The sequence below is a fragment of the Cheilinus undulatus genome, linkage group 16, assembly GCF_018320785.1.
Source record: "Cheilinus undulatus linkage group 16, ASM1832078v1, whole genome shotgun sequence".
NCBI classification, from domain to species: domain Eukaryota; kingdom Metazoa; phylum Chordata; class Actinopteri; order Labriformes; family Labridae; genus Cheilinus; species Cheilinus undulatus.
The window spans coordinates 38,468,632-38,522,995 of NC_054880.1; the positions used below are offsets into that span (position 1 = coordinate 38,468,632).

The following is a 54,364-nucleotide window of genomic DNA, read 5'->3' on the forward strand; positions in this document are numbered from 1 at the left end:
TATTGGAGATGATTGGTAGATGTTGTTCTAATAACACGGATATTATTAGAGCTGATGTTGATCTAAATTAATGACTCCCTTCCACTGAACTCCAGTTGCCTTGACACGCAGCCAGTTGTCTCCCCTTGAGCTGCAGCATGGCACCCAGTTAATCTTTAACGGCGCAAAAATATTCCTCTAAAATCTGACCTATTTATCCTAGTGATTTTAATTATAAACTAGAAAAGGACTCAGAGAGCACAGACCTCTGCCATTAGCCCTATCTCCCAATAGTGAAGAATCCTTTAAAAACATTCCTGGATCCAGACAGTGATCTGGATCACTCCCAAAATCTGATCGCCGATTACTCCCTTCCCGGTGGGGTGGAGACACAATGAGGCAAAGCATTGGCTTCCCTACGTGTGGCCTGTCATGGCAGAAGCACCCATGGTCTCACCGGACGACTGAATGTCATGGCAGAGGCTGAATATTCCTCTATTCCTCCCAGCATTGTGTGTATTCTCTCTACAATTCGCTGGTTCTCTCTGTTATGCTCTGACTCATCTCCTCAACTGGACATGTGTCTTTCAAACTCTATAAACTCCAAAACTTTGAATAGAAACAAACCAAAAACATGCTGCTGGGATTGAAGTTACTCATGTCCGCCATCTCCTGGTGTAAAGTGGTAACAGCGCGGACCTCCGCCATTAGCCTTATCTCCTAATTGTAAAGAATCCTTTAAAAAATTCCTGGATCCAGACAGTGATCCGGATCACTCCCAAAATCTAATTAGTTCTTCCTCATGCCATTTCTGACGTTTCCTGAAAATTTTATGAAAATCCGTCCATGACTTTTTGAGTTATGCTGCTAATGAACAAACAAACAAACAAATGAACAAACCCATCCGATCACATAACCTCCTTGGTGGCGGTAAATATGTTTTATATACTTGAAGAGCAACTAAACCCCAAGACTAATTTGATTCAGCTGAAAACCTGCAGAAGCTCTGTACCATGCTGTGAAAAAGTATTAGCCCCCTTCTTGATTTCTGATCTTTTGCATTTATTTCTCACATAAATGTTTCAGATCATCGACCAAATTGTAACATTAGACAAAGATAACCTGAATAAATACAAAATGCAGTTTTTAAATGACTATTTCATTTATTAAGTGAGAAATTCCATCCAAACTTACCTGGCCCTTTGTGAAAAAGTTATTGCCCCCTTTGTTAAATCATGGATTAGCTGAGATTCGCCACTTTAATTTTTTTTAAAACTAAGTCCAGTTCCACTATGCACATGTTTAACTACCTGCTGTTTCAGAAATCCCTGAAATATAACCTGTCTGACAAAGTTAAGTCAGCCAAAAGATCTCAAAAAGCAACACATCATGGCGCCATCTAAAAGGAATAACAGAACAGATTAGAAACAAAGTCACTGACATCTAACAGTCTGAAAAAGGCTCAGGGACTCCAATGATCCACAGTGAGAGCTATTATCCACAAATGGAGAAAACTTGAAACAGTGGTGAACCTTCCCAGGAGTGGCAGGCCTACCAAAATGACTCCAAGAGTGCATTGACGACTCATCCAGGAGGTCACAAAATAACCCAGAACAACATCTAAGACCTGCAGGCCTCACTGGCCTCAGTTAAGGTCAGTGTTCATGATTTAACAATAAGAAAGACACTGGGCAAAAATGGCACCATGGGGGAGTTATAAGGCCAAAACCACTGCTGACTAAAAACAACACAAAGCTTTGTCTTACATTTGACAAAAAACAACATCTCAATGATCCCCAGGACTTTGGGAAAAATTTTATGTGGACTGATCAGACAAAAGCTGAACTTTGTGGAAGTTGTGCGCCCAGTCACATCAGAAGTAAAACTAAAACAGCATTTTATCAAAGGAACATCAAACCAACAGTCAAACATGGTAGTGGTAGTGTGATTTTCTTGGACTGCTTTGCTGCTTCAGGACCTGGACCTCTGTTGAATTAGAAGGGGTGAATATTTATGTGATCACTTTGAGATTTTTTTTTTTGTGTGTGTGTGTAAAAAATGCCAGATTATACTGACCATGACTGATTTATAAAATCAATGAAAGAGGTCAAACATCCAAGGGGATAAATACTTTTTGTTATATATTCATATTTCCAGATATGTTGAACACTAAGACACAAAATAAGGGTTATTTATGAGTATTATTACACTGAGTTCGTATTGAAGATGATAGCTTTGATGATGAAGATTATACTTTTCTGTGGGTGCTATTCCATGCAACAGGATGCATTCTGTTTTGCATTTCTTTTTTAATGAATCTAATCAGCTGAATACATTTTAATATATTAACTTCTAGTAAACAATAAATTAATCTGAAATATGTATGGTTGTAAATGGATCTATTTATCTTATTTAAAAAGCAGACTTTAATTCACTCTATGTAATACCAGGGCAACAAATTAACCTTAAGCACCTTTTGAGAAATAATCCCTGAAATGGCACCCAGGTTTAAGGGGAAATGAATGGATTTAAAAACAAGACACACAGCATCAATGAAGGACTCTTACATGTGCACATCATGCCACTGTTGGGGTTCAACATCTTAATGTCTGCTGAACACTCTTTGGAAAGTGCTTTTTCTGCCACTTAGCAGAGGTCTTATGGTAAATATGAACACCACTGGTACAGCCAGGTTAATGCTAGCATGTAGGAGCATGCCTCATTGAAGAGGAGCCTCATAATGGACAGTAAATGTGTGAATTAGGCAGTTCTGCTAATGCATTAGAAAGTGGCTGACAGCATTAATTGAAAATTTGTTTTTTGCACATGGCTGTCACTCAGCCATTAAATGTGCCTGTATAGTTATCTGCAAATTAAAGGCATTTGCTCGGCTGGTTGAAGGGCATGAAATGTTGAATTTGTGTGGGAACAAGCAGTTAGACTCGAGGATGTACTGCAAGGAGCATGCCACACTCGCACTCTAAGCAGCAACTATGTGCATTTTATTTACAAGTGGAACATTTACAGTATGAATAACTCTAATGGGGTTTTAGTTGTGGCTGATGCATCTTACAATGTAATTTTGATGCACCTCCAGGGTCCTCTCGCAGTGGACAACACTTCACAAGTACAATAAAGAATGGCTCCCAGACATGAAAATGTGCCTCCAAATTGTCCTTCCAGTGCACAAAGCTAGATGGTGTGCCCTCTAAGAAGCTCTTACAATTAAACATAAAGTGATGAAGTGCACTTACAGTGAATAAAAATTGATTAAAGTTCCCACTAAGGTACCTTTCCAGTAGATAAAATATAGGAAAGGGCCATCTATGGTGCCCAAGCAGTTAAGCAATTATGATAGAGCACCCTACCACTGGAAAAAAGTGATAAAGTGCCATCAAGGGTGTCTTTCTAATGGACAAAACTTGATACAGGGCTCTGTATAGTACCCTTCCAGTTGACAATACATAAAGTGCCCTCTACAGTGCCCTACCAGTGGACTGAAGTGCCCTCTAGGCTGCCAAGGCAATGTAAAGTGCTCTCCAAGGTGCTCTTAGACAAAGCTTTATAAAGTTCTCCTTAGGGTGCCCTGAAAAAGTGCCCTAAAGGGTAGTCTCCCAGTGGACCAAATTTCATTGGTAAGATTAAGAGTACTCTAACAGTATAGAAAAAACATGGGAATGTGTCCATTAGGATACCCTTTTAGTAGACAAAACTTGACAGGGTGCCCTCTGAGGTGCCATTCCAGTAGTCAAAAACTGGAAAAGTGCTGTCTCAGATGTCCAACCAGTTGACAAAATGTGATATAGCACCATTCTAGTGGAAAAAAAATGATAAAGTGCCCTCCGTAATACCATTCCAGTGGACAAGACATGAGAATGCTCCCTCCATTCAAGTGGACAAAACTTGATAAAATGCCCTCTGGGGTGCTCTTCCAGTTGATACATAATAAAGTCCCTCTTCAGTGCCCAGTCAGTTAACAAGTGACCTCTAGGGTTTACGACCAGTGGAAAAATGAAAAAGTGAACTCCAGGGTGCCTTTTCAATGGAAAAAGCATGAGAGTATGCCCTAATAGTGTGCTCTCCTAGAGGACAAACTTCATCAGTACAATTTAGAGTGCCCTCTTAGGGGACAAAACATGGAAATGTGCCAACTAGGGTGCTATTCCAGTGGACAAGACTTGATGGACTGCCCCTTATGATGCCCTTCCATTACACAAAAAGTGAAAAGTACCCTCAAGGGTGCCCCTCTAATGGAGTGAACTTAATAAAGTGTCCTCTACAGTGCCCTTCTTCTTAGTTGACAAATAAAACAGTGCTATCTAAATGAGCTTATATTTTTGATGAAATGGTAAAATGTCTCAGTTTCAATATCTGATATGCTGTTTATATTCTATTGTACACAATAGAATGCGATTTGTAAATCACTGCATTGTGTTTTGTTTACATTTTACACGGTGCCCCAACTTTTTTGGAACTGGGGCTGTAATAAAATAATAATAAAATAATAACTCTGGCCTATGTTAAAGTAGTCTATGTTAATCCTGGTCTATAATCAAGCCCTGCTCTCTCTGATTTCATAATGATATATTTTTTAAAGGAAATGTGACTATGTGAATATTTTAAAAATAAAATTCAGTTTGTACAGGTATATGTATATGGGCATACATTTATATAAATATATATTTGATAAAGTAAAATCTGTAATGAATTTCTAATTTTGATAATAGAAAATTAGTGAATCATGGAGATGGGGTAGGATTAAATAAGTGAGTACTTCCTTCCACTCCTTTTTGGATATGTAAATCAAATTGTTACATGTGACATTTGCATTGTACTGTATTTTTTATTTATTTATTAATTTTCTGTCAAAGAGCATTATTTTTTCTTTTCATATGACCACTTTGCAGAATGTTTTACACATTCAAAATAAATTTCTATCTCTCTAGCTATAGGTGATCTCTAAGTTTAATAATTACTCTTTATTTCCAGCTAAGTCTTATGATAGAAAAATGACACTGAAACACTTAAACCCAAGAAAACAGCACTCTCACACAGTACTGAGTATTTATGGTCATAGTGACTCTGTTTAAGTGTGAGGATGTGTGCCTCAGTTTGTTAAACACAAATTTAAATAACTATTTTTTTAAACCAAGCTCAACAATTTCCACCCTGTGTGCTTTGTGAACGAGTACAATGTATTTTCTCACGACTTGCTCTCCCTCCTCCTGAGTCTGTCGACTCCTGAGGGGATCAGAGGCAGAGCCTCTATGAAGTCACTGCGTTGACAAGTTCCTACCATAACAAAAGAATCACAACTCACACGAGCACTCGGGGACCAGTGTGTCCAGGTCATATGTAGGATTTGTGATGTGTTTGTTTTTTCTTGGAAGCAGAACAAGCTGTATTTTTGTTCAAATAAAATTTGTCCTAAATAGGAAACAGGCCCTTAGAATTAAAGGATAGGCGACTTAAAGGGAAGAGAATAGCATGAAATTGTAAAATTTGGGTTGATATTTAAAAAATAGGTCAGTTTTATTTAATGAAAAGCTGAGCTGTTGGGAAAATCTGTCAAACTGTAAACCTTCAGTTGTTTGACAGATACTTAGAATGCTAAATACAACCTACAAGACACATACATTACAGTACACCATACAGTGCCTGTGACAACTATTCAGACCTTCAGAAAAAGGTTACTGAAATGTATAAGTCAGAGGATGGATACAAAAAATTCAAAGGCACTGAACTGAGATGCAATAGTATTTTCAGGACACATGGAGAGCAGTAATTAACCGGCAGAGTGAATATGACTAACATAGAGAAACGAGTTAAACACAGGCTGTTTTGTCTACCTGAGTATAGACAATCTAAAATTGTTCACTATCAGCCTCTTGGTTAAATATCAGACTTTCAGAGGTTAAATGCCCTGTTACGCTCACTGGTTCATTGTAAAATAGTTTGTTCCCATCATTAATTTGGCAGGTTTACAACGGGTTCATTAAAGGGCACTTGGTTGACACTTGACACTTCTTGTTGGGTCATTGAAACAGTACTCACAGGAGGTGATGAGAGTAAACGGTCCCAAAATAACCGAAGCAATGAGCTTAAACAGGCCATCTGCTGTACTGAATGAAACTACCAAATCAGTCAACTTATAAATGATACATTATTTTTGAATGAAAAGTGAATAAACCTAACCTTCATGGAGAATTCAGCCTCTGTGAGTAAACAAAACAACCAAAAAGATTAGTGAATAGATATTCAAATGTATAGGCAACAAAATAGCCAGTACTATAAATCTACTCACAGGGACAGGGGCTTATGTAGTAAAATATGACTTTCCTTAATGTACAATAACAACAAGAGAAAATGGATCTCTTACTAGGTTGGTTATTATAAGGTATGACTTAGCCTAAAGCAAAATGCACCAGCTGTTTTGGGCTGACATGTGGAATAAGTCTATCTCTAGGTGCTATTGACAGTCATGTGTTGACCAAGCCAAACAACAGGCCAGTTTCATGCTGTTGCAAGGACGTCTTCATTTTGGAGCTCCTCATTTACTCAGATGATTTTTAAAACGTCGTGAAGTTCAACATTTCTAACCTTGTGAAGCAGATGGATTTGTCAGACTCATGTCTGTCATCAGGCAAACTTCCCTTGCAAAGCTCTAGTCTACCATGTTTGTACTGGGCCAGAAAATGGTTTGGACCAATTGGGCATCATTTGAGGAGAATGAGGCAGTAGCTACAGGTGGAGTTTGTTGAACTGGAAGCCAACAGCAATGGCTGCTAGTAGTATGGGAGCACAAATTACTTTAGGAAATAAAGACCAAAGGACAGCATGGAAAGCTTCGTCATGATGGAAAAGTTGTTTCCACTCTACTGCTGGCCAGCTTTGAAGGAGTTTGTGATCGTTACAGGTGGGCTGAAGTTGTGCTATAAACCTCTGTGGCTGCTACTGCTGTAGCGATTAGCTAAGATGTAGCTGTAGAAAAGCAGCGGCATAATCAGACACACCTTTGACTTGGTTTTTTTTTTTCTGTCTCCTTATATTTGCTTTGATTTTGGTGATGAGAGGAGTCCATCACGTCAGAGTGCCACTGAGTATTTGAACTTGATGCTAGCATTAGAGAACTGCAGCAAGGATTGTGTCTGAGTCAGACATTGTGAATTATGGCAGATATGAAAATACTGTACCCTGCTATTAGACACTGAGAGGGGGTCGCGAGATGCCCTAAAAAAAACGATTACTATTTTTTAAATTACACTGCTGCCACTTTACACCAATTTTGCTACATTTAATCCAGAATTTATCACTTTTCCCCACCAATTTTGCCAATTAAACACATTTTTGTTACTTAAAACCCTTTTTTTTCTCATTTCAAACCCTTTCCAACACTTTTTTTCTGTCAGTTTTTGCCACTTCTAAAACAAGTCTCCCCATTTTACTCCTGTTGTTGCCTCTTTGACCTATTGCCTATTATTTACCAACTTATAAGCCCATTTCAATCACATTTCACTATTTGATATCCCCCTTTTTGCCTGTTTAACCCATTTCTGCCAATATCTGCCCATTTTTCTGTCTGAGTTAACCATTTTTTCCAGTTAATAACAATTCTTCATCCAATTCACCAAATTTTCTCCCTATTTTTGCCAATTAAGTCATTTCAGCCACTTCTTAATTCCCCTTACACTAACCATGCTCATTTTTGCCAATTTTATCAAATTTTTGCCACTTCTAACCAGTTTCTGCTACTTTTAAAATACAATTTCACCACCTTTTCCACCATTTTTTGCCATTATTAATCCTTCTTGTCACATTTTAACCCATTTTATTTCTGTTTTTAACAAAGGGGATTTGAAGCCATTTTAAGAAGGCTATCTACCACACAAATGAATAAAAATATACTTGCTTCTTTGGTAAGAGTGGTTATTCTTCAGTTACTGTCCCCTGAGTGGCCTTGTCTGCACATGATTCTAGATTGTGCATGGCTGTGTTCAACCACCTTCAGGTACAGTGGGGGTCCCCAGTCTCTTGTACCTTTATTTTTGGGGTCCTGGACTAAAAGGTTGAGAACTACTGACATAAGCAGCACTTGACTGTGCAATAAACTGGACAAGATAATTTAAAAACTTTATATGTTCATTATATTATGAACCAAACCAACATTTTGATTCAAATGTGATTATGAGAAGTCACTTGCATCTTTTGTTTCTCAGCCAGCTCCTTCCAATGTGAGAAGTGAGTGGAGGATGGATGTGGTTAAAGTTCTCCTCCAGAAGAACTTCAACTGTGTTTTTGCTCCAATTCTGGTGGCAGCTTGCAACAAATACACTTGAAAAATGATAAATTCGACTATTTTTGAGGAAAATGACTCCAGTGTTACACTGTAAACAAACCACAGATAGCAAAAAAAAAGAAAAAATGCACTCACACACAAAGAGTTTTAGACACATCCAGAGGTTTATGTGGACTGTATCGCTCTGTCAGGGATGCAGCTAAAAGATGTTTTCACCCTGAATTTGTACTTTAAGCTGTATTTTCCCTTTGAGTACCATCTGGTTGGCAGTTTTGGCAGTTGATTTGTCAGTACCTGTTAGCCTGCTGAGCCTCTCTGCAGCTCAGAGTTTTTCTTACTTCTCCCTCTGTCTGCGGGGAAATCAGTAGTGTGTTCACTGGGGTAATTAAGTGCGCAGTAATTGCCAATTTAATCTTCTGTGTTCGAACCCTTATTTGTAGCGTTGTATCTGTCAGTCAAGCAGGCGTGGTTTCCATGGGGATAAAGGAAGTGTAGTAGTTATTCCCTTTAACCAGTGACCAAAGTCAATTACCTTTCGTGTCCTAAATTAGGTTGCTATGGAGTGGCAATTACACAAAATTGTAAATGTGTCGCAATAATGTGTTAGCCCTTCACACCTTAGATCACCTCTTAGCACTGAGCAGACATGCTGTATTATAGTAAGTTATATTTCACCTTCAACTCCAATGCTTTTCTACTAATAAATAAATAATAACATTTGTATCTAATTGGGTTTATGCACCTACCTGGTTCATAAACAAAACTGTCCCTATGGAATTTGCTGATTTTAATTTGATCTGTTGTGCTTGTCTTCTGTAAAGCACTTTGTAAGTCTGTTTTGAAAAGTGCTTTATAAATAAAGGTTATTATTATCATTCATAACAGATATTAATAATAATAATAATAATAATATATGTTGCGCTAATATTCTATACTTTATACTGCACCTATAGAATCTTGGTCTTTTGCATTATCCTATGTTCATGTTATATCACTGCTGTGTAAATAACTGGCTGCTAGTAAGTTTACCAACACATCATCTTAATTTTTTTCATTGCACAGAATTCCAATTTTATATCCCCCTTCTTCTGTTTTTGTTAAGGATTCCTCTTTAGATCTTTTTGTGTTTTTACCCCCTCCTTTTCTTGTGTTGCTGCAATGCTAGAATCACCTCTGGGGATAAATAAAGTATTACCTTATCTTATCACATTGTATCTTAACTTATAGTATTGTATCATAGCTTAACTTGTTGTATTTAACTCAACTTATTATATTGTATGTTATATTTTTGTGTCGTATCTAATTGTACTGTATTCTGTCTTATCTTTTTGTACTGTATTTTAACTTATATGTATCCTTTCTTATCTTATTGTATAGTCTTGTCTTGTCATATCTAATTGTACCATATCTTATCTTTTCTTATCATATTGTAACGCATTGTATCGTTCAGTATCGTATCTTATTGTACTGTATCTAATCTTATTGTATAGTATTCTACCTTATTGTACCATATCTTATCTATTTGTATCATATCTTATCTTTTCATATCATATCTAACTGTGCTGTATCTTCTGTTATCTAACTGAATCCTATTTTATCTTTTCATTTCATATCTTACTGTATCTGATCTTATCTTATTGTACTGTATCTTTAATTGTACCGTAGATTATCTTATTGTATCAAATCTTTTTGTATCGTATCATACCGTACCGTATCTTATCTTATTGTTTGTATCTTATATTATTGGACTGGATCCTATCTTATCTAATTGTATCATATCGTATCTTATTATATCTTTTCTCATCCTATCTTATTGTATCGTATCGTATCAGTATCTTATGTTATGATAAGGTGGTGGACAGCAACGGAGTATATTTACTTGAGTACTGTACTTAAGTAAATTTTTTCAGTATTTGTACTTTACTTGAGTATTTGTTTTTGTTTTTTTTGTTTTTTTTAGAAACTTGTGACTTTCACTCCACTGCATTTCAAAGACAAATATTGTACTTTCGACTCCACTACATTTCTAGGAAGCTTGTCATTACTCGTTCCTTTTAGGTTCAACATAGCTTTGCAGTCTGATGTTGGTGTTTTTCTTTTCTAAAATGCAACTGGCCACACGCTGTGCTCCTCACAGAAGGGAACCAATCACAGTCACCGCTAACACCTGGGATGGATTTGGAAATAGGCTACATCATCCTCGCTCTGTGTAGCGAGCTCTCCCGCCTTCATTCAAACAAAACTCAAGCTAAAAAACCAGTGCACCCATGGCCATATCTCGGCTTGATGTTTGAGATTTCAGAAATGAGTAATGATTCATAGCCATGTATTAAGTTCCCCCATAGTGAATGTGTGGGAAGAACAAAAAGGCCCTCCTGTTTTTTTGAGTGGGGATGTTTAAATAAAAAAAATTAAATGACAATAGTTGTCCTTATTGTTTTTGATTGCATTTGATTTTATGGTGAAGTTTTTTACAGGTGTTTTTATAGACTTTTTGTTGCAGAGTGGTTCTACATGTAAGTCGGTAGCCTACATCATTAGGAGGTTTCAGAGAGTTACAAGGTTCTGTAAAAGCACTGAGAAAACAATACAGCAATTCACTGATATTAGAAAATGTACTTTGTACTTTTGAATACTTAAGTATTTTTAAAAATAAGTACTTTAACTTGAGTAAAATTTAACTGAGCAAAATTTACTTGCACTTGAGTAAGATTTGACCACGAGTATCAATACTTTAACTCAAGTACTGGAGTTGAATACTTTGTCCACCACTGGGTATCGTACAGAGCCTTAACTCACTTTAAAAGTATAGTGTGTACTCACTACATCTTATCATATCTTATCCAAGCTACCTGTTTTAGGGCACATCTAGAGATGTTGATGCAACTTTTTGAGCCCTGATCGATCTCATCCACATTCACTAATACTACAACTGTTTAGAGTAACGTGCGATTTCGTTACTGGATTCACATTTCTTTATGACATGACAAAAACTGACAAAATAAAGAATAGAAGACAGGAGTTAAAGCTGAATATTCCTGTCTGAACTGATTGTCTGTACATCTTCTTTAAACAAAAATCAAACGTTTTCTAAGTTCTGCCACTCTGCCCATTGACTCTCTGTCTCTCTTTCTTTCTGTGATCAATGAATAATTCAAGTTTATCGTCAAAGAGAGAGGATTTTCCAACATAGAAGTTAAGGAACAGTCTTATGATAATTGATTTATGGGTGTTTAGGATAACAGTGAAATAGACACAATCATATTTTTGGATTAGGCAAGAAGAATCCCATGCTTTACTAGCACCACTTTATGAACTCTCCTTAGTTGTTGCATTGGAAAGACCGTCTCTATCATTGTCTAAATGTTCCAATCATCTCCAACATTTTATTTAGAAAAAAGAACTCTATAAGAAGGGGAAACACTTAAACTTTTGATATTAATAGGCCCAGACTGTGCACGACTCTCAGACCGCAGTATGAGCACATTTATCTCCAGTTTTGGTCATGTGTCATAAATGTTTCAGTCGCACAGTGAATGCTGAAATAGACCACCACTGTTATAGAGAACAGGGAATCTGGGAGGACAGAAGCAGAAGGGGGCACCCTGCAAACTACTTCGATATCACCGTGGCCTACTTATCTTCTTGTCTCGCCTGTGTCGTCTCTTATCTTGTCTCATTGTATCGTATTTTATTGTGTAATATGGTATTGTGTCATATCTTATCTAAATTGTTTTATTCCCAGTTAGGCCTCATGTTCTGGTTGGTCCTAGCAGTCAACTAAGCTGCAAAGGGAAAATCTGAAAGGTTTAAAGTGTGTGTGCAGCTGTGAAGGTGTGTGTGTGATATCATGGTCATCGAAGATTCACACTGAATCTGAAGTGTTGGCTTTCAGATGGAATCCTTTCCACTTGCTTCCTCCTCAGGACTTGACTGAGGGGACCCAGGTGCACCCAAGCCATCCTAGTGACGCAGCCTTATGTCCTTTGCCTCATGACCACCTGTTCAGCTCACTAACGCACACACATATACACACATACACACAGAGACACCGAGTTCCCTCGGGTGATGCTTACATTTCAGAACAGGTGACTTGAGATGCACTAGCCAACCCCAGTGTAGACACTGATCCAGTCTGACTTACCACTCTCTCACAGTGGAAACATTTGAGTGGGTGTGAATCCTCATTTAGATTTCCGTTAATTTTAGTCCTTGTTTGAAAGTGGGCCGCCGATGGAGAGGAAAAAAAACCCCCGACTTCAATCTTCATTCACCACGTGGATTAAATCAGCTCTCATCACTAGCTGATCTGCCGTGAGGAATGGGATTAATCAATCGTAGACAGTACATCAATCTGCAAATTAAAAGCGGCGCTCATCACTGAACGCATAGCTCTGCAGTTCTGCATTTATTTTGGTGACAAATTGAGTGGGTGGATTGTTCTAAATAAGAAAAAATCAATCATATGAACCTCAAATACATAAACTGACCAGTTTATGGAACAAATATCAAGGGAGAAAAATGAGTCATTGCTAGAGAGACTGCAACTGATCAAAGTGGGAATTTGTTAGAGGATCACTTATGACTCAGACAATTTTCTAGTACAAATGTGTTTGTCTGGGCTTTTAAAATTGTTCGAAAAAATAAAAGTAGTGAGCTGTTTGGTGGTGTAGTGGCAAATGCTTTTGCCTCACAGCAAGTGTTTGAAGTTTGCATGTTCTGTGCTGCGTTCTTTTCACCTATTCTGGCTTTCTCCCACGGTCCAAAGACACGCTCGTTAGGTTAATTGGTGACTCCCCGTCGGTGTGCCTAGTTGTTTGTCTCTGAATGTCATCTGAGATTGACTGGCAACCAGTTCAGGGTGTACCCAGCCTCTCACTCAACCTCAAACAAGAGAAACGGTCTAGACAATGGATGATTTAGAAAATCTGAAGTATGGCCCCCCTCTCTGATTTCTTATATTTGGCATATTTGTCACACTTGTTTTAGGTCATAAATTAAAACAAAAACATTGGACCAAAATAATCCAAGATACAAAACACAGTTTTTAAAGGATGATTTCATTTATTAAAGCAAAAGTAACTACCCCCTGAACCTACTCAGTGGTTGTGTCAATGAGTCTTTCACATTGTTGTGGAGGAATTTAGCCACACTGAAGGGTTCTGGAGAATAAACTATCCGTTTGAGGTCATGTCACATCTAATTTTGTATCACAATCAAAGTCCGAACTTTGATTAGGCTACTCCAAAACCTTAATTTTTTTTATGCAATTCAGAGGTGGACTTGCTGGTGTGTTTTAGATCATAGTCCTGCTGCATAACCAGTGTGCATGAGCTGGAGGTCGTGAACTCATGACTGGACACTCTCTTTCAGGATCCTAGTAATGAGCAGAACTCATGGTTCCATCAATCATGGCAAGTCATCCAGCAGCCCCAAACCATCACCTACCACCATCATGTTTGTGTGTCTGGTATGATGTTCTTTTAATGAAATGTTGCGTTAGTTTTACTTCACATGTAATGGGAGTTCAACTTTTGTCTCATCAGTCCACTGAATTTTTCCAAAAGTCCAGGGGATCATCAAGATATTTTAAGTCAAATCTGAGATGAGCTTTTGTGTTCTTCTTGGTCAGCAGGGGTTTCGGGTTGGAACTCTCCCATGGATGCCATTTTTGCCTAGTGTCTTTCTTGTTGCTAAGTCATAAACACTGACCTTAGTCAAGTGAGGCCTGCAGGTCTTAAGATGCTGTTCTGGGATCTTTTGGAACCTCCTGGATGAGTCGTCAATGTGCTCTTGGAGTCATTTTGATAAGCTGACCACTCCTGAGAAGGTTCACCACTGTTCCAAGTTTTCTCCATTTGTGGATAATAGCTCTCACTGTGGATCACTGGAGTTCCAACTCTTAAGAAATGGCTTTATAACCCTTTCCAGACTGTTAGATGTCAGTGACTTTGTTTCTCATCTGTTCTTAAATTTCGTCAGATGGCGCCATGATGTGCTGCTATATGAGATCTTTAGCTTACTTCACTTTATCAGACAGGTTCTATTTAAGGGATTTCTGGATTCAACAGGTCTGGTAGTAATTCGGGCTGGGTGTAGCTAGTATCACCGAACTCAACTTTCTAAAAATGTGGTTAATCACAGTTAATTCTTGATTTGAGCTGGGGGCAATGACTTTTAAACATAGGGCCAGGTAGATTTGGGTCATTCTTTCTAACCTTCATAGATTGTTATGCAATACTTATCTTAACTGACTCAAGTGAGGCCTGCAGGTCTTTAGATGCTGTTCTGGGTTCTTCTGTGACCTCCTGGATGAGTCGTCTCAAGCTCTTGGAGTCATTTTGGTAGGCAGGCCACTCCTGGGAAGGTTCACCACCGTCCGAAGTTTTCTCCATTTGTGGATAATGGCTCTCACTGTCAATAATTGGATTCCCAATGCTTTAGAAATGGCTCTGTAACCCTTTCCAGATTGATAGATGTCAGTGACTTTGTTTCTCATCTGTTCTTAAAATTCGTTAAATGGCGCCATGATGTGCTGCTACATGAGATCTAGCTAGTTTAGCTAGTGTAGCTAGTGAAACCTTCCAACTTTCCAAAAAATGTGGTTACTCACAGTTAATTCATGATTTTACAAGAGGGGAAATTACTTTATCACATTGAGCCAGGTGGGTTTGGATGGCTTTTTAACTTAATGAATGAAATCAACATTTGAAAGCTGCATTTTGTTCTTGCTTGTGTTATTTTTGTTTAATATTAAGATTTGTTTGATGATCTGAAACATTTAATTGTGACAAATATGCAAAAAAACAAACCAGTAAGAGGGCAAATACTTTTTCACAGCACAGGACTATATGTGCAGCCAAAGTTCCTCTTGAGTCTGTATTTAAATGTGTTCATGCTTTGTCAAATTTAGATTTGTTCAGGTTATTTCTTTAAAGTTATAAAACTTATCTATTTAGAAATATGGGTTGTCATAACAGCGCTATCAATTGCTTCCCACTCCCAAACCTCTGTTTTAATCATTGCATTGTCAGTTGACTGTTCAGTCCTGAGCTGAGGTGGGATTTAATCACTACTGCTGCTGACAGTTAAATATCCCACAATGTCACGACACAGACAAAGACTGTGTCTCTGTACCAAAAAAGAAGAAAATCTAACTTTGAAAGATTATTAGAAAAGATAAAATGTAAGATATAAGTTATGTAATATTTATTTGATATGTTAAATTTTGATCGACTCTCCAGTAATAAACAGTTAGAGAGAAATTGTGGATAATGTTGAATTTCAAGGCTTCTTGGTTCCTCTCTTACAGTCTAAAGTGCAGGGTTTTTGAGTAGACGTTTCTTTGATCTTTGATCCTGAGCATCTCTGCTGGCAGCCGTCATCTCTGCCTTGATCTAAAAGAGATGCAAAAAGATTATGAAAATGAAATAAGACATGTTCCAGCAGTGGGGGTCGTGCATCTCAAATGTGTGTTAAAAAGTTAAAGCTATTGTTTTTTTTTTTTTTTTTTTAATTCTTTATGCAGTCAGAGCTACTTTTAGCTTTGCACCATGATACGCATGAAGCTTAGGCTAAACTGTAGAGTAATTAGTCAACAGAATATTGAAACATACATAATTAAATACACAAAAATGGATTTTGAAATGGGATTAATATTGCACCTTCAATCATAAATTAAATTTGCATGGTTTCAGGTGAAGTGGAAAAGGCATAATTTGCACATATTCTTACAACATGCAGAACATTTTTAGCATCTTAAGTACATTTATAAAAATCTAACAACAGATGAAAGCCCTCTTTTCTTTTATGCGAGTATAAGCCTTGTGAAAAAAGCAGTAATGTTAAAGATGCTTTTTTAATGCCAAGAAAGTGTTTTAGATACAAGAGGTAATTTTAAATTAAAATGATAACTTTTTGAATAAGAACTGTATGATTTTTTTATTTGCAAAATCTCTAACACACACATAGTCTGGGTTAAAAGATCAGAGTGATGATGAAATCTATGAACGGTTGGTGTGCATGGTTTTTTACTACACAAGCTCACAGCTGTTGTGCTACTCTTTGCTGCCCTCACATGCTTCTTAAAGGAACTTTTCTCCACCCTCAGTAAAATATCTGCAAACACGCCTCCACACTTCTGAAACAGTTTAACAAAAGCTGGATCACAAAAACACTGACTCTATGCTTCAAATAATGTCTGAAGGGAGCTGATGCTGCTCCATATTAATAATTAATGGTTTGTCTCTATCTAATTAAAGCAAGGCATATAGGGAACTTCTAAACCTATAAACACTGCAGAAATTTTAAGTCTGTGATTGCCAGGCGACATAGAAAGCCTCAGCACTTGTACAGAAGTTAAAGCACAAAGACTTGGTGGTTAGACAGGCAGGTTAGTCATCAAATCTTTGAAAAATGCTCAATAAAAAGTCTGCATGAGGAACAAGGCATTGTCAAATGTAGACTACAGTAAAACAGGAAAGAAATAAAGACTCACTGAAGCCTTGTGCTTTTCAGGTGGTAGGTAATGGCTTACCTTTCTATTTTTCTGGTTTTGGAAATATGTTCGGTTCTGTGAATAAGTATTTGCCCCCTTCCTGATTTCTCTTTTTTTTTGCATATTTGTCAAACTTAACTGTTTCAGATCATCGACAAATTTTAATGTCTGACAAAGATAACCAGAGTAAAAGAACATGACGTTATAAAATGATGATTTCATTTATCAAGAGAAAAGGCCACCCAAACCAACCTGGCCCTTTGTGATAATTATCATCCCCTAAAACCTAATAACTGGTTGTGGAAGTGAGTCTTTCACATCGTGGAGGAATTTTGGCTTACTCTTCTTTGAGAAATTATGTTAAAACAGCCACATTGGAAGGGTTTATGAGCATGACAGTCTGTTTAAAGTCATGCCACAGAAACTCAATGAGATTTAAGTCCAGATTTTCACTACGCCACTCCAAAACCTTCATTCTTTATTTTATAAGCCATTCAGAGGTGGACTTGCTGGTGTGTGTATAGGATCATTGTCCTGCTGCATAACTCAAGTGGGCTTGAGGTCACAAACTGGTGGCTGGACATTCTCCTTCGGGATTTCCTGGTAGAACAGAATTCATAGCTTCATCAATATCAGCAAGTGATCCAGGGTCCTGAAGCTGCAAAGCAGCCCCTGATCATCACACTACAACCACCATGTTTGACTGTTGGTATGATGTTTTTTTGATGACATTTTTACTCCAGATGTAACGGGACACACACCTTCCACGAAGTTCATCTTTTGTCTGGTCAGTCCTCAAAATATTTTCCCAAAAGTCTTGGGGATCATCAAGATAGTTTCTTGCCAATGTGAGACGAGCCTTTGTGTTTTTTTGGTCAGCAGTGGTTTTGGCCTTGGAACTTTCCCTTGATGCCATTTTTACCCAGTGTCTTTCTTATTGCTGAATCATAAACACTGACCTTAACTGAGTCAAGTGAGGCCTGCAGGTCTTTAGATGTTGTTCTGGGTTCTTTTGTGACCTCCTGGAAAAGTCATTGATGTACCCACTGTGGCAGGCAAGCCACTCCTGGGAAGGTTTACCACCGTTCCAACTTTAAATCCCAAAGCTGAAGAAATGGCTCTGTAAGCCTTTCCAGACTGTTAGATGTCAATGACTGTGTTTCTCATCTGTTCTTAAATTTCTTTAGATGGCGCCATGATGTGTTGCTTTTTGAGATCTTTTTTTGAACTCAGCTTTTTAAAAAAATGTGGTTTATCACAGTGTATCCATGATTTAACAAGTGGGTGCAATTAATTTTGGTAGGTTTGGATGGCTTTTTTTCCTTAATAAATAAAATCATCACTTTAAAACTGCATTTTGTATTTACTGAAGTAACCTTTGTCTAAAACTGAAATTTGTTTTATGACCTGAAATATTGAGTGTGACAAATATGCAAAGAAAAAGAAGAAATCAGACAAATACTTTTCACAGCTATATTCACACTATATTTCTTACAAGGAAATTCACTGAAATTCAATCAAAAGCAGCTTCAAGTCAGGCCAGCAGTTAGGAAACTTATTTAACGATTGCACATCAGTCATTTTGCCTATGCATAATTTATAAAATGTCGTGAGGTTGTGACCACATTTGCTTCACCCTTAGGTGGCCTACTGTAGATCTTAGTTTTGAGCAGTAACATATAATCACATCTTCTTTGTAGCCTCATATTTGTTTTGACAAAACTGAAAATGCCAACATTAGAAAAAACACTTCCATCACAAGATATGGGACAACTTAAGGGGCACTGAGTAGAAAGTTTAAGTTTAAACACTATTATAAAAGTAAAACTGATGTCATTGCTAATGGATAGATATCAAGGCCAAAGACATGGTTCTCACCTGAGCCACTGGCCTCCAAAGCCAAGTAACCATCCAACAAAGAGCTGAAGCCTGTGAGCCCCCCCATGGCGGCATATGGTACATCCCTGCCTGTAGGCTGACCGCGTGCCGCCCTTTCTAGTTTGGTCTCAACCTGCCAAGAAAATAATATAACTAAGTGAAAATAATTACAAATAAATTCATGTCTGATTAAAAGATAGCAAAATCATGTGATTCATTTCTCTTTTTTATTCAGGGTATTTGTCTTCTATGTTTATCTACACTCACCAGGGTTTGGTGGGCAGAGCTGGGCTGACCACAACCACAGGTGTAGGGACTTTGATACCCAGAGCAGGAACGGCCTGAGGAATTGTAATAAGGGGTTAATTTTGCAGGATTTAATGGCTAGGGTCTTTGAATGAGTTAATTTCTGACTTACACTTTCTGCACAAATGGCCAGTAGCTTCACTGTGGTCCTCAGGTAAGTGCTTACATCTGCAGCGTACAGGGTTTGGCCCAAGCCGGGGCACAAACTGATAGGCCACACAGTAACATCCTCTGACCAGACATGGTAGAGCCAAGGGACGCTCAGCAGGGACCACTTCAAATTCAGTCTTATGTTGCTTGTACCTGCACAGAAATAACATTTCTCCATTGTCTATGTGCCTGGTAGAGTATAAAGGGATAGATTATGTGTTTTTATGAAATGTACTTGTTACCTATGTGTACAGAAGCACTGTGTTTCAGGACCAATGAGTTTGCAGTCAATAAATCCCGGCACCCCGAAGCTCACATAAAGGCGGTTCTTCATTCGTTGAGGGATCTTCTTCCTCTTGTACTCCTCATATTGTTCTGGAGTGAACAGTTTTCCTCCATCATCATCCCCAACGATCCTTTATAAGATAAAGATAAGTAATTCATTCTGTTTATAGACCATAATAACTCACAACCCCAATTCCAAAAAAGTTGGGGCACTGTATAAAATGTAATAAAAAGAATGCAATGATTTGCAATTTCATAAACCCATATTTTATTCACAGTAGAACATGAACAACATGTCAGACATATTTTACATTTCATGCAAAATACTAGCACATTTTGAATTGATGGCAGCAACACATCTCAAAAAATGAGGAATGTAATAATTTCAGAAAAAGGAACACTTACAGAAATCCTTGTCTGTTCACACAGTTCACCATACAATCCACAAATGCAAGTTAAAGCTGCATCATGTAAAGAAGAACATGATCTAGAAACCAGTATCCAGTATCTGGGCCAGAGCAGATTTAAAATGGATGGAGGCAGGGGCACAGATGGCCTGGTTGGGTTGCACCCCATGTACCCAGCTGGCCCGGGTTCAAGTCTGGCCTGTGGCTCTTTCACCATGTGTCATTCCTCACTCTCTCATCCCGGTTTCTATCTCCCACTGTCCCATCTCTTCAGTAGAGGCCCCAGGATAATTTTTTATGAAAATAAAATGGATTGAGGCAAAAAGGAAAACTGTTCTGTGGTCAAATGACTCAAAATTTGAAATTCTTTCCAGAAACCACAAGCAGTGCAATGATCCAGCTTGTTATCAGCACACAGTTCAAAAGCCTGCATCTCTGATGGTATAGGGTTGCATTAGTGCCTATGGCGAGGGCAGCTTACACATCTTGTAATGCCTTGTGAATGCTGAAAAGTAGAGTGAGACAACATCTCTTCTAGGGAAGGCCTTGTATATTTCAATAAGACAATGCTAAATCACATAGCACATTCATCACAACTGCAAGAGTCCAGGTGCTGAACTGGCCTGCCTGCAGTCCAGACCTCTCACCGATAGAAAAAATTCAGCGCATCATAAAGGAAAGATCTGGCAAAGAAGGTCCAGGACTGTTACGCAGCTATAATTCTACATCAGACAAGAATGGGACAACATTCCTCTCCCAGAACTCCAGCAACTGGTCTCCTCACCTCCCAGACGTTGACAGAAAGATGACAGGATGCTACACAATGGTAAACATGGTCCTGCCACTACTTTTTGAGATGTATTGCTGCCATTGAATTTAAAATGAGCTAAACTTTTTCATGAAATGGTCAGATGTATCAGTTTCTGATATGTTGTTTATTTTATTGTGGATTATGTGTGGGTTTATGAGGTTTGAAAATGATTGAATTGTGTTTTTATAAATTTACATTTCACACAGCTCCCCCACTTTTTGGGTTGCAACTGTAACAAACAGGCTTTGTATCATTTCATTATTTGAACATTAAATACAGCAGTTCCTCTATAGTTAGCACTAGCATCAGATGTCACATGCTTCTTACTCCCCAGGGTATAAAAACACTCTGGAGATAAGCTTTAAAGAAGATATAAGAGCGTTAGACTAACCGTCTGTACTCCCAGTAGTCATCCACTGCTTCTAAAGCTGATTTATTGAGACGTACTGTCTCCATTGCCTTAAAGTGATAGCAATTAGCTGAGAGCTCCTTGTACTGGACAGCAGACAACTGTTGTTTTCAAGTTTTTAGTCGCCATGGAAATGGTTGTAGGCGGCCCTCTAATGGTCACAGAGAGAAGTACAATCACAAAGTACATACAGAGAAAGCAACCAAGAGAAAAATCCATGTAGTTATTAAAACAAAAATATTTCCAGCTAGTTTTGTTATCAGCCGCTAGCTTAACTTTGCTAACTCAGCTAGTAACCGTTACACCTTATTTCCACGGATTTCACTTGGTATTTTTGCGATACGTGGACTGAAATTATGGTTTAAATTAAAACCCACTGAGTCCAGCAGATGGCTTCAAGCGTATTCAATATCACCTTTGACACAAAACAGTTTACGCGAAGTACCGCTCCCCTTTTTCCCTTTTTTGTTGAGTTGGGAAAAACGGGTGGTACTACTACATTTCCCACAATGCCATGCTGCTGACGCACTCAGTTGACGTTCAGGGGAAACCATGACAGTCAGCAGAATTGCATGCTCGGAATTCTAGCTACCGACTTTTGCCTGGAAGGACCTCGTCGTTACCGTGGCCATGGAGGACGACGCCGAGCTGACTTCCAGAGTACACAGCCGACTTAAAACGAAGCTCGTCGGGTATAATTTTGTTTAACACAAGTCAGCGGGCTGCTCATGACATTATCACCAGCGACAGGAACTACAGCCCGGGGTTGCCAAACAACAAGCATCATTCAGTGTCAGCCAGAGGTAGCAGCTGGAGCTCTGAGGTGGCTCGACCCTGCTTTTCTGGAGCCCGTGTATGCCTGCATAGATCAAGGAGTAGCTCTCAAGCAAACGTACTGGGGTAAAATGTAAGTTTGTATGTTGTTTTACTGAGTTTCTGATGTGTTGTTTATGGGTATTTGTCGACCGTGAAGTTTTACCTTTGCTAACTTGAACATTTGAAGCTAACGTGCTTTGGAAGTGGAGTTTGAAAACCTTTAACTGAGCTTTAGAGACTGTTAGCAATTATTTAAGAATATTTTGTAAGTTGTAAAAAGAAGAGACAAGAAATGTAATTTTACAATTAACATTGTCCTCTGTTTACTGTTGCGTTTGTGGTGTTTTTTTTGGGATATCTCCAAAACGCACCTGTCCGCAAAAATACGTCACCTGTGCGTGGTCCCCAGCAAAGTTGTAAATATTGCGCAAGTAACTATAAACCCAAGCTTGTTAATTATTTCTTTGCTTATTCATGTATTTATTTATTGTTGTGTGTTTGCTTGTGCAAGACATTATGCACCTTTAACCAAGTTTCAACCTTTTTTTGCCCCAAGGCAAGATCAAGCCAAAATCTCAGGACACACCATATCCATAAAAAAGCCTCTTTAGAACATTTTACTGTAGATGTTAAAGTTGCTGTAATATCTTAGGGTTGTGCAAATTCCCAAGGCACACTTAGACCTGGCTGTGTCTTGCCAAACCCTTTGAGAACTATCGCTCTAACCCATCCTGAAAAGTTTAGCAAGTTAATATGTTTGTGGTTTATACTTGAGCCCTGTCAGTGTTTATGCAGCTGAAGTCTCAAAGTTATAGCTGTTGTTTGCATTTTCTACTGTATAACTATGAAAATTTATATTTATGCCCCTCAGGTAAGGTGATTAAGTCTACTGCTGTGCCTACCAGCTGTTGAATCACAGATGGCAGCTACTTTAGTCAATATTTAACCTCTAGATTAGCTATTTGACTAGAATGAGGGCCTTACCGCTGTCAATCATCCCATTAGATACACTATAGTTAGGCTGTTCTAAAGACAAGTGGAACACTCATTGTCAGCAGCTGTGGTATAGATGGTGTGCATTTCCATAGAACAATGATTAGACTTGAGTAACCTGACAGGACAGTAAAGACAGGGAGGGGGTGCCTGAATAGCAGACCTCATATAATCTTCAAGTGTCACTGCTGTACTAAAGCAGGGCTGATATGATCTGTTTGGAATACAAGGCACACACACAAATCTAACCCAGGGTGTGTTTATTTTGATTAAGGCATGTTAAACTTGATAAGCATGCCCTAAAGTAAGATTTTACTGCTTTGTACCCTAGTCTATCACTCACTTTGTTGATGATGCTGAATCCTTTTGGTTTGTTCTTGAGGCTTGAAGCTTAACCTTTTTTGCCTCAATGTATGATAAGAGCCTACAGACCACATCTGGTTTGCTGTTACATATTTGCAGACTTTTACTTCCTGACTTGGTTTGACTGTTATTTTCATTTAGTCTCTACACCTTGTTTTCTCCATCCTCTCTTGTTGTTTCCTGCAGATCTAACGTCCCGCCCCGGGTCACAGGAAGGACATGTTTGTGTGTGTGGATAGAGATAGGAACGCATCCCTAAACGGATTCTGTTACCGATCTTTTCATAATTTATTCTCTCAGTCAATGCCCCCTTTCTGACCTCAAAAGGAAGCGACACTCCAAAAAACCCAAGAGAGCGAACAGAGAATAAACTTGGGGACAGAGTTGTGAACGGTGATATGATCGCCTAATTTTCCCCTTGCATATGCAGGGTGCAATCGTAGGCTATTTGTCAGTCAAATAAAACAAGTGGGGGTGGGATTAGAGACCAACTTGAATACCCCCTTTGACTCTTTTGGTCCGTCTTTTTTTCTGGAGCTACAAAGTGGGTGGCATGAAATACAAACTGGTAATCATCAGGTTTCTAGGCTGGAAAACATTTGTTGATCAGTGAGTTTTGTGCAGCCTTTGCAAAATCCTGTCTTGAATAAGAGCTTAATAGTCTAGGCAGCCACTTTGAAGGAGCTACCAGCTTCTTGCCAATAACAATGAGGTAGATTTTGTTCTTCATCCAGCACATGCAGCAGGGTTTGGAAAATCTTTGTGGATTTATCTAGCTAGAAATCCTCTCTGTCAGTGAGAATTAAAAACCACAATACTCGACAGTAACAAGAACGGCTACAGAGAATTCTTTTAGGTGTTTGGGAGAGAGTAGAAAGAGTTTATTTTCTCATTTAACTGCACAAAAATATCTGTCAATTAATCTCTGAATGCTGACAACTTTCTTTTTTGCCCATTTTATCTTCTCTGTCTATCTTTGTATTCTTCTCCTACAGTCAATAATGCCTGCGGATTCTCTCCTGAAAGCCAAGACTTCACCGTGATGCGAACTTAAATTTCGTGACAGGAAAGCACCTTTCCAAAATCCCCTGCCTGCCAATGTCTGTGGGTGTCAGCGCCCTTCTGTTTCCACTTCCTGGCCTCTGCTGTTGCACAGCTTGTCCTCACCCCCTCATAGGAGTTGCAGGATGCGGTAGTGGTTAGAGAAACTTTCTGGGCCGTACGGATATTGAGAAAGCACATGTCCTGCTGGAGATAACTTGAGTGAATCCACACTCAACAAGGAATGCTTTGAAGTGGACTTCGACCGCTGACCTCTGTGTGGATACAAACTGCAGAAAGGGGAGTTTCCCTGCCGGAAGACACAACTCTATTTATACATTTTTTTTATTCGTCCACATTAATCAAAAGGCAGTCAGCTCCTCCAGCTTCCCTCCCACAACGTCAGCCCCAGTATCATGCTGGGTGCACTCTTGCGGAGGAACATGTCACAGAAGTTGAGTTTGCTGCTGCTGGTATTTGGCCTGGCATGGGGACTTATGCTGCTACGCTACACTGTGCAGCAGCCTCGCCATCAGAGCAGTGCTGAGCTACGGGAGCAGATCCTGGAGCTTAGCAGGAGATACGTCAAGGTCCTGACAGAGGAGAACCAGAATTTGCCAGGTGGGCCACAGGGAACCTCCATGGCTGGTTATGGTAAGTATTTAAGAGGAAGTTTCAAATATTTGTATGTCTTTACAAGGCAATGCAGATAGAGCAACAGAGGCAAACAGTTTGATGCCAGTTTTTGCTTGTAAATCAACACTGAGAGTAATTCATAAACACGTCATCAGTGAAAAAGCAGATAATTACATACCAGGGAACAGTAAGTAAAATTAAATTGGTGTAAAAAGCTTTGTTTCCAACCTGAATTTTTACAAACAGGTTTAACAACCCTAGAGTGATATTTTCACAAATAAGCAAAAGTATGAAGAAGTAAATGAATCACTGAAATATTGAGAAACAGCTCATCTAAAGCTTCACATTAACAAAACTTGGACGTTAATACAGTTTAACGTCCATGACAGATGAACCGGGCTAATGTGAGCCCTCAGGCTCTGATTTATGTACTCAAAATCGAGTCTATAAAAATATCAGGAAACCTGATTTGTGCCCACATATCGAAGTCAACAGTCCACTGAGTCCTTAGGAAACAGGATCTCTGTCGGATTTAAATATCCCTAATTTAAGTGGATATTAGCCTGTTTTTCTCCCATTTTTACCCAATCCTTATAGAGCAGACAGCCGTGTTTTGCAGCCTGAGGCCCCGTCCACACGGAGACAAATTCAGGAGTATACGCGAAAGTTTTTTGTCGTATCGGCGTGTCATCCACACGGAAACGGCATTTTGGGTGACTGTAAACGATACTTTTTGAAAACGGGTCCCAGAGTGCACAAATCCGTAAACAACTACCGTTTTGTCTCTGTGTGGATGGCTAACTGCATCTTTCTTGAAACGATTACATCATACATGGTGCAGCTCTCCAAGACGCCTGTGTGGGTCTGGCCAAAACAACTATGGCATTTTACAGGGTTGTGTTTGTGCTGCAGAAGCTTCTGAGCTTATTATGGCTTTTACAGAAAGATCTGCAACGTCTTTATGGCAGTTTATTTGACTAATCGCCAGTAAATTAATAAATTAAAAAAGTGTGCACTTTGACTCTGCTGCAAGGTGTGTCTTATCCCCTCTGACCTAATTTACCACTCACAACAACATCTGATTGGCTTGATGTCACAGAGGTATTAGCCAATGGACAGTGAGGCTTGAGTGCCACTGACACAGTGAGAATTCGGCGTCACTTCCCATTTTCCTCCTGCTCTGTGCTGTTTCTTGTGTTCACAGATGCATATCAATTACAAATATCAGTGATATGTCTCATTAACTTTTAATAATTGGTATCTGTATTGGCCCTGAAAACCAATATATGTTTACCCCTACATTACATGCATGAAGGTTGCAGTGGTAATTGCTCACAGTAAGATTCCTGAATATTTTCTGCTGCCTAACTTTACATGTAAAGTTTACTAGAGGCTTGAAGAAAAAAATAACTAGGTAAAAGTTGCAGGGAGAATGAAAAACTCAGCTGTTTACATTCACACGTGCAGCTTTGTGAACTTAATCATTAAACTCAAGTGTTGACTTTTCTTTAATATTCTAACCCTCTGTTTCTCTCGCTCACAGCTGATCTGAAGAGGACTATAGCTGTTTTACTGGATGATATCTTGACGCGGCTGGTTAAACTGGAGGGGAAAATTGAGCTGGTGGCCAATACCTCTTCCACTAACACCTCCCATGCAGCAGGGGGCGTCCTTGCCTCTGCTCCTGCTGCCCTCCAGAAATCCTCGAAGCATGAGACAGCTGGCAGCCATCCAGGGACTTCACGCCTTCACCCGCATATCCCAAACAGGCCGCGACCACATCAAGTAGTATAGTGTAGACAGATTTTTTTTTTTTTTCATTTTCAGCACAACAGCTTCCATCACTGATGTAATCACATCAGATCAATGAAAAGCAATACTGGGATGTACGGACGTCTGTTAACTTAAAAATATGGACACTGAAGAAATGTCCTCTACACTCAGAGGGAAGAAAAGGACTTCTGTATGCTCTGCCCTATCACATGCTGATTTGTATTTATTTTTTACCAGGACCGTTAAGCACATTTTAAAATATATTTGCATTTCTCATTTTATCTGGCTTAATTTTGCCTTTTTTGAATGCCATATTTAAATCTTTTGACTGTTTTAGCTTAAACAAAGAGGTATAAACCCTCTGAAGCTGGTTCTCATATGCCTCATCATAACAAACTGCTTCTTATTCTCACTTTTCAATATTGTAACCATTGTTAAAAACATCTATAAACATATCAAAATGCTGAACAAAACAATATACTCACAGTTAGGAGTAGATAAATATCCAATAGAGCTGGTGCAGTTTCTCACTACTATAATACTACTCTACTTTTAGTCTACACATCCACAGTAATTTGAAGGATAATTCAGAGATAATCCAAAGAATGTTATTTGCACTGCATTTGAAGGAAGTAAAGTTCTGTAATTATAATGTACTGCAAGACTGTTTTGAGGTTTGTTGCAGATGATGACTGGATGATGCAAATCCGCTGCCAAACATGAGTGGAGTGTGCTTTGTTTAGATCCAATGTTTCCCCTGCCAGCTGTCCAGAAATCTTTCATTTAGGTCTGGAACAGATTGAATGTACTGTGTAGTCAGTCTTTAGCCTTGTAATGCTGTTAAGTAGACTGACCCACTCCTTACACATGTTCAGGGTTCATGTTGCACTGTGACTCTATAGAGATTTTCTAAAAATACTAGGCTCATCCATCCTTGACTTTGAGGATATTTGAAGGCTGTGGACATGGCACTATGAAGTACTCCTTCTCTATGCCTTTCTTTCGGTCCTGAATATTGTCTGTAAAACAAGAAATATGTTGGCCAATAATTTCATAAAACTGCTTGGGGAATGTATGAGACAATGCCGGCATGGGTGTTTCATGAAATATTAGGAAAAAAAACTGCTTCATATTGTTGTTTCAAACACATGAATGTGAAGGCCTTTAGACTTGATTGTCACACTGTTGGTTGACTGTGTCTATATTGAGTGATGCCATAAATGTACTTTGCTTTATAAGGTAGAGGAGATGGTGATCCAGTCAGCTGCTGTGGGATAGATTTACTAATAAATAGACTGTATGGATATATATTCTCCCCCTGTTTATTTTTGCTAATCAGGTCTTGGACTTAAAGCAAGTGGTTTCAGAGACTTGTCTTATTATATCTGTTACAAAGCAGCATCTCAAGTTTGTTTATTTTATCAAATGTTTAGCAGGTATGATGGGAGTGTGTCTCAAAGACAATTCTAACTCTACAACTTAACACCTAGTAAAGTTCTGTATAAAGAAAAGGAAATTAGGCACTTCTGTTAAACCTTTTATTTTAGGATATTTTCAAATTCCCTTTCTTAGAATTTGTCAAGGTAAGAGATTACAATCTTACATTTAAAGATCCTGTGAGGAACTTTTACTCCGTGTTGATTCTGTGGGCAATGAAGTGCATTTTATGTCTTTGCTATCTGGTACTACACATTGGAAAGTCAAGTATGACAAAAAGAACATTACACTATAAAGGGCCATCCCCATACTGTTGCCACAAAGTTGCAAGCATAACAATGTCCAAAATGTCTTGGTATGCTGAAATGTTAAGATTGGCCTTCACTGGAGTTAAGAGGCCTAGCCCACACCCTGACAACGACTCCATTATCCTTCCTTAACCAAACTTCAGCTGGCACAATGTAGTCAGACAGGTAACATTCTCCAGCCATCCTCCTAACACTGACTCATCCATCTGACTGCCAAATAGAGAAGCGTGTTTTGTCACTCCACAGAACACGTTTCCACTGCTTCACAGTCCAGAATAGGTGCGCTTTAAACCAGTGGTTCTCAACTGGTGGTTGGGGACCCAAAAGTGGGCTGTGGAGCCTTTTTCAGAGGGTCATGTGTTCCTGGAAACAAAAACTACACACTAAAGTCCTTGAAGCATCTTTTAAACATGCTTTTTTTGACCTGCCTTCCAGATTTGTCAAGGTTTGTCTGTCTGAGGCCTAAACTGTACAGTATTTCCTTAAATGGATCTGATTGTTGAAAAATTGTAGAAGTTTGGGTTTTAGTTTCTCATTGAAGCGATGTCAGCGGGTCCTGTGGCTTGACCCCTTGAGAACCACTGCTTTACACCTCTCCCTCTGACACTTGGCAGTGGACTTAGTGACACAAGGCTTGCGTGTAGCTGCTCGGCCATGGAAACCCATTCCATGACTGCTGCGACCTTTTAGCCCTAATGTTTGAAAAAGTGCCCTTCTGGATGCCCCCCTGTGGTCCATAACACATAATAAAGTGCCCTCTAGAGTGCCCTCCCACAGAATAAAATGTTATAAAGTGCTTTCAAGGGTCCCCTTCCAGTGCACAAAGCAATGTAAAATGCCATTCAGGTTTCCCTTCTAGCAGACAAAACTGGGTTGAGTGCCCGTTAGGGCCTTGATTCTTGGTTGGTGGATTGGACCCAGACGTTGATTGCAAAGCCATTTTCAGTGGGTTGCAAATATCTGCCTGGAAAAAGTCTATGTTGAGCTTTTATTTTGAAGTATATTTCTCCATTCCTTTGTTCCACCACATCTTTTGTTCTAGTCCAAACTGACCCACTTTACCATTTGGCAAAAGAAAGCAATTTCCTGCCCCCCCTGACTACTGGGTGCCCCAAGAAAACATAATCAGCACTTTCACTTGCATCGGCCTGTGTTCTGACAGCTGAGAATTTTAAGGGTTAACATATGCATTAACGGTGTAAAAAGTTAAGCAAACTTGGTCATGTTATAGTGGCATCAAAAGAGCAGTAAATAATAAAATGTAAATAGAATGTTTATGTTCATGTCAATTATGAGATATATATACGTATGTATACAGTGCTTAACAAATTTATTAGACCACCACCCAAAGTAAGGTTTATGCCACAGCTGCATCATGAGGTGCTTTAATGCAGACTCTTTCATTTTCAGTGAGCTCTCGACGTTTTACCATTTTTAACAGAAATGAGGAATTTCAAACTGAATTCACCTTTTTATACCCAAATTTGAGCCGGCTCACTGGGCTTCTCTGAGAAGTCAGAAATTAATCTAGCATAACATTGAACCACCAAAACTCATTTTCTGTTCAGGAATGCAAGTAAATAACTATAATTTGACATGTTAATCAAGAAATATTAATGTGCTTTACTATTTTTTTTTTCAGTTTCTTTGTAAATCAGTACCAGTGCTGTTAATTTAGGGCAGCTGTGGCATAAACCTTACTTTGGGTGGTGGTCTAATAAATTTGTAAAGCACTGTGTGTGTGTATATATATATATAGTTTGATGAAACTGTTATTTTAGCAAAATTATATTTGATAACATTTGTTTATTATTTATTTTATGATAAATATACAAAAATATGATCAAAAAGTATATTTGGACAATTTTTGATTGTTTAAACCTGACCAAGAACAAAGAATTAGTATTTAGTGTGACATATCTCTAATTTAATTTGGTCATCAGGTGTCGATTTAGAGTCTACAAATAAACCTATATTGTCATTGTACTGCCAGTACAATGATGGCCCAGGGAAAGAAGCTGTTTTTTAAATCTGTTTGTTCTGCTTTCTAAGCTTCTGTAGCGTTTACCAGAGGGCAACAGTGCAAAACCGTCATGGCCAGGGTGGGAACTGTCCTTAATGATGTTTTTGGCCTTGCTGAGGCATGAGCTGGCGATGCCTTCTAGAGAAGGCAGAGGAGAGCCGATGATATTCTCTGCTGACCTTTTTGGAGGGCCTTCCTTTTAGCAGCTGAGCAGCAAGCATACCACAGTGGATAGCAGTATGCCAGCACACTCTCAATGGTGGAGCGATTAAAGGTTCTCCTTCAGGTGGTTTTTCCTAGATGTCTTACAAGACAGGTGGTGGCAGGTCCTGACACTGGTCCAGTCTAGAACCACTGCTCTAGTGTGCAAAGCAACAAATGTTCATAATAGTTCATACTTCCTTGCCTGTTTTATTACAGAGGTATAGTAGATATAGTAACATAATAAAACAGTTTCCTCTTAACGTTTTTAACAATTTACTAAAAAGCATGACCATTTTTGTGCACCGCATTATCAGTTGCCCTTTCCTCATTTTTACCCTTGCACCCCCTACATCCAGCGTCCGCCACTGCTACTCTCAATTTAAACAGCTAAAACTGCTCTCACGTGTCCTGTGTTCAGATGTACAATGTTTCCGCAGTAAACTGTAGACGAGACGGGACGTGACGTCAGAGCGCCGCTAATAAACATACCGCCCACTTCACGCGCCATCTTCTACCTGGTAACCGGCCAGAATAAAACATTGTGTGAAACCTCTGTGAGTGCAGCTGTCAAAACTCGGTTTTATAAGCTATACAGAACAATGAGTGACACTGAGGATGCAAATTACAAGGGGCGGGTAAGTAATTTCCTCGAATTAGAAGTAATATCGCCCTTCCTTTCCTTTTTATCCGTGTGGCTGCCGACATTCAGCACTAACGCTAGCTAATGTGACAGTTAAATTACAGCCAAAGCTAGCTTGTTAGCCTAACGTTGGCGTTAGCTGTGCACGTTGTGTTGCTAACAGTGCCTGTGTTTAAAAGGCAGACAGTTATTTTTATATTGTCTCAAGCCAACCGTGATGCATTTTAATACATTTTGACGGCTAGCAAGACTGCGTAAAGCAGGGTCTTTTACAGCAGCTAGCCTAAACTCCCAGAGGACAGACCTTTCTTTTTTCAGTCTGTCCTATTTTTGTCTGTTTAATTTATTGCACCTGGCTCATTCAGTTATGAAATGAATGAGAAGCTACATGCAGCGTTTGTTAATTTGCATTTAAAGGAAGTTATCATTGTTCTCATGCAGCCTTATTGCACTTTATCTGCTCTAACATTACATCTTATCTATAATAACTCAAGTCTTAAGCCACTCTTCCTTCCCTGCTCTTATGCTCCTTTTTCTACTTTTTTATACGATGCTACAACTCATTTAAGACCTTTACTTGTTATCATACTGTGAATTTACTCATTTGCATTCTGGAAAATGAAAACTTACTGTAGCAATAATGTAAATGTACTGCATTCAGTGTTCCTTTTCATCTCATCTAAAATATTCTCCTCTTCCTAAACCTATGATTTTAATTTTATTGAATGTTCTTTTTTCACTAAGGTTATTGATCGTGAAGGATTTGAAGAGTTTTATCCAAGAATGATGAAGACAAAATGTCAAGATAAAAGAAGGCTAATGAAAACTTGTACAGAGCAGAACATAGAAGTGGAAAGGGAGAAAATGTGACGGAAGACTGGTGTCAGATAGACGCGCTTGCGGTGTAATGGCTAAAATGAAAACTGGTGTCAGTTTGGGTGAAGAGAGGAAAAACAGACCTGGAATCAGAAAATGAGAAAACTGAAAAAAGAAGAACGAAGAAGGATAGAAATCCTGAGAGAAGGCAGTAGCGTGTAAAGAATCTGGAAGAATGAATGTGTCCCTAGGTTAAGTAAATACACTGTTTGTGTCTCCAATGTCTTTTTCATGAAAATGCATGTTTTGTTTTGTTTTCCTCTTTGTGGCCCAGGTGGACATGAATTACTTTTGTATTTCATAGATTTAATATGTACAGTTAATGAATGTAAAAAAAAAAAAAAAATTATTGAAATGATAAAGCTACTAACCCTTTTCTTTACAGTACATAAGCTGTGCATTATTAGAAAAAAAATGTACTTTATTTCTATGACATTCTCTGTCACATCTCACTACCCAGTTTTTATTCTGTAAAAAGAAATAAATGTATATGTCCACGAGAAAGTTGTTAACATGCTGCCTTGACAATAGGGGTCACGCTCCCCGTCTAAATCTGATCGTGGGAGCCCAGAACGGGTCAAGTCAGAGAGCAGGTCCGGGACTCCGAGCCCATCCCGGGCTTCCAAACACTCTGATTCCAGATCCCGCTCCAGGTCTAAATCAAGGTATGTGGTTGCCATTTTATTATAGCTTATATTACTGTAAACACATAATATTAAAATATGTGACCCAAAGGTGATTTAATGCATTTCTTTTTTACCCTCTCATCCATTGCCTTGCCGGAAGTTTGATGACTCCCCTCCTATGCTGTGTCTCTTTCAGGTCTCGCTCAAGGCGTCACTCATACCGGCGCTACAGCCGGTCACGATCTCATTCTTACTCCCACCGGAGGAAGTCTCGCTCTCGTTCCTACAGCCCCGAATACCGCCGCAAGCAGAGCCAGAGTAATTCCCCTATGTCGAGCCGACGGCGTCACACTGGCAGCAGGGTAAGTGTAATGACAAGGCAAAGTTTACAATAAGGCAGATGAGGAAGAACACTACCCAGTTGTATTTGTATATTGATATTGTTATTATTGATAACAATAACAATATTTCAAAATCTTAGCTTAACACAAAAGTGAGGAAATTTGTGTTTGGTAGATTAGTTCTTTGTTGTAACAATGCTCCTTGGCATTTATTTTACACCATTCAAGGCACATTGGCTGATTTGTGACAAATGCTGGTTGAAGAATGGGATGCCATCCCAAAGCAGTATATGACCAGACTGGTGACCAGCATGAGAAGGAAATGCCAGATTGTTGTGGCTGTGTATGGTACTTCCACACACTACTAAAGCCCCAGTTTGGTAAATGAATCAAATGATAAATTGCCAATATGTCTTCTTTTCTTTAGACTCCAATCATCCAATCCACCAAACACCAAACAAGAGTCAATGGTAGAATAAGCTGTTTGGCATTTGCAGAGAAGATTTTGTACGTTTTTCATGGGCGTAACCAACATACTCAGCTCTGCTGCTCATCCCACCAATGCATGTTCCTTACAAATGTGACACCATTTTAAAGGATATAAACAGACTTCCAACGATATAAGATTTTGCCAAGAAGTATTGTGACAACAAAGAGATAATCTTCCAAACGCAAATTTCCTCACTTTATGTGCTAAGTTTAGAAATCCCCAGCTATAGCACATAGTTAAAACATTTAATGTATTTATAATTTTTGTATATTGATTTGAGGTCTATAATTGAAACCAGCATTAAAATGACTGAATAGCATAAGCAACTTTGAGATGACAGCAAGTAAATTTATGTTTGTTTGTTTTTTAAATATAAAAGGGAGTGTTTTTCCGATCATAAATTGATGCTGTGGGAAACCACTATGAAATGACATTTAATAACCCCTTTGTATTAACCCTCCCGTCCTTTCATTATATCAACAGAGCCATGACTACACAAAAGAAGCATACAGTCATGGCGGTGATGCTGATGTTAGGGTATGTGGACCTTTTGAAATATTTTGGGAAAGAGGAATGACATGTTTGTTTTTTGAGGTGCTGCTCCCTCTGTCAACAGGGCTGGTGTACTAAAAATGTCATGCTACAGTGCTTTTGATATGTGCACTTTGCAATACTGGTGCAAAGTTCAACAAGTGGATTTTAAAATTCATGCAATCAGTATTTATAAAACTGTTCATTGTAAGATAAGTGATATGAATGTCTTGTTAAAATCAGCCATGTGTTTATCATTATTACAGTAGCTAGCAAAATAAAAAAGTTAGTGTTGACTATGCTTTTAAACTTTACCAGAACAATATGAAATGTGTTTTTCCCCAGAAAGCAACTACTATTAAAAATAAATCCTGATTATTTGAATATCAGTCTGTTTCTTTTCTTGCAGCACCATGCAAGATCACAGTTTGTATAATGTAAATAATGTCTATTGCTGTGATCATGCTAAGAAGAAATTACAGGACAATACAGAAAGGAGCAGGAGGCAAATGAAGTGATTTTCTGCATTGTCTAATCCTCCCATCTTTTTAAAAGCTGTTTAAGGGGTTATTAAAGCTGTCATAGTTTACCCACTGAGCATTTACTGTTGGAATGATACAACTGGAGATGCTAAGAGGGAAATGTTTAACAACCCCAATGTGAAAAATATACATAGATTCTTACTTTTTCAATTATATTTTTAACACTGCCTTAGCTGTAAGATGGAATTCATAATTTAAGAGGAAGTATCTCATTAGTTGAGTCTACAGTCAAATCTGAGTCACTTAAAACATATTTAACTTTGTTTAACCTCTAACTGAAATCACCATGTATTTTTAAAGCTGTAACGTATTTTGTGTTTCTTGGTAGACATAACTTTTTTCTTGTTTCTTTTACAATTGAAAATTCTTCCTTGTGTATGTTTTGCAGATTAAATCTTATCTGATTTTTTGATGAATGCAAACCACTCCAGCGAGTAAGTCACTCCACCACCTCTGACCGTTATTGTTGATCATTCCAGGCGAACCCTGACCCCAGCACATGTTTGGGGGTGTTTGGTCTGAGCCTGTACACCACAGAGCGTGACCTGAGGGAGGTGTTTTCCCGCTACGGTCCTCTGGCAGGGGTCAACGTTGTGTACGACCAGCGCACAGGCCGCTCCCGTGGCTTTGCCTTTGTTTACTTTGAGAGACTTGAGGATGCTAAAGAGGTATGGGAAATGTTTTGGTTTGTGTTCATTGAAAAGCGAGGCCCTGATCCTTGCTTCTGGTCCCAACTTGTTGTTTTCTGTCCTTTGATATATTCAATTGAACTCAAAGTGTAAAATACAAATTGGATATGATAATGGGCATTTCTGAGTATTTCAAACATTTTTTTAGATTGTTGGGCCATCTGCTCTTAAGAAGAAATTTGTTCTAAAAACACACTTGTGTGCTTTTAAAGAAGATTCTGAAATTTACAGAAATGTTATTATCTATAGTTTGTTCTTAGCTAAGAACAAAATCTAAGAACACTCCAGAGCACTCTGATGAACATTTGAGTGCTGATATGACGGGATGAAATATTTGATTTTGCACTCATCAGCACTCAAACATGATAGATTAGGAATGAATTAGATAAAATATGCACAAATACATGACTTAAATATTGCCGAGTATTGATTTGAACATGCAGTGTTTGATCTTAGCTGCAAAATGTTAAATTTTGAATATAACTTTGGCATATGTGTAGGAGTTTTATTGTTAGACAATTGGTTAATACACCATAAAAAAAACTATTTTTACTCACACTCTCTGGCCATTAAATATGTTTAAATGTTCCATCAATTTAGAGTGTTAGGTTTTGAAATCAGTGTGAATGTTAATAAAATCATATTCACTCTGAAAAGAATTACACCCCATGTCTGATCTAACTATTTTTTACTTCATCTTCATTCATTCTTTTCTTACAACAGCATGTAATTTCTGATGAAGCACCACCTGAACCAGAGATTTTGTCCATTTGTTTGTAGCATATATTTAATATCCACTTCTGGTGCTAAAAATAGAATTGAACCTTCCTCTTTTGGTGTCATTTGGCATAGTACTGCATCCATCCATTGCTGACATCTTCTCCTTGCTCCTGTGTGTCTTCTGTATTTGCACACTGCCCTGCAGTCTAATGCCCTTATATGAGCATAAAACGGCGTTTCGCTGTGCTAATCAGGAGAAATGTGCTCACAGTTTCGGCTTGTGAGCACTTGGCGTTCATCAACTAAAAAATACCGATGCAAACAGTTCAGCAGATTAAGAACGTGTCATGATTCCTTTTCAGAAATATTCTTAAGAATAAATTTAAGAAAAATTTTAAGCCAGGCATGCACTGCGCATTTTCAAGCCGACTCTTTAACCGTTGTGTTGGATTGTCAGGTCCTGCCCATCTATTTCCTTTATTATGGGTGGGCATGAGAAAGTCATTCCCTCTGTTTCCATTGGGATTGAGGATGTTATCTGATAGTTTACAAAGGAAAAATGCCTCAAAGTTGAGGATGCTGCTCGTGGCTCTGCTCTCACTGTGAAGTATGCGCCGTTGTGCAACCAAAATAGCAAACATGCCGGATATCCATCTGACCAGTTGGGAGCAGTAGTTGGGTTCTGGTTGGCCACTGTATCCCCCCTGTACTCTGCATGAGAAACAATGCATGATCTGACTGAAAGCTGGTGCAACTTCTAAAGGTGTTGTGCAGCTCAAAATTTGTGTCTGAATTGGAAATTTGCAGTGTATGCCCGGCTTTAGGAATATATTGGTAAATGAGGCCCATTGCCTTATTTAAACTTCATCTTCTGATAAAAGACAAGGAAATATAGTAATATTTTGTTCAGCTTACATGTTTCAAGACATTACTTTATGTCCACATGCACTCACCGACCAGACCAACCACTAGTCTTTACCATCAACGAGGCATTTTGGCCCAGAGAGCTGCCACTCATTTAATTATTTCTCTTTCTGGACATTTTCTGTAAACCATAGAAATGGTTGTGCTTAAAAATCCCAGTAGATCACAGGTTTGTGATATACTACATCCTATCTAGCACCAACAACCACAGGACTTCCATACACACCTAAATCACCTTTCTTCCCCATCCTGATGTTTGGATTGAACTTCAGCAGATTCATGTCAACTATGTCTACAAGCCTAAACACACTGGTTGCTGCCATGTGATTGACTGATATGATATTTGCATTAATAAGCTGTTGAAATGGTGTATCTAATAAAGTGATCAGTGAGTGTATTTTCACTGACTTCTACATGCAGCTATTCACTCTGTTTTCATGGTGTACATGCAGGTCCAAAGTTTCTCGTTTTGGACTTTCCCCTCTTTTTTCAAACTGATTTGTGATTGCACCGGCTCACCACTAGGTGTCGGCCTTTCCACAAACTCCCTCTGCTTTTAGTCTCATGTCTCCCAGAGTAAGGAGTGACATGTTAGATGTATTTGTGCCTTTGTGAATAAGAAAAAAGCCTTTAAAAGTGGTGTAACATGTTTGTATTTTCTCACTTTTTGTGTTTTTTTAGGCAATGGAGCGAGCAAACGGCATGGAGCTAGACGGGAGACGTATCAGAGTGGATTATTCCATCACCAAACGTCCACATACCCCCACACCTGGAATCTACATGGGCCGACCCACTCAGTAAGATCAGCACTAATGTCAGAGTTTTGTGTATTATTATGAATAATTTCTTTGAACACATTTGTGATTTGTACTAGTCTGCTTGGACATGCTGCTGAGTTTGTCAGGAGCTAAGACACCTGAAGTCAGAGGCTTATCTGGCTTGTTTTTACAGTAACGGTGGTGGAGGTGGAGGAGGCGGCAGCAGCAGGAGAGGGAGAGACTCGTATTATGACCGCGGCTATGACCGCTATGACAGATACGATGAGTATGAATACAGGTATAGGTGAGTAAAAATGTGTGATTACAAAGTCAGTGCAGCACTGCCAGAAGATAGATGTATCACATTTTCTTTGTGTCTCTGCAGTCGCAGGCGCTCTCCATCACCTTACTACAGTCGATACAGGTCTCGCTCACGGTCCCGCTCCTACAGCCCACGTAAGTGTGAAGAGATGCAAACAATAAAAGCCTGCCTAAATCCATCTTTTGTCTCATTTTCAGACGTGGAACCAGACTCTTATTACTCTACATAACATCACAGATTTATGCACCTTGATCACTGGTGTTGTCACATTTATTTCACTCGGGACAAACTTAAACCTGCACTAATGGAAATGTTTTTCTCTTGCAGGGCGATACTAAGTTTCTCTCAGCGCTCCGCTTCCCTCCAATAACTGACGGTGTGTGATTCATCAAGGTGTTTCTGTTGGGGACATTTTCAAATTAGCATGTGTTTATCAACAGAAGTCCTACGTTTGAGATTGTTCTTGTTTACATGCAATAGATGTCTTAATTTTTAATGGTTTTGATGCATCTGTGATGAGTGTGAGCAGAGAATTCAGCATCTGTTACTTTCATCCATCTGCCTTCATTTCTGCAGCAGTGATGCCTTATTTTCTGTCAGTGGTTAATAATTAGTTTTATCTCTGATCACTGTTTTAATCGTACAATAGCAAATGTAAGTAAATAACTTGATTAATATCAAAAATTACTTTGAGTTGGGTTGTAGTCTCAGGGGAGAAAACGGAATCCAGAGATTAAAGTAGTAAATTTGAAGGAATACTTTGGGGAAAATGTCTTTTTCATCAAGGAACCACATCGCTTCACTTTGGTGTGTTTACCAAGAAAACTACAGCTACACAATCCTCAACCACAGCAACACAAACACACTCATGCTTGACTCTCCATTAACTTGTGTTCTTTAAGGAAGTTTTCCTAATTCTCAGTGCAAAGCTTCCCAAAATGTGGGCTGCAAGAGGCCTTTCACTTCATTTAAAAGCTATGAAAATTAAGATGAAGTTTTAAATGATCATAAAATACTTGATTATGTGTTAAAAGTCCAAAAAGTAACAAAACACAGCTGGAATATTTAACTTGCACATCACCTTTAAACATTAATTTTGTCAGATTTACACAACGGGTGTCATGGTGTAACTGGTTCTGGATTAACTGGTGACGCTCCATTAAACATTGTACAATGCTGCATTAATGTTACAAGGAAAGGGTTAATGGAGTCACTGCATACATTTTAAGAGATTGGGATTAGAAAAGAAAATACAGGTCACTATGCAGATGCCTGTTTTAACTAAACAAACTCTGGTAGCTCATTAATTGTACTCAGTGATAATGCCATCACTTTCTTCTGGCATTGTTGCTTAAAAACTGGGCATTTGCTTTGAAATCCCCTGTTTATTAAATAAAAATGAGAAGGTAAACACTTTTGAGTTTCATGTTCTGGTTGAATGAATGTTTTGGTCATCCCCAGAAGATTTTCTGGTCTCAAATTTGGCCGCAGTGCACCGAAGTTTGGAAAAGACTGACTTAGTGTTAGACTCTCAGAATGAGAGTTCATCTGCTGTCTGTTAAACAGTGGTTTTGTTTGATTCAGTACCACATGTTGCAATGCTTGCCGCTTCATGTCTATAGGAACACAATCATTGAGGTTTTTAATGTATGAAAGTCGCCATAATTGCATCCGAAGTGGATTAGAAAATCCCCTTTGTAGAGTCAATAACACTGCTGCTGTATGCTTGCATTAATTATTATCTCAAGTACTGTATCCACAAATTGATAGGGTCATCCATTGTCTTAAAATTCTAAAAGGGACAATCATAGAATGCTGAGGTTGATCCAACCATGCAAAGAGATGCGATGAGGTTACTTATTCAGGGTTCCTGCAGATCCTTGAAAAGTCTGAAGTAGTCCTGAATTACACATTTGAATTTAAGTCCTTAAAAATTCTGATTTTTACCAGTCAGAGGTCTTGTATTTTAGCAGGCACTTTGAGTAAGACATGTCCTTATCCAATCTTTGTTTTCTAGATGACTTTATATGATTTTAATCATCCTCCACAAGTTGTTGCATAAATATTCTCCATAATTAAGACAATTCAATGTTGGATCCTCTAAATTTCCTGGAGGAGGACCCCAGACCCCTCTCTGATTTTGTCTGACTAGCTGGGATGTAATAAACTTGGTACTGTGGTGAAACACTTGTCCAGTTCATAAAAAAAGACCACACTCCAACAGTTACACTTCTCAAGGTGCACAACGAAAAAACCTTACAAAATGGAGGAGTCTGCATTTTAAAGAAACACTCTTTTAAGTAGTTTTATTTCCAGGCAAGGCAATGGTCACAACAGATGCATTTCGACTTGTGATCTTCAGTGCTGAAGAAAAACTTCTCACGAGGACATTTCCTTTGATTGCTGACTCTTCTGATTTGTAAACACTAGGTTTACCACTTCAAATCTGTGCTGCCCACCCTTATTTTAACAGGTCTTCCTTGATAAAAAGCATTATTCTGCTTTCAATGGTTAAACTTTTGACTCAGCTCAGCAGACCTGCAAAATTATCAATATACAGTATACTGGTAGAATAGAGGCTTTAGATGTGTCAGAAATACTGAAATTTGGGTGTTTATGACCAAAAAAACTCTTTGTCCCATACCATTTGATATTTCATTCTCAGCTCATCATATCAGAAAAGTCCGCCCTGGTCAGGTGTGCTGAGAAATCTTTTATTTTTGACACTTCATCCTGCAAAATTGATTTAATTTTCTTCCAGTTTAGGTCTTAAAAATTCTTAAATTTGACTCAAAAGCATGTAGAAACCCTGCTTATTGAAAATGCAAAGAAGAGGCTTTGTTTTTATGAATTTGTGACTTAAAACTCAACCATTTTTACACTTAAATAAACCTTTAATCCAAGAGAATACCCTGCCTCCACCTTTTTGATCGTTAATCCTGCTCTAAGATGGCATCCATCCTGTTCATGACAGAAACAGAACACTGCTGTGGTGACACTATTTTTACATCCTCTTTTAAAAGAAAAGCCTGTATACACTAAAACTAACACGTTATCCATGTTTAATCTCTCATAAAGTGAGTTTACTTGTTTGCAGCTGTAAATAAAGTGTCACCATCAATCAGTGGTTGGTTCTCGGCTCACATTCAGTCACTTTTCTAATCAAGGGAGTCATGTTTGAGTTTCACCACAGAATTTTATTACCATGTGTTACTTTTTTATGGTTGTTTCTTTCTATGGCAATACAAATACATGAAAAGTCCAAAGTTTGCAGTGTGTTTTCTAACTTATTGTGCATGAAAAAAAGGAGTCATACAGGTGGGAGGCAGTACTTAAAGTCGAGTGGGTGAGGTGAGAAAACAAGTTTCACAGAAGAGGAGCGGCGCCAAATTGTTGAACGTTACAGGTTAATGATCGGAGAGATTTAACGGTTTTAATACAGGAGAAGAAAAGATTCCTCTTGTTAAGGTTAAACCAATGAAAAAGATAAGAAGGACTTGTGAAAACTTTTATTAGGTGACTTTAGATAACATTACACACAAAGTTAAATGTAGGAAAACATGGATATTGCACTTTGAATCTCATAAATGTGTACATATTTATAGCAGCAGCACAACAGTTGGTCCAAACTTCCATACAGAAACTTTTAATTGATTGTAATGAACTTAAAACTAAAGCCACAAACAATTTTCAAACATAACTAAGTGCATTTGCTTCATCAGTGGTTCTGAACTGGTGTGTCAGGACCCAAAAAAGGCTGTGAATGTGCCTGGAAAACAAAAATATTACTAAGATGAATCCATGGACATGCATCCAGATATTTTATTTGACTGAACTTTACTATAATTAGTGAGTTCTAGTTTTCTTCAGATCTGACCTATTTGTCTTGTTTTATTGGGCTATCAAAGCTGTTTTTCCAGTGATAATGTGTTCATTCATGGAGCTCTTAAGGAAACAACCCACATTATCACTTGACATAAACCTTGCACATGCATGTCCTGCCTTTCTAACATGTTTGTTTTGTCCTGTCTCCGTTCAGTCACGTTTTGTTCCTTCTAAAGTCCAAACTGCAACATTTACCTTAAAATAAATTTGAGTGCTTGAGATCTTGGGTCATGATTTGCCATGAAGGAGGTGGTGTGTCCTGATAGACCAGTTCAAAACCACAGCTTTACATTATGAAATGACCAGCTCCCCACAGCGTTTGCTATGTTTTCCTGAACCTGCACAGATTGCATCGACCAACCATGATCTGTTTTTCATTTTTTTAAACATCCCAAGTTTAGATATTTGACTCGGTCAAGGCAGACAAGGTTTGGAAGGCAAGTGTGTTAATCACAAAAGTAAACTCTAAGAAATGGAGCTCTCTTTATCTGTAGACCTTAGCCCCGATAATAAAGCACTTCATTCAGATGGGGTTAATAATCACTGCTGACAAGTCATGGGGCCCCTCAGAGTTCTGCATTCATTCACACCGACTCAGATAATTCTGCAGGTTCCAAGGTAACCACTCACTGGAGAGATACAAGGGTCAAACTCTGAGCTCTTTCTCGACAAAGACTCGACCCCAAAATCAGATTCCTATTGCATATGTTTACATTTTGAAAGGTTAGAGTAACTAAAGTTGTAGCTGCTTTCCATTAATTTAACAGCTAGTGCAGCAACTTTTTTTTTTTAGCACATTGCAGGTGCAGAAAACGGTTAACTCCCTTCATTCAAGGTTGCATTTGAGCCTTAGTTCCTAACTGTCATTGCTGAGATGAAACAGGTGTCATGGTGAGAGTCGTCTCCCAACAGGTTGAGCATGAGGGGACAGAATTAGATTATTTTATGTAACAGTGAGTTCATTAACATATTCAAATTGCAGTGGTTCAGAAAAAGGTCATTATATTCACAAAGAAAGAAAACTGGGCTGAACTTTGATGCTTACATGCTGCGCGTTGATGCTACATGCTTCCATCTTCTGTCTGTTTTCCATTATCTTTATATCACATCTGTACATCGGAGGTCACAGAAGTTTTATGATGGAAAGCCCCACACATCCAATGTGTACACCATGTGCAGCTTTTAGCATTAACATGCTGTTTTGGAGTCAGGCTGGGAGGATACCATGCTCAAGTGCAGGACAATGTCTGAAGGTTAACAAGCAGCATGCTCATGTGGTCTATATGTTCTGAACAGAGGGGGGACAATGGGGGGAGAGCTGCAACCCCCACCATGTACACGGTGCATTAAACATAAGGCTCCACTTTGAACAAGCAACATTTACACAAGTGTTTGCTGTTCCGTCCACCTACGCTGATTATCGTAATAATCACTTACAGATATTGATGATGCAAAAGAAGCATAATTGAGCATTTTAAAATAAGTTTAGATCAGATAGTTTAGGTTTTTGATCAGAAGTCCAGTGAAAGAGGATTTCTGAGCTTTAGATTTTAGGGGTTAAATGCATTAATATGTGCATACATTCAGTAAATTCCCACATTTAATCTTAAAACAGATCCAAAAGTCTGAAAAAATAGTTTTTAACTGTACAGTTAATTTGAGAAAAATACTTAAAGATTTAATGTTAAAACTTTCTGCAACTTTTCAGCAATTTTGCACATATATTCTCCTAAGATTTTAATATATAGGGTAGTAATAAGTCCAATCAATGTGCATTTTAGAGTGGCTCCAAAACAGTCCAATCCACCTCAAATATTAAGAATTTAGCTTCTGATGTTAGTTAAAAAATCATGAAGATGATGAAGGATTTTACGTCAACTCAGTACGACTACACAGCAAATATCAGCTTTATTTTAAACTAGAATAAAGTGAAACTTTTCCAACTAAAACACAAAATAATGACTTTTCCAGATAATACAAATGCACTTTAAAATCACAACTGTGAAGCTAAAAAAATTAAGTTTATCCCCTTTCTAAAAAATACATATGGAGGAAATTATTTGCTTTTACGTTTGAGTTTCTACACGTTTTCCCTGCACAAATCATAGTGAAACTTACATATAAAGCTGTTCTAAGCAGTAAACAACAGCAGCCAGAGAGGGGAGTTTTTCTATACATCACACACTCATGGACATACAATTTATGTGCAATGTGTGGCAAAGTCTCCAAATATTCATGTGACTGAGCGTGAAATCCCTTGCTTTCTGCAGACTTTTTGTCCTGCAGGAACACGTGATGTAAATCTGATAAAAAGGCTGCATAACATTTTTTTTAAATCACGTCAAATTTTAAAAACACACACACAAAATCAGCACACCTTTAATTTAGCAACATATATTTTTGATTAAATAATTTAAAAACAAAATTTAATTTATCAACTTTTGAGTTTTTACACACATTGTAGCGTGTTACGTGCACCACGTGGACGTTTTAAAAAAGGCTATTTGCACTAAGGCCTAAGTTTCTTTAAAAAATAAAATAGCTGCCACTTGTGGATCAGAACGATAGTATGACGGTGACTACGCCTGGCTGAAACTCGTTCATTTTGAGTGCATTTTAACAAAAAAAGACCATAGCTTATTACTTTAAAAAATATCCTAGCCTTTAAATAATCTTTAAGCAGCTTTGGGACAACTTTTAAATTCTAATTTCCATGATAGGACTTTTGTTTTGAAAAATAGCAGCAAGTGGCGCGAAAATATAGAAAAACTACACAACCTTTCACAGGTATTTCTCTTTAAAAATAGCAGAGATGTTAGCTTAGATATATGCAGCATTTCCAGTAGTTTTCTAGGCAGAATTAACTCGTTAGCTGCTGTTGAATGAGTATTTCTTGCCATGTGTTTTGTGGGGCACAAACCGCCATTTTCTAATGAGGAGGGTGTCATCCCATACAAGAGTCTGACAACAGCAACATTTTTTGCCTCTTTTTGAGCCAGCATGTAACCATTTGATATTAATAGAAAGCATATTCCTGGACCCTAAAAAGCCTTGTTCTAGCACCGATACGGAAATGATTTCCATCAGTTATGCTGGTAATGTAACAGTAAGGCTCCAGATTCTTCTCAACATGGCGCACAGCACACAGCTCCCTGCCTGTGTCCGAAGTGGTCAGTCAGAAGATTTAATACTAGCAACCCTTCAAAGATTTAAACAAACTGAAAGATTAGAATCGGCTGAAAATAAATAAAAAATAGACCAATCTCACCGGAAACCAGAATCCCTTGATTGAGAGTAGCCTAAGGGCTTTGTGGGAGAGCCGTGCGCTTGGCGACGTAGACTATCTACATGTTGGAGTGAGGCCAGCAGCTCAAAGTTGGGCTATAAGCTGCGTTTTACTTAAACAATCTGCCTCCCCTCTCCTCTTTCTCTCTAGAAATATCCCAGACTGTGTTACACCAGATCGATTTTGTCAGTTCTTGTTCCTGCACTGACATTAACCGCAGCAATCTTCCCACATAGGATGCAGTCTGGACTGAAACTTTATGTCAGTTTTTTTGTCCCCTATGGAATTTGTCCATAGCGAGGAGTCCTGAAACTGGGGGCGGGGAGACTTTCTGTACATTCCTCAGCGATACATTCACTACTCCTGCAGAGGCTGCAGCCACACACGCACACAGGCTTCGGCCACGCATCGATTCATTGAAAGCGGCCACTCACACCACAGCTTTCTACATCTTTACGTTTTAATGTGTGCTGTCTGCAATGCACCTTTGCTTGAGCTATACTGAAGGGGGAGTTTTAGGCGTTTCGTTTCTCTAATCGCAGCAGAAATCAGTAGCGCTATATAAATCACATTATAAAAATTGTCTGAGCCTAATAAGGCCAACGGAAGCCGCTTAGGTCTTATACATTTCCCATATTGGTCCATAAAGACCGAAAGCATTCATCTAATATCACATTGAAACTTATTAAGAAACTTTCCCGAGTTGAAACTCGGAACAAATTATCAGACAATTTTGAAGCATCACAAAGTGCACGAAAAACGCTTTTCCAACGCTCTCTTTTATTCGTTTATCGTCTATCATATGTTTAAGAGTGGCCCATGAATGTAAACAGCACATAAACTTCCTGAAAAGTTGAGAGAACTTCAGAAAGGTGCCGCGGTCCTGTCTGCCGGCTCAGGCTCCGTTAGATCTTTATGGCTTATGACAAAGCCCCACGGGGGAGACGTGGGGACAAATGCATGATTGGCGCGCTGATTCATATAGAATAGTGCAGCCGGGGAGCCAATGAATGAGCGCACAGAGGCCGAGCCAGCAGCAGTAGTACGGAGCAGCTCTGCCGCGCTCTGATTGGTCAGTGTGCTCGGCCAATCAGAGAGCTCTGTATGTTTGTTCAGCAGCAGAGGAGTAGACCCACTGAGACAGCCATGGCCCCAGTCTGAGCCAGTGCCTGAAGGGCCCACTAAACTAACTCTTCTTTTTGTAACCTGCTTTTCAAGACTGCACTTATAGGCCTTAACACACAGTAGGCTATTATCATTTCAGCTGAAAGTAGAGCTTTTTACACTGAATATAACACAGCTACAGTGGAGGTAGCATCAAACCCAAACTTTTCATACACATTTTTCAAGCTAAATTACATTTTTATTACCATCATAAACTGTGCTTAAGGCTTCATTAATTAGCAAAGGTCAGCTAAAGGCTGAATGAATCAGCAAAGCTAAGCTAAATGTAATGCAATGAAAACATTTAGCTTATTGGAAAATGAAATTCCAATGCTTACCTGCATTATTTAAATTACTTAACTGTCTTACCACTTGAAAGGAGTTTTTAAAGATAATGTCTGGCAACACACCTTACTCTGACTTACTACCTTTTTTCTTGTTGAATAACCATTTTACCACTATCAGTAACTTGATGCTACAATAATAGGGCTGAGGGCTGAATGTATTAGCATAGACAAGCTACAAGCTAAAGGAGTTACCAAGGATTGCAGGTGGTATGAAAACATTTAGCATTAAGGAACATAAAATTAAAAGCTATTTCATATTTCTTTTTTCTTACCCTTCTACCAATAGCATAGCTATCCTGGCAACACTTTTCACTTTGATATGCACCTTTTTTTCATCACTAAATGACAATTTTATTATCATCAAAAAACATGCTTAATGCTTCATTAATTAGCAAATTAAGCTAAATGTTGAATAAATCAGCAAAGCTAAGCTAAAGGAACAACCAGCTGTAGGTTGTTGAAGACATAAAGCTTACTGGAAAATAAAATTATCAGTCTTTATCTGTATTATTTTAATTATTTAACTTTCTTACCACTTTAAAGATCATTTAAAGTTACTGTCTAGAAACATATCACACTCTTACCACTACTTTTTTTCCCACAGTTTTACCACTATCGGGATTTTTTTTTTTTTTTTTTTTTAAGAAAGCTAAAGCCTCCATATATTAGCAAGCCAAGATAGGGGCTATTGAAATTACCAAGGATTGCAGTTTGCAAGATAGATATTTAGCATAGAGCATATAATTCTAAGGCTTTATCAAATTGGATTTTCTTACCCTTTTGCCAATAGCAGGACTACTTCCAAGCAACACGTTTCACTTTGATTTACAGCTTTGTCCCCCTCACTAAATAACTGTTTTACTATCCAACAAAATTGTGCTAATGATTTGTTAATTAGCAAAATTAAGCTAAAGGGATGAATTAGCAAAGATAAGCTTAAGTTCTATGAAGCTACTAACCGTACGTTGCTGTAAAAACATTCAGCTTCCTGGTAAATTAAATTCTCTGGCTTTAACTACATTATTTTAATTAGCCTATTTAACTCACCTACCACTTGAAAGGTTTTTATTCTTTACTGTCAATCAACACAACTCGCTCTGACTTACAACTTATTTCTTGCTAAATAAAAGTTATCGGACCACTATCACAAACTTCAGGCTACATTAATTAAGCTTAGGGATTAGCAAAGCCAAGCTAAAGGCTAACAGAGTAACCAAGGATTGCAGGATGTGAGTAAACGTTTAGCTTACTGTAACATGACATTTATGGCTATGTTGAATTCTATTTTCTTATACTTAAACCAATAGCATAGCTACTTCCTGGCAACACTTTCCACTTTGATTTACATCTTTTTCTTTTTTTTTTTCTTTTTGAGTAAATGACAGTGTTAAAAACTATCAGCAACTATGTCCAAAGCTTCATTCATTAGCTAAACTAAGCTAAAGGCTAAGAAAATGGATAGCTAAAGAAAAGATCCAGCAGAGGTTGCTGTGAAGACATTTAGCCTACTACTACATGGATTTTTAAGGCTTAGTTTCCCTTTAACTTACCTACCCTTCTACAGTTAGCAGAGCAACTTCCTGGAAACACTTTTCACTTTGATTTCTGACTTTTTTTCTCATTAAATTACAGTTTTACCACCAAACAAAATCGTGTTTAAAGTTTTATTAATTAGCAAGAGTTAGCTAGAGGCTGAAAGAATTAGCAAAGCTTAACTAAAGAACCAAAGGAACTACCAACTGTAGGTTGCTGTGAATACATTTAGCTCACTGGGAAATGAAAATTCCAAGCTTTAACTGCATTGTTTCAATTATTTAACTCCCTTACCACTTGTAAGATTTTATTTTAATTAACTGTCCAGCAACACACCTCACTCTAACTTTTAACTTCTTTTCTTGCTTTATAACAGTTTTACCACTGTCGGATACTTTAGGCTATATTAATAAAGCTAATGGCTGAATGCATTGACAAAGCCAGGCTAAAGGCTAAAAGGGTTACCAAGGATTGCAGGTTGTGAAGAAAACATTTAGCTTATCGGACCATGAAATTTTAAGTTTTCCTCTTTTTTTCTAATTTAGCACAGCTACTTCCTGGCAACATGCTAAACAACACTAAGCTAATGGGGATATCAAGTGCCGTAGAGCTGAATGATAGTTTAAGCCTGTTGGAAAAAAAAAATATAAAGGATGTGACCTAATTTTGTTTAAACATTCCTTTTAAAGTTTGCCAAAGCCAAACTAAAGGCTGATAGAATAAAAAGTTCTAAGATACAATGAAAACAGCTCAATGTAACACGGCATTTTTAGCCATTTTTCCTCTATGTATTTTACCCATTTACAATTAGCATAGCTACCTGGTAACACGTTGCACTTTGTTTTACAACTTTTTTTTTCTAACTGCATTACAGTTTTACCACCATCAGAAACCAATCTTAAGGCTGAATGTATTAGCAAAGCCCCGCTAAAGGCCAATGGAGCTACCAGCTGTAGGTTGCAATGAAAATATTTGGTTAAATGGAAAATGAAATTCCAACGCTAATTTTGATTCTATTTTACTCATTTTAATGAAAGATTTTTTTCGTCTTTTTACCACAATACAAAACCATGCTTACAGCTACATTAATTAGCAAAACTAAGCTAAGGCTGAACTAATTAAGGAAACTAAAGGTTAATAGGGCCACAAGCACTGTATGAAAGATTTAGCCTACTGGAAAAAAAAATTGAGGCTCTGAGCTAATGAATAAACCCCAAAACTATCAAAGTTTGCCATAGCCCAGTTAAAGGCTAATGTAATAACTAGAGGTTGTATGGTGCAAAAAAAATTCAACCTACTGGAAAATAAAATTCCAAGGCTTTAAGTTTCTTGTTATTATTGTTAACCTTTCTCTCCCTTTTAAAGTCAGCAAAGTTACTTCCTGGCAACACATAACACTTTGATTAACAACTATTTTCCAAACTAAAATACAGTTTTAACACTATCAGAAACTGCACTTACCATAACATTAATTAGCAAAGTTGCGCTAAAGGCTAATAAAGTTACCTTGCACTGGTCATTGCAAGGGAAACATTGAGCCTGCTGGAAAATAAAAATCTTAAGGTTTTAACTATTTTCTTTTAAACTTCTTGCCCTTTGAAAGTATACAAAGTCACATTCAGCTAACAGTTCTCTTTTTTTCCTTGCTAATGTAGGCCTACAGTTTTCTCACTATCAAAAACCATGCTTAAGGCTACAATAATTGGCAAAGACAAGCTAAAGGCTCATGAAGTTACCAAGGCTTGTAAAATACAATGAAACCAATTAGCCTTTTGCTGGAAAATTAAATTTCGAGGCCTTGACCTAAAGTGTACCTCTATGCTTTTTTTTTTTTTAACCTTTATTAAGTTTGCAAAGTATTCCTGCTAACACATCTCACTTTGATTTATGTTGATTTCCTTGCTAAATTAAAGTTTTACAACCCTCAGAAACTCTGCTTAAGCCATTGATTAGCAAAGTGAAAGACTTAATGAATTAGCAAAAACAAAGCTAAAGGCTAACAGAGTTAACATTCTTGTTACGGTATATGGGACTTAGCTCTGTAGGCTTTGAAGAAAAACATTAAGCATCATGGAAAAGACATTTTAAGGCTTTAACTGGCTACATTGAAATTTTTAAGCCGCTACATTAATTAGATAAAGTTAGCTAAGGCTGTGTGAATTAGCAAGGTTGCGCTAAAGGCTAATAGAGTTACCTTGCACCGATCATTGCAAGGGAAACATTTAGCCTGCTGGAAAATAAAAATCTTAAGGTTTTAACTATTTTCTTTTAAACTTCTTGCCCTTTGAAAGTATGCAAAGTCACATTCAACCAACAGTTCTCTTTTTTTTCTTGCTAATGTAGGCCTACAGTTTTCTCACTATCAAAAACCATGCTTAAGGCTACAATAATTGGCAAAGCCAAGCTAAAGGCTCATGAAGTTACCAAGGCTTGTAAAATACAATAAAACCAATTAGCCTTTTGCTGGAAAATTAAATTTCGAGGCCTTGACCTAAAGTGTACCTCTATGCTTTTTTTTTTTTTTTAACCTTTATTAAGTTTGCAAAGTATTCCTGCTAACACATCTCACTTTGATTTATGTTGATTTCCTTGCTAAATTAAAGTTTTACAATCCTCAGAAACTCTGCTTAAGGCATTGATTAGCTAAGCCAAAGACTTAATGAATTAGCAAAAACAAAGCTAAAGGCTAACAGAGTTAACATTCTTGTTACAGTATATGGGACTAAGCTCTGTAGGCTTTGAAGAAAAACATTAAGCTTCATGGAAAAGACATTTTAAGGCTTTAACTGGCTACATTGGAATTTTTAAGCAGCTACATTAATTAGATAAAGTTAGCTAAGGCTGTGTGAATTAGCAAGTCAAGCTAAAGGCTAATGGGGTTACCTAGCACTATGAGTTGCAAGGAAAACTTTTGGCCTACTGGAAAAAGAGATTTAAAGGCTTTCACCTAATTTAAAAAAAAAAAAAACTTTCTACCCTTTTAAAGTTTGTAGTTAGGCTGTTTACAAGCAACACCTATCCTTTTAATTTACGACTTCTTTTTCTTGCTTAACTACAGTTTTACCACCTTCAAAATCTGGGCTTAAGAGGCTACCTTGGCAAAAGAAGGCTAAAGGCTGAATGAATAAGCAAAGCCAGGCTAAGTGCTAATAGAGTTGCCCAAGCTTGTATTTGACAATGAAATATTACGTTTCCTAGAAATTGCTGGATAATCAAATTTCAAGACTTTCTTATGTCTTTTTTTTTTACTTTTATTTACCTTTATTTATTTATTTATTTTACCCTTACTAGGATTGCAAAGTAACTTTGTGCTAGCAGTTCTCAATTTGATCCAGGACTATTTTCTAGCTAAATAGTTTTACAACAATCAGAAACTATGCTTAAAGCTACAATTAGCAAATTAAGCTAAAGGCTGAATGAGTTAACAAATGCAAGCTAAAGGCTAAAAGAGTTACCGAGCACTTTGGGGCAGTAATGAAATCCTTTAGCTTAATGGGGAAAAAAATCTAAGGGCTTCAGCTGGAAAAAAAAACAAATTGGAACGTTGTGACCTATATGTATTATTTTCCTAAATCTAGCCTTTTAAAGTTCAAAAAATCAGGTCATTTACTAGTTACACTAATTCCTTTAGCTTACAACTTTTTCCCTAGCTAAATTACAGTTTTACTGCCATCAGAAATGGTGAATAAAGCTACAGTAATTAGAGAAAGTAGCTAAAGGGAGACTCATTGACAGAGAAAAGCTAAAGGTTAATAGTTACCAAGCACAAGCAGGTTAATCGAAAACATTAGCTTACGGAGAAATAACAATTCAAAGAAGAAAAAAATTCTGTTCGTAAAGTTACCTCTTGCTAACAATTCACACTTTGATTCACAACTTTTGTTTTTACATTGAATTAAAGTCTTTGCCCCACCCAATACAATTTCAACAGCAACAGTAATTAGTAAGAGGAGCTAAATGCTGATAGAAGTAGCTAATGGCTAACTGTGAAAGGCTAGCTTAAAGTAAAATTAAATTCCAAGGCTTTGAATTTTTTTTTTAATGTAAACCTTTTAAAATTTGTCACGTCACTTCCTAGCAAGAATTCATTTTGGCTTGCAACTTTTTTCAAAGAAAGTTACAGTTTAACTACCACCAAAAAAATGTACTTAAGGCTGCATTAATTAGCTAAAGTAAGCTAAATGCTGAAAGAATTAGCTTAACTAAGCTAAAGGCTTATAGCTTATGGCTAAAGGCTGGCTAACTGGGAAATTAAATTTCTAGGCTCATACTTAACTCTCTTCCCCTTAAACAATTCAAAGCGTGCAGTCTTTTCCTGGCAACGCTTTACTTTGATTGGTACAGTTTTACTACCATCAGAAACTGTGAAAAGGGCTTCAGTAATTTGCAAAAGTAAGCTAAGTGCTGGATGAATAAGCAAAGCCAAGCTATAGGCTAAAGGAGTTGTTTAGAATGCAAAGACAACATATAGCTAACCAACTGCAAAACAAGAACTCAATGCTGCAACTTAACTTAAAAAAAAAAAAAAAAGTTTCACTTATAAAGACCACAAAATGTCCTGGCAACACTTTCTTTGCTACAATTTTTCCTCATTCAAAAACATGCTTATGGCTACTGAACAAATTAGCAAAGCCAAGCTAAAGGCTAATAAAGCTACAGAGGAATATAAGTTGTTTTGAAAACATTCAGCCTGCTAAATAAATGACATTTCAAGGCTCGGACTCAATGTACTTTTTATTTTCGTACCCCTGAAAAGTTTGAATAATTAACCTATTTCCTGGCTACACATTGTGTATTGATTTAAAAGTTCAAATTCAGCCGAGACAATTCAATCTTAATCATGCATTTACCACCTGACATATTACATTGGAAATCTTATCAGACAATCCGTAGGCAAATGATATGCATGCATAAGTAAGCAGCATTTTCAGTCTGACAAGGTTGGGATTAAAAAAAAAAAACAACAACAAATGAACATGAATATTATGCTTTATATGATTGTGCTACATCTAAATAGATTCATTTGGTTTTCACTTATTTTGGATAAACAGAACTAATCCTCCATGACACAACAGTGTTACAATAAGTCTTATCTGTTTTGACAACTTTGGAAGTTGACCCATGTTGAACATGCTCTTAGGAATTCTTGATTCAGCTTGCCTTTTTGAAAATAGAAAGAGACTACACTGCTCAGCAATTTTAAAATATGCATGCATGTCCTTTGTGTTGTACAGAAAATTGTATATCAATGCAGCACTAGACTACATTACATTTAGATTTGTGTATTTTGAAAAATGACTTCATAGACAGAATTTTACATATACATCACAAATTATTGAGCCAGTTTCTCCCTTATCAAATCCATTTTGAGATCTGCTCCATTGACGTGCATTATAACGTATGTAAATTTTCTCTCTTGGCCCCTTGCTGTGAAAAACTTTGAACAAACCATGCTTTTACAGTGTATTGACATTTGTGCCATCAACAGGTACAGCCTCAGTCACCCAGCAGTCCTGTAAACATGGCCGCCCTCTGCACAGTGCTCTCCGCGTAAACCGATCCATGGCGTAAACAACCAGCTTTTGTCTGTGATTTCCTAAAGATCTTATTGATAGTTGTGTAATATTTTAGACATGTATTCCACACGTGCTTGGATCTAGCCTTGTGTTACATAGGACGCTAAGGGCACTTTAGTGTGGGAGACCCCTCCCTCTTTGAATAAATGGAAGTCCATGCCGGAGGTATGGCAGGGGAGGATTCGCCATGTGCAGTCAGACCACATGGGCGAAGATTTCTGATTTTCGACGCTTTTAGTCTCAAGCTGATCCAAACAAGTGGCGCAGCGGCACCAATTTCGCCCAAACTCACCCCTTTAAGCTATTTTGAGTGACCACGGGCAAGTCGGGCCTGCTGTTGGACTTTGAGTTGTGGATCAGGGAGGGCATGGCTCCACTCTAGCTGGAGAAGATGGATGCCGTCATGTGGATAGTAGTACGTGTCACTCCCACATTACGCGAGGGCCCTCTCAGCGGCACATGCCCCGCTCTGGTCATCATTTTGAAAATCAAACATGTCCAG

At 38.1% G+C, this 54,364-nt stretch overlaps 3 protein-coding genes across 3 annotated transcripts; 2 read left to right on the forward strand and 1 right to left on the reverse strand.

Annotated features, from left to right (window-relative positions):
* Nucleotides 1-15,495: 15,495 nt before the first annotated feature.
* Nucleotides 15,496-21,138, reverse strand: fam221a (family with sequence similarity 221 member A). The gene is made up of 6 exons (XM_041809781.1): nt 21,001-21,138; nt 19,349-19,522; nt 19,069-19,259; nt 18,918-18,991; nt 18,651-18,783; nt 15,496-15,672 (listed from the first exon to the last, which is right to left on the reverse strand). Exons 1-6 carry the CDS (start codon nt 21,063-21,065, stop codon nt 15,560-15,562), a joined length of 750 nt encoding a protein of 249 aa, XP_041665715.1. The 5' UTR covers nt 21,066-21,138; the 3' UTR covers nt 15,496-15,559.
* A 429-nt stretch (nt 21,139-21,567) lies between these two features.
* On the forward strand, nt 21,568-27,753 carry ccdc126 (coiled-coil domain containing 126). The gene is made up of 3 exons (XM_041810044.1): nt 21,568-21,925; nt 24,186-24,885; nt 26,411-27,753. Exons 2-3 carry the CDS (start codon nt 24,648-24,650, stop codon nt 26,659-26,661), a joined length of 489 nt encoding a protein of 162 aa, XP_041665978.1. The 5' UTR covers nt 21,568-21,925; nt 24,186-24,647; the 3' UTR covers nt 26,662-27,753.
* Nucleotides 27,754-31,119: 3,366 nt separating this feature from the next.
* On the forward strand, nt 31,120-39,486 carry tra2a (transformer 2 alpha homolog). Its single transcript, XM_041809165.1, has 9 exons — nt 31,120-31,247; nt 32,660-32,793; nt 32,951-33,116; nt 34,069-34,122; nt 35,138-35,326; nt 37,673-37,788; nt 37,943-38,053; nt 38,135-38,205; nt 38,399-39,486. The coding sequence occupies exons 1-9, from the start codon at nt 31,212-31,214 to the stop codon at nt 38,407-38,409; spliced, it is 888 nt and encodes a 295-aa protein (XP_041665099.1). The 5' UTR covers nt 31,120-31,211; the 3' UTR covers nt 38,410-39,486.
* The last annotated feature ends 14,878 nt before the right edge of the window (nt 39,487-54,364 follow it).

Excerpts from the sequence above, each read along its gene's own strand:
- fam221a (XM_041809781.1), bottom strand. The coding sequence starts at position 21,065 with ATGGAGACAGTACGTCTCAATAAATCAGCTTTAGAAGCAGTGGATGAC. Across the intron at positions 19,260-19,348 it reads CAGTGCTTCTGTACACATAG|GTACAAGCAACATAAGACTG; the intron begins GTAACAAGTACA and ends ATTTCTGTGCAG. Across the intron at positions 18,992-19,068 it reads TGGCCATTTGTGCAGAAAGT|GCCGTTCCTGCTCTGGGTAT; the intron begins GTAAGTCAGAAA and ends ACAATTCCTCAG.
- tra2a (XM_041809165.1), top strand. The coding sequence starts at position 31,212 with ATGAGTGACACTGAGGATGCAAATTACAAGGGGCGG. Across the intron at positions 31,248-32,659 it reads ATGCAAATTACAAGGGGCGG|GGGTCACGCTCCCCGTCTAA; the intron begins GTAAGTAATTTC and ends CCTTGACAATAG. Across the intron at positions 37,789-37,942 it reads TACATGGGCCGACCCACTCA|TAACGGTGGTGGAGGTGGAG; the intron begins GTAAGATCAGCA and ends TTGTTTTTACAG.
- ccdc126 (XM_041810044.1), top strand. The coding sequence starts at position 24,648 with ATGCTGGGTGCACTCTTGCGGAGGAACATGTCACAGAAGTTGAGTTTG. Across the intron at positions 24,886-26,410 it reads AACCTCCATGGCTGGTTATG|CTGATCTGAAGAGGACTATA; the intron begins GTAAGTATTTAA and ends TCTCGCTCACAG.